Here is a 72,089-nt window from a genome sequence, read left to right on the forward strand (position 1 = left end):
TGTGACGGAAGTTTGTCCCGGAACACTGTCTCAGATTGTAAGATCCTACTCAATAATAGTCGTATCTTGTCCCTACTAAGGTTGCACAACATTGCCTCCTATGATTTCATCACTGATGCTCCTTGCTGACGCTTAATTGTTAAATGTACATGTACCCTGGCTGCTACTGAGCATTCCCGAGCGCAGTAATATGCATAATACTTGGCTTAAACACGTGAAGGGAAGGCACATATGCAATACTAACCATTTTAACAACTGTTAAACATTCAGTTCGGTGTAACCTTAGAGAAATTTTTATATAATATGTTCTTTATATTATTTAAAAAGTATTAACAACCGCTTACAAATAATATTGTAGTAATGAGAAGTCTTTGCTGTTAGATTTAGGAGCATTTGACCCACCTTACATTTCAAGGTGGCATGTTACTCTGTACTGTTAATGGAATAAATAAATCCACCTTGAATTTATGTAATATGTGTCACAGCTGCAATTCCATGTAATGTCTTGCCTTTTGGACAGTGGTCCACCTGCTTAGCTGCATGGCAACGTGCTCGCCTCCCATGCAAGCGTGCCTTAGTTCGATTCGCGGTCGCGTTAGAGATTTTCTGCGCTCGGGGGCTGGGTGTTGCGTTGTCATCATCCCATCCTCATCACCAGCGCGCAAGTCACCCAATGTGACTGAAATAAAACTTGAACTTGGCGGCCGGACTACCCCGAATGGGGCCTCCCGGCCAACGGTACCATCAAGTCATTTCATTTTTTTTTACATTTCCGGAAGAATAGACACTATACATTCACATAATGTTTCGCTTCGATGGACAGTGAATCCAAAACCATCAGTGTGGATGCACAATATCGTTTGACCTTCGGCAGGAATTTAAATTTAGCGAGCACGGAGGACATGGAGGACATGTACTGACAAGGTTCAAACGGTTCAAATGGCTCTGAGCACTATGGGACTTAACATCTGTGGTCATCAGTCCCCTAGAACTTAGAACTACTTAAACCTAACGAACCTAAGGACATCACACACATCCATGCCCGAGGCAGGATTCGAACCTGCGACCGTAGCAGTCGCGCGGTTCCGGACTGAGCGCCTGAACCGCTAGACCACCGCGGCCGGCTACTGTCAAGGGAACCTCCCTATCGCATCCCCCTCAGATTTAGTTATAAGATGGCACAGTGGATAGGCCTTGAAAAACTGAACACAGATCAGTCGAGAAAACAGGAACAAGTTGTGTGGAACTATGAAAAAATAATCAAAATATAGAAACTGAGTAGTCCATGTCCACAATAGGCAACATCTAGGACATTTTAAGCGCAGGAGCGCCATGGTCCCGTGGTTAGCGTGAGTAGCTATGGGACGAGAGGTCCTTGGTTCAAGTCTTCCCTCAAGTCAAATATTTATTTTCTGTATTTTCGCAAAGTTATGATCCGTCCGTTCGTTCATTGACGTCTCTGTTCACTGTAATAAGTTCAGTGTCTGTGTTTTGCGACCGCACCGCAAAACCGTGCGATTAGTAGACGAAAGGGCGTGCCTCTCCAATGGGAACCGAAAACATTTGATCGCAAGGTCATAGGTCAACCGATTCCTCCACAGGAAAACACGTCTGATATATTCTATACCACACTGGTGACGGCATGTGCGTCACATGACAGGAATATGTTGTCGACCCACCTAACCTGTACACTTGGCGAATGGGTAAAAAGATTCTTCTACCTTGCCCGATTTAGGTTTTCTTGTGGGTGTGATAATCACTCCCAAAAGAGTGATGAATACATAAGCGTCTGTCACATAAACTGCAACAAATGAATGCAACAGTTTCACAGTCGCACAGTTTTCCCTGTGGTCTGTCAAAACATATGTTTTTAACGGTTTCAAATTTTTCCGTGTGTAGACCGTCAAATCCTGCATATGTCCAAGCAAATCTGAACATGTCCTGGAACTTTGGAGAGCGAAGTTGATTATACAAAAATTAAAGTTTTCACGCAATGGAGGACTAGAACCATGGACCTCTCCTTTTGCAGTCGCTCACACTAACCACGGGACCACGGCGTTCCCGGGCTCGAACCTTCCTTGGTGTTTACATATCTTACGCGTGGACTACTCAGTTTCTATATTTTGCTTAGTTTTTTCATAGTTCCACACAACTTCTTCCTGTTTTCTCGATTGATCTGTGTTCAGTTTCTCAAGGCCTATCCACTGTGCCAACTTATAACTAAATGTGAGGGAGGTGCGATGGAGAGGTTCCCTTGTGAGATGAAAGCTATGCCAGGATGGCGCAGTGGCTAACGCAATTGCCTAGTAGGCAGGAGATACCGTGGTAAGGTAAGGCACGCATTTTCACTCGTCGCCGCCGATTCAGCATAAAGTCCTGATGTAGCTGACATTCCTCCCCTTTCCTTTCCTTCCCCATCCCCCTCCACCTTCTGGCAGTGGACCGTGACAGTACGGATGGGGAGGGAGAGGGAGCGGACATCAGTGACGCCTTCTCTCGTAAACAGACATCTGTGACTGCTTTGGCGTGTGCTCTTGAGTTTATGCTCTGAAAGACCGCAAATCGGACGTCTGCATCCTGCTGAACCTGTATGATGTAAGTGTGCATTTGCGGTGTGCGTGCATCGGGTGCACTTTTTCTTCATGCTAAAAGTTACAGTCATATTTGCTGAATTCCGTCTTGGGTGACAGTCAGCTGTATTGAGTCCCCCGACAGACTGTTGCATGATACCTGTTTGCCTTAAAGCCTTGGCATTCATCCTCAACTTAAAAATGGCACCAGTATCCTTTGTGAAAGACGCAAACGACCGTTGGCGTGAGAAAATAACACTACAAAATTTCTGATCATTGGATAACTTTAAGTTGAAAGTTTGAATAACTTAAATGGAATGGTAAGGGAAATAAGACGTTGCTGTAAGACAAAGAATTTTATATGACAACAACATTTTATGTAATAAAATCATGAATATAGCTCCTTGAACACTCACTTTACTTAATGGTACGGTTATATGGAATGCTGGCCCGTCATCAGTGATAACAAAAAAATAGCGATATTATAAAACCTGACTATCTGTCCTAAGATGACTGTAGGAACCATCACGCAGAGCGTCTATGCTCACCAGATTCTCAGCAGGGAATGCCTAACCATCTCCCCTCGTCCGGAGTCCACACACGATGGCCGGAAGGGGTCAGAGAGTCTGTACAGCGGCTATTCGCCAACCTAACGGGGCCTGCTAACGCGCGGAGAACTTATGTCTCTCTGGTCCAGTGCAGTCGCACTCTACTTGACACAGTGGTTGGCTAAACTGCATCTCTACATTCAGAGAACCCACAGCAGACAGACCACGCATACGTGAGCAGACGACCCGCATTCACATTTGCGGACTATGCTAAGAGTCATAATATAACATAATTCTGGCTTAAAATTCCCTGAGTGTCGGAAGGGCACCCAGGTGTGTTTTGAGCATGTGGCTCTTGTAACGAGCCATGTAGCGGCTCACATGGAGCCGTTACACTGTGTTCCTCTATAAAGGCACACGTAGTGTTTCTTTGGATGCTGACACTTCTCCTTGGTATTGTCTGAATCAGAGTTTCACTTGCATAATTAAATACCAGTTACATCATTCATCCCCATTACGGTCGAAGGAAGTCAATGGCAAACCACCCCCACTAGGACCGTGCCTAGTACGGCGTTGCGGGTCTCTCGCATAATTCCCCTACGCTCTGCCAAGGAGTATGGGACTTCATCATCATCACCAGGATATGTACTGATGCTTATTCACGTCAGCAATTATAGTGAAAGGAATAAGTGTTGAACAGCCTTGATGTTACGAACAGTGATTACTGGCTGTTATTATAGTGTGCCTTAGGTCCGATTGCCCTCAGATTAATTATTTGAAAGAATCTACGTGCTAAATGCCTACTTCTGGTGGAAGGAGAGTGACGCAGGAGCAGCACGCAGTGACCAATGGAAGCTAACGTTGTATATACTTTATACTCGTACAGTCACGAATGTACTGTACCTATTATAACAGAATTTTCTAATGTTAGGTGTACATGTTGAAAGATGGTTTCCTTTACGACTGCTATATCAGTTTACAAGCTAGTTCATTCCCTACGTTTGCATAATAATGTGCCGAAGAGATCAATATGATAAAGAACTCCCTTTGGTAATTATGACTGTATGTGTGTGCTGCCTGGGTGAATCTCTTCCAATTAAGACGTACCTGCCAGCCTGTCTTAACAAAGGTATATTTTCTTCAACGACATTAATTCTTTCCTGAGTTCAGAATTTTTGACGCGTTGCATGCCAGCCTTTCTTTTTTCTAATATTGTGTTCTGAATATACTGTTGCTCGCAAACAGGTCTAAATAACTGAAAGACATTTTGGTTAAAGCTGTCTCGATGAGACGTTATTTGCCGAAATGTTTTTTTTATGTGGTTCATGCTGGTGAAGTCTTAAGTCTTTTAAGTAATTTTGGCTTTGTCTCACACAAATATTTTTTTGAGTTAAGAGTCGATGTAAGTGGGCTTCGGCATGTTGAAGTACGTTAACGTTAAATTTAATAAATTTTTCAATAAATTTTTAATGTAAAACCTGTGACCCAAAATCTTGATGATCCAATAATGCAAACAATCTTCTCCAATAAGAGTGAGTTTGGAACACACTAACTGGAAAGAAGTCACGTCATGGATACTGAAACAACAATAACAATATCGAAGGCTAAAGGCCTGAAAATGTCACAATAAGCTGAAAGTTCCAAAGTCGAATATCCATACACCAAGTGGTAACATTCAGAATTCTGAAGGGACGCCCAGAAGCTTAACTCTGGCGTATTGTCGCTGAAAACCGAAGCTAAATGTCAGAGAGTCCAAATGCTGGGCATGGAGTCGGAGCCCACGACGAGTAAGTCGAACATTTTCCGTATCCAGAAAGGCCCGTACAGGAACTGCAACATGCGGTCGTGCATTATCCTGCTGAAATGTAGGGTTTCGCAGGGATCGAATGAAGGGTAGAGCCACGGGTCGTAACACATCTGATATGTAGCATCCACTGTTCAAAGTGCCGTCGCGTCGCGTCGGTGTAGAGACCGAACATAGTAGAGGTACGTATCATGCAGCTCCTGGAGGCGAAATTCGATAGAGGTGGTGGTGTCATGGTAGCGGTGGCACCAGTATGAGATCCTGACTGTTAAAATGCTTTAGCAGTTGGCTCCTGGCCCAGGAAACTCACTCAGAACGATCTCTTCTAGCGAAGCCTGGGCGCCGACGTAGATACTGCCTGAAGGCTCTTTGGTTACTGCCTCTTGGCCGAACGGCCTGTGGCCAGCCCTTGTCTGTCATCTGCAGAGATATCCCCTGTAAGTTCCATGCTAGTATAACCGGTCTGTGTTGTTGGTTGCTGGTGGAGTAGAAGCAATGTCACGAAACAACAGAACCCATCTCCATTTGCCGAAGGCTCAATGACATTCTGTAAAGGGGACACCAGATTGCAACGTACCTGCAAAAGAGACCGCAAGACAGTTTGTGAGCATTATTACCAGGTCGATCATTACCAGGGTGAAATTTAACCATGGCTGATACCGACAACACCTTTACTCGTACCACTTCATACGGTCACCATATTGCAACTGTTGGAAGCTCCAGGACATTGATATTATCTTCTTTCTCTACTCTCGATACAGAAGGGGATCTGAATGGCTGATTACCGAGCTGATTCGCATGCATCAACTACTTTCCTCTTATGTGTTACCCTCTTGTTTACGAAAAATTTAAGTCTTTATAAGTTATTAGCGGCGTTAGTTTTAAAAGTTGTTAACTGTGTGTGTGTGTGTGTGTGTGTGTGTGTATGTGTGTGTGTGTGTGTGTGTGTGTGTGTGTTAGTGCGTGTATGTATGTAAACTGGTCTTTCCCATGGATTGAAATCTGATTGTTAACTTAAAGGGCCGGGTATTTATTCCAGTTCAATTCTAAGACTATGATTGTTTGACTTTTTTTAAGTAACAATGTAACTGAAATTTTCTGTTCTAACTTCCTGAGACGTTGTATGTTTGAATTAGCTCAACGGAGCAAACGAAGGCCAATAAACACAGAAAAGTAACATCATAGTTGTGTTGACGGCCATGCACGTCAAGAAACGGTTACCGATGTTCATGGCAGACTACGTCTCCGCCATTTGCAGCTGTACCACGTTATACGGTCCATTGCTTCATCCACTACAACAGGCAACAACAGCTCAGAGGACTGCAGTAGTTTTATAGCCCCCCAAACAGAATGTTCGGTCACTGCAATCGCACATTTGTGAGGCTTCATTTTCTAGCAAGGCAACGCCAGTTGGCTCTCAGTCAGTCTCCTTGTTGGTCTTTCTACATCATTTACTTCTGGATCGGTATTTGGCGATTTATCGGGTGGTCCGACAGGTCTTCATCGGAAGTACATGGCCTCCCTAAGATGCTCTTTGATCTTATATTGTGCTGGCAATTTGTTTTACTTTAATGTCCTTAAAAATATCATCAGACCTTTTGCTGTCCTTTTGCGTGTAGCCAGTTGTTCCCCTCATGATCCACATCTCCGCGCTCATTAGTCTGCGTGTCATCTCTACGGTGTGTCCAAGCTATGCTGCCAAGGAAGGGGGTAGCTTCCGCCAGGGTGTTAATAGTTTGTCTCGAGTGTCGCTGATCAACAGATGGTCTAAAAATGCCGTTTATTAGACCTCTGACTCTGTAATATACTCATTATTCCTTGCTACTGTAGTGTTATCTTGAAGCTGTGAGAAAGGAGGACAGGCGTTCCAAGGCGCGGAAGCAGAGACGATGCTGAGGGCAGTCGCAACTAGGAGAGATATTGTTACGTGAGGTAAACAGTAAGGGGAGAGCGTTGCGAAAATGCAGGCGCCCCCGGACGCGGTCCCAGGGCGTTACTCTTCAAGGAATTAACATGTAACTTCATATGTCGTCTAGACGCTGTAGTAGGTTGTCACCGTAGAACTTTGTAACCAACAGGCACGTACTAGTGTATAAAGCCAGCTTGATACCAGCCCTGAGAACAGAAACGTCACTAGACATACAAGGGTTAGAAAGAGAGCGAAAACGCCTAAACCTGTTGACCCAGCAGTCCCTACTCGGAAGGATCCCGATGGGCGGCGCTAGATGACGTATAACAAGAATGTTGCAAGCCTTATTTGGCAGAGCAGTTACGTTTACCTTTCAGCTGAACAATGTTGATACCAAATACGGACTTAGTTAGTGCAACTGCATTAACATCCCCACCTTAGGAGCAGTAGAGGGGACCTAACTAAACTATGATTGGCAGGCACCTGCAAGAGACCTACGGCATTAGATGGATGGTTTTAAGTGGGAAAAATCAGTGCCCCCACGTGACTGTTTAAAACACCTATATTCCGCATTTTGGCGGAGGTCTCAGTCAGACGATCTGGGTGCCAGATCAGCGTCCGTCGACTCCAGCCTCGGTCCAGCTCCGCGTGAGTCTGCTCTCCCTCACTTGGAGTGCCTCAGTGTACAGTGTCACATTCATTATGTTTTGTTTTGCAACTAAGTTTGTTGCCTTAAGATGCTGCTAGTGTTTCCTACTGTGGTTAGCATCCACTCCTGGGACTTCTACACTGCCTTTTGTTGTAACAGTGCTATTCGTGCTTTTTCTAACCCTAGAACTAGCCTCCAGTGTATTAGTTAGTCCCGTCTGGAGTAAACAACTGTTTGTTCTACAGTCTCAACAACAAGTTCCCCACCGAGTCTCACCACCTGCATTTCTAGTAAATACCTTCATTGTGAATTGTCAACCTGCCTTTTGCTCTGTACTGCTCCGGAGCGCATACTGACCATATAACGTCTACGCTCTGGCGTACGTTAACTCTTTAAAGCCTGTACTATGGTAAGTTGATGGGCTTCACCTTATAAGAAAGGATTTTAGTAAATATATTGACCGCGTGTACCTGAATGGAGGCAAAATCAGACTTACACCCACTCAGTAACAACAATGATACGTCAAGCAAGTCTAAAGTGCAACTACACGTTAGGACGGGCAAGAAACATACACAGCAGATGCTACCAATTGTTAATAATGCAGTCGCCAGCCTGATTAGGCATTAAGTGAGTTTTTTCCTTGTACAAGTGGATGTACGTACAAGCATAACAACACGTAGTAATACTGCATTATATGGTAAATTTTAGAACCATAAAAATCTACTGAACTAATATTTTCCCTTTCTGTACTAATTTGGACAAGTTATAAATACACAACATTACACTATAATGATCACTACAAACTGCGTTTTGTCTATTGATCCGACTGAAATCGGGCATAGGTTACCCTAGAAATAGCACTTTTGAAACACACATACAATGTCAATTTTAAGAAGGGCAAAACACTGATAAATTTAGTTTTTATATTGACTTTAACTTTGCTGGTCAAATCAGTTCAGTACACTTCAGAATTTAAATGAATAGAAAAGAAAAGGGGGGTTGAGGGGGGGGGGGGACCCTGAAACTGTAATTGTCACTGTATTGAAATTCTTTGACTATTGAACTCATTAAGCATTCAAGGTTTCCAATATATGAATTAAAACTCTTTTTGTCTTATTTCTTGCTTATTTAACTACTATTATTTTTGTCTCAAACTAATTATACTTCATTACTAAACCAATTTCAACATTATCTTCCAACTTTGTCAGACCTATGTTCTTTACTTGTATATTCATTAACAATAAAGTTCCTTAAACATCATTCTAGCATAGATAGGTCTGCAGGTAATTCTTATTAACATAAACTTTAAATCTTCATTTCGGGACACTCGGATTGCACAACATGTGGAAAGGACCCTGTCTAGATTAGTGATGAGGATAATTAAATGATAGGACAATTCTGATAAAAGTTAAGTTGTTATTGAACAGTCAGGAACAAAATTAACACTGGTCCACACGAATACAGTGCTAAATGTTTCAACCTGTTCGTGTCGATGCGGCGGTTGGCGGCGGCGAGATGGCGAGGCGCACAGCACACATACAATCACAGCTATGGCTCTTGATGTATCGGCACTTTGTTTCTTCTTAGCGTCGCAATCCTTTTCCATTTAGTGCCTATGGAATATAGCCATGCTGTATAGTCGTCGGAAACAGCACATACGAGGCTCAATGAAATCACGTTTTCCAGGAGAGCCTCCTCGATCCAGAGCGTGTTTCTCAGACCGATGCCCAACTCCGACTATTACTGCTGAGCCCGTTATGCCGTGCAGCGCCCGTGTGCATTTTCCCGCGCTCGCCTGCCTCCACCTTTTACCGCTCCCCTACAGACAGGGTATTCACCAAAGGTTTTACATTCCACATATCCTAATACATTGCCTACATATGGACCAGGCGCACAATTACAATTTTAAACATGTTACAATAGATTCAACATGGGTTACACTTCAATTCTGTTATAGCATTGCTTGAAATTTGACATAAATATTAATATTCACATCGAAAGTTGCTTACAGTTTCTTTAACATAATGACTTGGAAAGAAAAAGAAATGAAATCAAAACATTGCTTACACTAATTTATCGAAAATCAGAAAAAAATTATTATATGTACAGTTGTTGTTATACATGCCTCTGTTTCCAGTAAATTTTACTAAGTACAAATTTGATGGGAACACTAAATTTTACATTTATACAGTGGTTCTGAATCTTTATGTGAATTTCCCATCCAAAAAGAATTTTTATACCACAAGCTTCCTTTCACTCACATTATATAGGTCTACACTTTTTAACATATCAAGAACATTTACTTATCATTTACTTAAGTGCCTTTGGCACAGTCCAATCTCCTATCACAACATTATTGAAATGGCAAATTACTCATTTTTACTAAATTTCTCAAAGAAATAATTTCAAAATCTGGAACACAAACATTTAACTACAAAAGCAAATGCAAATATCTATATACACTATAAGACAATTTGTTGCTGCTTGCATTGAATGGCAGTCCATTTTCTTACTTACTAAAAAAACACACAATAATATTCAGAAAATTTACTACACATATTTGCTGCCTATTATTCAGATTCGGGCAGTCCATTTCGCATCATTTTATCACATCACCTGTACCACACTCACAATTCTCCATTGACCATTTATCTGCCCTCATTGGTGTTTGGCAGTCCTTCATATTATGGCTCATACACTGCCCACTTTAATTTTTTACAGTCCCATCTTTTATTTGGCTTGCAGCCTTTACCCTTTCTTTTCAGTAAATTTCTCCATACATCTTTACATTTACAGTACATTCGGTAATCCGAAACTCACATAAGTACATTAGCACACTCTCATTGGTATACATACATTTACAAAGATTAGTTACATTTGGAATAAATTAGTTTCAGCATAAGATACAGCATATTTACTGTAAATTGTTTTCTGAGAGTACTTAGGTCACTCACGCCTAGGAACATACAGTTTCAGGTCCACAACATTTCTTACACCTAGAGGTCTCTTGGATTTTGGGTAGATCAGGTAGTAAGCATTATCGTGTGGAATGTTCTGTATTATATACGGTCCATTATAAATGTATTTAAATTTGGAAATTTCATGGTTCAGTTCACTAGACTTTTCGTGGGTTTTTAAAAGAACATAATCTCCAATTTTAAATTTTGAATTTTTCAGATTTTTATCATGTCTTTTAGATCTAGATTCAGCTTTTTGTTTTGCCCTTTTTCTGACTAATTCTTTCTTTTGACTCAACCCCAAGCTTGTACAAGGCGGAAACTCTAGTTTTTCCTCAATTAAACTTTTACTTCTGCTGCCTTACAAAATTTCTTCCGTTGGGAACCCAGTAGTTTCATGATGTACTGTGTTCATGACGTTCTCAAAGTCCAATATAAATCTCCCCCAGACTCTAAAGCATGCCCCTTCCTGTTTTTTTCCACAACGCAACCTTGGTCGACTGAGACATTATCCCAAGATACGTTCCTGACCTGTGAACCAATTATATCTGGCGGCTTTTTCGGTTTCTGGAGTTCAAAGTCTTTGCTTACTTGAACTCTTTGCAAAATAAACACTGAGTCGTCAGGTGGCTCTTTCTTTCTTTGTTCGGTCTCAACACCTGGATTTTGTTTTGAAACTTCGACATCATTAGGTACAATATCGCAATTAGCTGCATCCCCATTATTTTCACCAGTACCGAAATATTCGTCATCTGAACTATCGTACGAATCTGACCATTCAGGATCGCTTTCAGGTTCTAACATAAAAGCTTTTCTGAGACAGGCATTAAGTTCTCCCTCTGCATTTTCGTCAGGCTTTGATCTTAACTCAGTATCCTCTTTCGGCAAAACGTCCTCATTATCAGCTTTACTCACATCTACTGTTAATTCATATTTCGTGTAATCCTCGTGGACTTCAATTACTTTCAGGTAATTACCTGCTCCTTCCTCAAGGTGCTTTTCGGTTGCAGCTCGTACTGTTGGCGGATCGTTAACAGAAGTTACTTCCTCGTCAATGCTTAGTATTTCATCCTCTAATTCCTTCCTATCTTTAATCATCGTCCTATCGGCAGCACGCGTACTCAGCGCGGCACTGTTTACTCTCTCCTCTTCAACTTTGGGCCACGTCACCTTATCGACGTCCCTATTATCTCCTTTTTCACTAATCAACTTCCTTGCCTCATACTCCTTCTTAAAATCCTCCCACTCACATTGCTTTAGGCCCTTGTACAGATCGTCGATCTGCACACACCAATCAGTTACTTCTGCTAGATCATTCTCGCCATTTACTTTTTTGCTAACACTGCTAACCGCGTCTCTCTGCGTCTCCACCGTTTCATCTACTATTTCCTTCGCCACGGAATTACCACTCGTAATGTATGCACCAGTACTTACGGCAGTGCTCGTATCTAATGCTGCCGCATTGCTATCGGTTTCTCTCTGAACAGCTGTTTTGCTAGACTGGGCCGTTGCCCTCTGATGCTCCACTCGCCTGTTAACATGTAGCGCTCTGCGCGGCAACGATGACTCATTTATGCCCGCACCTGACGCTTGTTTCGCAACAACACGTTGCGTCGTTCCACGCCTGTCTCTAACCTGTCTCATAACTTTACTGTCGGTCCGGTAACATTTCTTAAATCGGGGCCTGGTATGTACTGTCCGCTTGTGTTTGGCCCGCAACGTTCGCGGAAATCACTTTCCCGCGTCATTATTATCTTGCGCGGTATACCCTCTACCGCGACCTGGATAACTTCCTCTTCCTCTACCTCTACCTCTCTGTATCATATTGACGCGAAACCCATCGCCGTCATTTCTCTCGTCCTTAATACGGTTATTCCTGTTACCAAAATTCTGATAATTGGCACGACTTTCGCGCCAGTGGTCTTCGTCTTCGACCCTTTCGAGAAATGCTTGGAAGCTGCGATGATTGCTTCCCACGTATCTCTTCGAATCTTCTGGAAGCTTTTTATATAGCTCCCATATGATTTCCGAATCGGATCTTCTCCCTCTTAAATGCATCAACTTCCGGTACCAATATTCGCAGAAATCTTTTAAAGAATTCCTGCCCCTGTTATCATGAAGTTTGGCCATGATAAACTCGCGCCACAAATGATCCTGTTTTTGTTCGGACCAATATTCTTCCGTAAACTTTTGCTTAAATTCTTCGAACGTCATTCGTTCGGTATTCAAATTAATTCCCCAGCGCTTAGCGTCACCTGCTAAGGCGCTAATTACAACGTTTATCATTTCCTGATCAGACAAGTGTTCAGGAAATATTCTCTCGCAATTTTTTATAAAATCTAACGGATGCCATCCGTTATGTTTCTTGGCGGGATCGAAGCGTTCCTCACCTTCCAATAGCTTCGTAAGTGGTGTGCCATTACAGACAACACCAGGCCTATCTTTAATTTTACCCTCAAGATCGAAAATTTTGCCTTGAATTTTCGATGTATTTTGTTCACACTTTAGTACAAATCCGGTCACCTTTTCGCCTAATTCTCTTTCAGTGTCTGAAACTGCCTTTTTCAACTGTGATATTCCGTGTTGACATTCGTTTACGATCTCAATTGTAAGACCGAAAACTTTTTCGTTTACTTTCGTTTCAACTAGGTTCTACTTTCTCTTGGATGTTAAGAATTTCAACATCAGACCTACTGTTAATGTTGTCAATTTCCCCCTGCATAGTATCCATATTTTTGTTAATTGTGTCAATTTCAAATTTCATAGTATTTACAACAGAACTTCAATTACCCACTTTTTGTTCTACCTGTTCTATTTGTTTACTAATTTTAATTCCTTGTTTCTTGGACCTGTGCTTTAATCTGATTACTTTGTGTTTTAAGCTGCTCGTCAACGTGTGTTTTAAGTTGATCATTCTGTGTTTTGAGCTGACTAACCTGATTACTGACTTGTTTTTGAAGCTGATCACTCTGTCCTACAATTTGTTTGGTTAATTGTTCAAATAAATCGTTCATGCTTAAAATTGTCATAGTGTTTTGTTCTACGGAATCAGTGTGTTCCGATCCTACCTCAAAAGTTTCTTTCGGTTCTTTCTTTATCTGTGGAGAATCAAATATGTCAGTGGATTCGTTCACGTACCCACTATCGTCTTCAAAGTCATCCCCTACTTCTTGTTTTATCTCTTGCTGTGTTCGAGGCAATCTCGACATTTCAATCTGTTCATTAACATGTTCGTGATATTGTATATACGCCAATTGCCTTTCGCTAACGCCATCTGTTATCTGGCCGCGTAAACTCCTGCTATTGCCATGCGCCTCTTCCATTACGCTCGGCACATCTACCGTGTCTATTTTCTTGTCCGTACTGAATGCAAATTACATCACACTACCGTACTTGACGTTCAATGCAATTTACTTTACTAAATACTATTGCAATTCGTGCCACTGAACATCCACTGCTCGGTATTCACATTAATTTGTGACCGATAACAATCGGATGTCCTGTCACCGGGAAGCCACTTGTAACGCTCAAGTGACACACGCAATATGTCATTAAAACTTATACTATGGTAAGTTGAAGGGCTTCACCTTATAAGAAAGGATTTTAGTAAATATATTGACCGCGTGTACCTGAATGGAGGCAAAATCAGACTTACACCCACTCAGTAACAACAATGATACGTCAAGCAAGTCTAAAGTGCAACTACACGTTATGACGGGCAAGAAACATACACAGCAGATGCTACCAATTGTTAATAATGCAGTCGCCAGGCTGATTAGGCATTAAGTCAGTTTTTTCCTTGTACAAGTGGATGTACGTACAAGCATAACAACACGTAGTAATACTGCATTATATGGTAAATTTTAGAACCATAAAAATCTACTGAACTAATATTTTCCCTTTCTGTACTAATTTGGACAAGTTATAAATACACAACATTACACTATAATGATCACTACAAACTGCGTTTAGTCTATTGATTAGACAGAAATCGGGCATAGGTTACCCCAGAAATAGCACTTTTGAAACACACATACAATGTCAATTTCATGAAGGGTAAAACACTGATAAATTTAGTTTTTATATTGACTTTAACTTTGCTGGTCAAATCAGTTCAGTACACTTCAGAATTTAAATGAATAGAAAAGAAAAGGGGGGTTGGGGGGGGGGGACCCTGAAACTGTAATTGTCACTGTATTGAAATTCTTTGACTATTGAACTCATTAACCACTCAAGGTTTCCAATATATGAATTAAAACTCTTTTTGTCTTATTTCTTGCTTATTTAACTACCATTATTTTTGTCTCAAATTAATTATACTTCATTACTAAACCAATTTCAACATTATCTTCCAACTTTGTCAGACCTATGTTCTTTACTTGTATATTCATTAACAATAAAGTTCCTTAAACATCATTCTAGCATAGATAGATCTGCAGGTAATTCTTATTAACATAAACTTTAAATCTTCATTTCGGGACACTCGGATTGCACAACATGTGGAAAGGACCCTGTCTAGATTAGTGATGAGGATAATTAAATGATAGGACAATTCTGATAAAAGTTAAGTTGTTATTGAACAGTCAGGAACAAAATTAACACTGGTCCACACGAATACAGTGCTAAATGTTTCAACCTGTTCGTGTCGATGCGGCGGTTGGTGGTGGCGAGATGGCGAGGCGCACAGCACACATACAATCACAGCTATGGCTCTTGATGTATCGGCACTTTGTTTCTTCTTAGCGTCGCAATCCTTTTCCATTTAGTGCCTATGGAATATAGCCATGCTGTATAGTCGTCGGAAACAGCACATCCGAGGCTCAATGAAATCACGTTTTCCAGGAGAGCCTCCTCGATCCAGAGCGTGTTTCTCAGACCGATGCCCAACTCCGACTATTACTGCTGAGCCCGTTATGCCGTGCAGCGCCCGTGTGCATTTTCCCGCGCTCGCCTGCCTCCACCTTTTACCGCTCCCCTACAGACAGGGTATTCACCAAAGGTTTTACATTCCACATATCCTAATACATTGCCTACATATGGACCAGGCGCACAATTACAATTTAAACATGTTACAATAGATTCAACATGGGTTACACTTCAATTCTGTTATAGTATTGCTCGAAATTTGACATAAATATTAATATTCACATCGAAAGTTGCTTACAGTTTCTTTAACATAATGACATGAAAAGAAAAAGAAATGAAATCAAAACATTGCTTACACTAATTTATCGAAAATCAGAAAAAAAATTATTATGTGTACAGTTGTTGTTACAACCAGCAACGCCTTTTTCCCTCTCCCACCTATGACAGGACACGAGAACTCTTGTGAAGTTTGGATTTCGTCTCCACAATGAATTATCGCTCTGCAGCCGGCTGTACGCTGGTATGAAACTTCCTGGCAGATTAAAACTGCGTTCCGGAGCGGGACACGAAACTTTGATCTTTGCCTTTGGTAGACAAGTGCTCTGACAACTGAGCTACTCACGAGCCGGTCTCACAGCTTCACTTCGGCCAGTACCTCGTCTCCTGCCTTTCATAGTCATAGAATTTCTCCTGAGAAAGAGCCCGAGTCCTGTGTTAATCAGCCAGAGAGTTTTTTAATTATGTGTTTCTATCGTTTTATTGAATGTAGCTAAGATTGTACCCTAGTTATTTGAATGCAGATACTTGCTCGAGGGTTGTGCTGCCTATTAAAATTTTGTTACGGAGCAAGTTGGTGCAGTGATTAGCACACAGGACTCGCATGTGGGAAGACGACTGTTCAAACTCACGTCCGGCAATCCTGAAGTCGCTTCAGGCAAATACTGGGATGGTTCCTTTGAAAGGGCACGACCTACTTCCCTCCCTAATCCAATGGGACTATAACATAGCTATTTGGTACCCTCCTCCATATCAACCAACCAACTGAAATGTTGGTTTTCTTGTGGTCTTTCAAGTCCATAACTTTGGTTTTATTGAGGGACACCTCCATGTAGTAAATTCTTACTGTTGTGTGCAGGTCACACACTGACCTCTCTACATTATCTTCGGATACTGGAAAAAGGACAGGAAGCTCTGGCTAATAAACTCATCAACGCAACCACAGCGTACCTCCTTCCAGTCATACTGACTAGATAAGGGCCTTCATATTCACTTCGATAGCATGCAGTCCTATGACCCATGAACAGTTGCTCCAGAGAGAGAACCCTTCAAAATGTGTGATACTTGTGGCTTACAGACCACAATACACCCATTAAAATTCATTTATTTTTCAGGTAAGAGTGCAGCCAATAATTTACCTGCAAATTTTCTCCCTATTTTAGCTGACAAGGATATGACTTTATGACTTTTAAGTGTCCAATTTGCCTTACTTGACCGTTAAAATATTAGGAAAAATGTAACACTCTATTGCTACTAGGTACTTGGTTTATATATGTTGTCGTAATTGATCAGCCCGCTATACTTCCATTTGTAGCTATTTCTATCTTAATGGAACATTTTATAGCTTATGGCAGTATTTACAGTGTTTTATAGGATGTCTAATAGTGTTACTATACAGATAAATGGGAATGAGATTGGAAGAGACTGTCATTTTAAGTAAGACTGTCTTTTACCTATTTGTAATATTTTACGCGTTTTAACCCCATTCGTTACTACTTAATTTCATGAGGGCGCCGCTGACCCTGTCGCTGAACGTCAATAATCCCCCCCACCCACATACACATACATACATACATACGTGTTTACATTTCGTTCGAGTGGACGAGAATCAAAATACCACAATACTACAAGTGTTGCCTCGCAACCACCGAATCTTTGGTCACGTCACCTCTCACGAATTGAGTGTATTTGAACGTTATTCCATGTTTGATGACGCAAATACCTTTTGTATGTATGTTGATACCTTTTACTAATCATCAAGAGAAATTAACTCCATAATTTCATTAAATCACGCACATGGGCTTTCATAGTTAGTTAATGTTTAAGTGCCACGCATTTACGCTGACGATGACACTTTAAGCGCAGATATTTCGGATATGAAAAGCACTATCGATACGCGGTTTTCACAGAATTGAATTGTAGGGAAGGGCGCGTATTTGCAGTCAATACACAGTTGCAGTTGTTTACAAAAATTACAAATTTTTAATGTTGACAGTAAAATCCCAAAATTACCGTAGATGGGAATGTCAGTGGTATTTGTTGCAGAATGCTAGTGGAATTAGTTTACGAGTTGTAAACACCGACAGCTGTTTCTTCCATCCTTTTTCTTAGATACTAGGCGACAATGTTAGGTTTGTTTACATTGTGTTGTGTGTACACTGTGACTGCATTGCGACGGTGCTGTCATCTTGTAACAGTGGACGTGATAAGACGTGCTTGGAAGGTGGTATTTCCCAATGCGAAAAAAGTGGACATGCTCATAGTTTATGGCGAATGTGGGAAGCATGCCGTTCGTTTGGTGTACCGTGTATGCCGAAAGATATCCCAATAGACATCAATCTCTTCAAGCTCTTGAGACTGTTGTAAGGTGATATATTTGGTTTTCTTATTTTAGAACTGAACACAACTGTGTGAGCTGTATTGACTTGTTTAATGTCGCAATATTTGCACAAAAATACACGCTTTTACACAGTGTACAATGTGAGAATGTTAAAACAGTTGGCAGGATAACGCATCTCGTCAACATCAAAAGGTGAAATATTCCTAAACACAACTATATTAACTATTAACCCTCAGAAACTTAATTTATCTTAAACACAACAACATTAAAGTTTAACTATAAGTTTCTTTACATAATTATTCTTAAGATTTCGTTATGATGTTGATCGGTATTGTGATAGATCATCCAATTCCGGTTCAAAGTTCGGTATTATTTTTAGGACGACAATCAAGTCTACGGTGGATGGTTGGTTATGTGACAAATTGAGCAAAAGATTACCCAAGGTCGCTCGAGTTTACAGTGGACGCAAGCTGGTGAGTCAAGAAGATTATGCATCTGCACACGGTGTTTGTCTTAAGCTGCGATGAGCTGTCATCTGCTAGGCCACTCTCTCCGCTGAAATTCCTATAGAACTAATAAAAACCTTTTCTGATTTTTTTCCAGCATAAACTCTCCCTATGTTTGTCGCTATGCAAGAAAAGATGGACTCATCCCTACTCTTAGAATATGGCTATATACACGCGTATGACTGGAGCAGCGTGCATATTATAATGCCATCTCAGTTCTTGCAAGAACAATTAGCTAATTGGCTGGTTCGTCTCTCCACAGTTGGAGCTAAACGATGCTGCAGCTAATTTCTAGCTGCATGTCAGCCGCTGTGAATCCAGTGTTCACCCAAATTTCTTCTCTGCATCATACAGAGCGTTATGCGCTCCGTTCTGCACTTGATGCCAATGCAGAGAAGATTTTCTGTCTTATCTTTCTCATAGCCGAACTGTCTCCACACCTGGGTTATTTCGTTCTTCACGTCACAGATTTTTTCGACCAATAGGAGCATTCCTCTTGTTTTGTGGAAACTCTCTCTACCAATCACAAGGGCTCTACCATTAAACTGCATCGCAACTTTGGCTCTTTACTTCTTCCTAGTGCGTTTCCGCCAATCGGAGGTTCTGTGCCCGCACCAGACTTCAAAATGCATACATTGTCTCTCACATGTGTACCACTCACTGGACACATGATTGAAAATGCGTCGCTGGTCTTGTCAGTATTCATTTGGAATTCTGAAATGCAGTTTTTTAAAAGCTTTCTTTCCTGTCCTCCCTCAGATGGCCCGTTAACTCGCTCTCCCCTTCTAAATTACCTAGTGGGTCGCTGATGTGGCTTGGGACGCCCGTTTAAGTGATTTCTGTTGTATCTCCCTTGGTACACCCTTGCGTCTGCTCTCTCCCCTCTGAATTCTAAACTAAAACGCCTCTTGCTGCTTGTTGCACCTTCTGCTCAAAGATATGCATTACATAAGAACGGTGTGTTAATTACCATCGATTGTGTGTCATCCCTATTTGCATTACATACCGATAGGCAAATTTGCTCAGAAGTGCCGAATTAACTTAGGTGTCATATTCACCTTCCCGTTGTGATGTACAAAGCTCTCCCGTAAGGTGCGAATCTGACCTTCATTTATTCTGCCGCCTTACACAGTTACAGATGGTTTGAAACAGCGTGTTACTGCTGCCTCCTCTGCAGTTTCCACCAAAATGCTATAACGTGTGTGGCAATCGTTGCATGGCAGATTGCAAGCTTGTACTGGCGCTGGTAGTGGTCATTTTGAGCGTAGGCTTCGAGGGTACATTCGTTCTGTAAGTGCCAGACACCGCAGAGGTACTACATTCACCTCTTTTTGTCTTTCGTTTGCCCTAGGCAATGACCCATTCAACAACAAGACATCCCTGGTGACATATTAACATCTGTGTAGGGCTGCACATACGCACCCATGTGAAATTCACATCCGTTCGTGGGACAACATGTTGTTGTTGTTGTTGTGGTCTTCAGTCCTGAGACTGGTTTGATGCAGCTCTCCATGCTACTCTATCCTGTGCAAGCTTTTTCATCTCCCAGTACCTACTGCAACCTACATCCTTCTGAATCTGCTTAGTGTATTCATCTCTTGGTCTCCCTCTACGATTTTTACCCTCCACACTGCCCTCCAGTACTAAATTGGTGATCCCTTGATGCCTCCGATCATGTCCTACCAACCGATCCCTTCTTCTGGTCAAGTTGTGCCACAAACTTCTCTTCTCCCCAATCCTATTCAATACTTCATTAGTTATGTGATCTACCCATCTAATCTTCAGCATTCTTCTGTAGCACCACATTTCGTAAGCTTCTATTCTCTTCTTGTCCAAACTATTTATCGTCCAAGTTTCACTTCCATACATGGCTACACTCCATACGAATACTTTCATAAATGACTTCCTGACAATACTGGATGTTAACAAATTTCTCTTCTTCAGAAGCGCTTTCCTTGCCATTGCCAGTCTACATTTTATATCCTCTCTACTTCGACCATCATCAGTTATTTTGCTCCCCAAATAGCGAAACTCCTTTACTACTTTAAGTGTCTCATTTCCTAATCTAATTCCCTCAGCATCCCCCGACTTAATGCGACTACATTCCATTATCCTTGTTTTGCTTTTGTTGATGTTCATCTTATATCCTCCTTTCAAGACACTGTCCATTCCATTCAACTGCTCTTCCAAGTCCTTTGCTGTCTCTGACAGAATTACAATGTCATCGGCGAACCTCAAAGTTTTTATTTCTTCTCCATGAATTTTAATACCTACTCCGAATTTTTCTTTTGTTTCCTTTACTGCTTGCTCAATATACAGATTGAAGTTCTGAATCTGAAGGAACAACTTCAGGTATAACATGGGAAGAAAGAATTGCCTGTTTATAGAGTTTTCAAATTACTGTACCTGGTAAACTACTTGTACTAGAGGCCTGCAACAAACACCACTGTTTGTAGTGCTGTCAACAGGCATTGTTCCATTAAAATATATGTACCTGTCTTAAATAAATAAATATTTGAAACTCACAACACTCTGTGTAAGGGCTGCATAGCCCGGCCCCTGCCTTTCATTTCAGTCTGTGAAATCCGCATGTTAATGGCGTCTTGCACTGTCAAATTATTTGTGGTGTGAGTTTTAGGAGATTAAATGTGTTGAACGGTCGACCAATAATTTAAATCGTACGCAGGATCATGTGGAAATTGTAGCTTCCTGCCTTAGTCTCCATCTTGTTTTGATATATAGGATGAACATGAACATCACTTACAACATTTTGCAGGTTATTCAGAAATATTTGGTATTTTGGTATAAGAGATCCTTGGTCTTAGTCGGTTCGTTGCAGAGTAAATGCATTTCGTTTGATTTCTTACCACCCACCTCTTCCCCATCCTCCCCTGCCCACGCCTCCCCCATTTATCTTTGTATTGGTGCTGTACAGAAAACATCAGCACTACGGTGCAGACGTATACGGCATGCGCTACGTGTCTTATTTGGAAACAAACTTCATTCATTCAGTGACGGTATTTGCTGTCAACAACAGGAGTTCCTACTTTACCCTTCGCTCTCAAACTTGCATTCCGTACTACTCGATCCTGTCTGGGGTTACTTTTTCGGTCAAGGTTAGTCATACGTAAACAGTGATTAGTGTTACTGATGGAAAAATTAACAGACACAGACCTTGTGAACGGGTGCGATGCATGTGGTGGAAGAGCAGACCTGTGGAGCTATGCCGAGCTGTGAGCCCAGTGACGACAGCATCTCAGTACTTCTTCATCTGAAAGTCGTTGCATTGGTTACAAATTACGGTCTTTTATTGTCAGGAAGGTATCTCCACAGAAAGAAACTAATTGTGGTAACCAACCGAATAAATAATAATTACAAAATTACTCTGTAACGAGCCACCGAAGATCATAAGTACCGTAGTCTTCAGAAAATATCCCTGAGCAACCTCAGAAATTTTGTCAGTGCGATTTGGATTCACATTGTATGCTCCAGTTTGCAGGGTTTCTCTCTCACCAACTGTAGACTGAATGAGTTACCCATTATATTTATTCATCTGTGATTCATTAATACGGACATCTATGAGTCTTCAACCATTGATCTCATATGTGAAGAAATTTTATGTAATTTTGGGTCTCATTATCCTCGTTAACTTCTAATTCAGTACATTAACATAACCAAGCATGAAACTACGTGGCAGTTTAAAAGTATATGTTGAACCGAGATTCGAACTCGGCATCTTCACTTTTCGGGGAGCCAACGGAGATATTTTTTTCTCATCTCATTTCGTTCGTCATTGTTCGTTGTGTTTCTTCGTGGCGGACGTTCTATGACAGCCGTTCAAATTCATCGTTGATGTGTTCATTCAGTTTTTGTATCACAGAGGGCAGCTATCCCTCTTTTTTTTTAGATGCTACCCCCTTTTTTTAAGCTACCCCTTTTTTTTCTTTTGCGCTACCCTTTTTTTAGACGCTACCCCCTTTTTTATGTATTTTAATTTTGTTCTTTTTTACCCCTTTTTATTTTTTTATTTTTTTATGTATAATTTTTTATTAAACAAAAACCTAAGTGCCACCGCCACTTGTCATATGATTACATTTAGGGAGCGTATACAAATGAGAATTCTAGTAACTAAGTGTTACAAGAAAGTGTTACAACAACAAAGGTGGCATAAAAGAGTAATCAAAAAAATAAAAATATAAACCACTGATGTAATTCTAACTAAAAGGTTCTTCAATAATGTAACTGGTTCCACTTGGAGCCTCGCCTTCGTTATCTGAAATCTCCAACAGCGCCTTTGAAGGGCATCTGCAACGGAGGCATTCTGCTTCGCTAGTGCCTCAAGGAAAACAGTATCCTTGCAGCAGCTTGTCTCTTCCTTTGGTCATGGCTGACAAGGCAGAACGTTGAGCCGTTAGTGTGATGCGGCACAGCACATTAACCACAGCCTGGCACTCCCCAGCTGAGTGGGGGGTTAACGAAAACGCTGCGTAAATAATTTGCGAAGAGCGTACGGTATTTCGGTGTGCTTTCGAGGGCATTGTGAGCATTTTGTAGGAACCACCAGTAATCAAGCTGCTCTTTCTCTCCATCGCTAAAGATGTAGGCGACGGTAAGTCCTTTGAACCATGTAAGCGCATGATATTTTGCAGCGGGAAAGTAAGTTTCATCGGGACAGAGTAGGGTCTGCGGGTCAATCATATCAGGTGTGACTCGGAGGTAACAAGCCAATATCTTCTGTGTTAGTCGCCAAACTCCGGACGATGATGTGCAAGTAAAACGATGTTCATCGGTGTCCAAAAGGTGACAATCTGGGCAATAAGGGGAGTCTGCCAGTGTGAAGTCGCTGGCGTGTGGCATATTTTTTGTTGGCGATCTGATACCACTTCGAACGCACCGTGGATGACAGAAAGTGGTGGTGTATCGTTTTCTACACTCTTGGCCAGTGAACCGTAGGGTACTTGTTTTCCACCACGTTATGCTGAACAGCCCGCAGAAGGTTGGTATAAAAATCTTTCGCCTTTGGTGGACGTGTGGCGGAGAGGTTCGAGCTGACATAGCTGTAATCAAGAATGAAGGTCGACACATGGGAGACTGTGGTGCGACGTGCGCAACCGACACCGGCGGGACGTTAGAGGCTGGCATCAGAACCTGTAGTAAACAACCCGTGAGAGAGGTATATTGACTTTTCCATCGTTTCCTCATGTTGCTCATGTAAAGGGCAGCTGCTCTCGCCCTGACGTTGACCAATCCCAGCCCTCCTTTGTGCACTGGGAGGGTAAGAGTGTCGTATCGTACTTTAAAGATATGACCTGCGGAAACGTAGTAACTGAAGGCCACCTGAAGCCGGCGACCTATCTGCAGCGGTAGTGGGAGGACCTGTGCCACGTGGTTGAGTTTTGATGCTACGTAGAGGTTCAGGTATTCAACACGTTGTAGCTGATTCAAGTCCCGGAGCAGGTTCTGTCGCACCATTGCGCGTATGATCTATAATAACCGTCGGTAGTTTGCTGCAGCTGTTTTACGTACATCTTTCTTGAACGTGATTCCCAAATATCGCAGATCAGAAACTGGTGGGAGGGGAGCGAGGGCTTCCGGTCCGAGACCACACCCAATGTCCAACGCCGCCGACTTGTTGATGTTCAGAAGACTTCCTGCGGCCTGTCCGTATCGCTCAATCCAGGTTAGTACGCTTGGAACTTCGTCATTGGAACGAACCAGCAGTAGCAGGTCGTCAGCGTATGTCCTATAGCGAAAGGTGACGTCCCGCAGCGTGATGCCAGATAGGCGGTGGTTAAGGCCCCCTAGGAGTGGCTCGAGTGCGATGGTATAAAGGTAGGTAGAAAGGGGACAACCCTGTCGTAGAGACCTCTTAATGGGTACTGGTCCTACCGTCCTTCCATTGACCTGGACGTGTGAGCTGGCTGCGGTCCAAAGACGCCGTAGGGTGTCGATGAGGCCCGGGGGGAATCCCATACAGTCCATCACTCGTAGGAGGAAGTTGTGGTGCACTCTATCAAAGGCGCGGTTGAAATCGACGGAGACGATCGCCGCTCTGAGACGGCACGCAGAAGCGATCGCTATTAAGTCCCTGCAGTCACCGATGGCCATGTGTATGTTGGCTTCTCCCCCCTGCGACGTCTGTTCTGGAGCGAGGATCATCGGCAAAGTCGTCTTAATACGGCTCGCCATAATCCTGGTGAAAATCTTGTAATCGGCGTTCAGCATTGTAAGCGGCCGATAGTCGTTCATCGATAGCCCTCCACCTGGCTTGTGTACTGGTATGAGGAGACCTTCTACAAACGCTGGCGGCACAACACAGTCTGGAGACATAAGTTCGCGGAACATTATAACCCAGCGAGGCATCATGATGTCACGGAAAGTGCGGTAGAATTCGATGGGCAATCCATCAGGTCCAGGAGATTTATTGGCAGCACCTTTGTCCACGGGGTCTTCGATTTCTTCGAGCGAGATTTCCTCTGTTAGTGCATTCACGGTAGCCTCGTCGATAGTACGTGTTACCTGCTGTAACACTTCAGTAGTGGCCTCGTCATTGACGGTTCTTTTCTTGTAAAGATGACGAAAATGATCCTCCACCGCCTTTACTATGGTTGCTTGGGTCGTACATAAGCGGCCGTCGTGTGCCCTGAGTTGTGTGATTAAATGTTGGCGTTGTCGGCGCTTATCCGCCACAACGTGGTGCATGGTGGGTTCCTCTGCAACCGTTCGGTCGTGCCGTCGCGAGCGGACTACTGCACCTTCTAGTCGACGCTTCGTCAATGATAGTATGTGAGCCTTAAGTCTGCTTTGGTCATGTTGTCTCTCCGGGGAAGGGGGTAAGGCGTCGAGGTCCCTGAGTGCCGCGTAGTAAAAGTCGAGGGTCTGTCGATGCCACGCAGTCACGTCTTTGCCATATCGCATAAGTGTCCTACGGATTGCTGGTTTGGCACAGAGGAGCCACCACTCCAGGGTCAAGGTGTATCGTGGGTAGCGGCGTTCACAGTCAGTCCACGTTGCTGCAACTTGCCGACGGCAATCCAGGTCCTGGAGATGAGTTATGTTGAGCTTCCAAAAGCCACTGCTGCGCCAGACTTGTTGGGGGCGTAGGTGTATAGTGCAGATATAGGCACTGTGATCGGAATAGGCTTGAGGCCATAATTCGGCGTCCACCACACCTTGTGTGAGATCTTGTGACACATATATGCGGTCAAGTCGGCTGGCCGAATGACTGGTAAGATGAGTGTGGCCAGAGCGGTTACCGTGGACTTTTTCCCACGTGTCGCACAAGTAAAGTTCTTGGATCATCGCACCCAGTTCCGGACAAGGCATGTAATGTGGGATTTGGTCCTTGGGGTGAAGTACGCAATTAAAATCGCCGGCGAAGTCGCTGTGGTCGTATCGTCCAAGGAAAAGGGGAGCGACATCTGTGGAGTAGAATCTGGCGCGGTCGTGACGTCTTGTGGTACCCGACGGCGCGTAAACATTAATGAATCGGGTGTTGAGTGCCGTAAATGCAATTCCTCGCGCGGAGGGAAGAAACGTGACGTCGGTAACTTCAATACCTTCACGTACTAATATTGCCACTCCGGTGTCTGCAGGGCTACCGGGCGTCACATGTGTGGCATAACCGTAAAAGTGCGGGAGTGCAGTCGTTTTCACTTCTTGTAGGAAAGCAAAGTCAACTCCCATGGCTCGTATGGTTTCTTTCAAAAGTTGGATCTTGACAGGAGAACTGATCATGTTGATATTCATTGTCGCCAGGCGGTAAGCGAGGTTATCCATGTTGAAGTTGGAGAGAAACGAACATCGGAAGTGATGTCACCCCCCGCCAAACGCGGTCCTCCTTGTGCTGCTTATGCTGCATGATCCGGCGGCGCCTCAGCTGGCCGCGGGTCGGGATCTTGTGTCTCGACGTCCTCAGCCCACGAAGCGGGCGCGAATGTCTGTTCATGTTCCATAGCCTCGGAATGTTTGGTAGTAAGGGACCGGGCGACTTCGCTGCCTGCACTGGTACCTTCCCGCTGCTCACTGTTTCTGTCAATGGGCTGATGTTCGAAAGCTGCATGTTTTTCTGACTGTTCTGCAAGGTTGGAGTCAGTGGAAACAGCCTCAGCTTCGCGGCTGGCTTCTGTTCTTCCCCGGCCGAATGCGAACCGCTGTGTTCCGACACGGTCCGACGACGGCGCTTTCGGCGTTTCGGTGATCGCTGTTTCCGTACATGGCCTTCATTGTCAGAAGACGGCACTGACTCACGCTCCGCCGGAACAAACGCTTCGGTCAGTACAATAAGGGAATCAATTGTCATCTTGCCGGCGTCAATGTCTGTCGCGTTCGGTAGCTCCAGAGTCGTAGTACTATTTTCCACCACTGGCCAGGTCGGCGGATCATCCAGGATTTTGTCCGTGGAAAGTGATTCTTGTACCGCTTAAGCGGTCGGCCGTGTCTGTTGTGTGGAGAACGTCGTGAGCGCCGTCGCGGAAGTCACGGGTAGAATAGTCTTCGCCGCTGGTGGTGCACCGTCCTTCAGTGGGAGTTGTGTGATCCGACGCTGGAGGCACTCGGAACGAAGGTGTCCTTCTTTGCCGCATCCGGAACACGTCTTCGGCTGGCCGTCATAAATAACTATGGCCCGGCATCCTCCTATCTGTAGATAGCATGGCACGTGTCGTTGGAGATCTATGTGCACTTGGCGTACCCCATTGAGTACTGGATACGTCTTAAACTAGGTCCATTTTTCAGCCACGTGTTCGTGTACCGTGCCGTAGGGGCGGAGCGCCGCTACAACTTCTGCCGCCGAGAGTTCAAATGGAAGTTCGAATATGCGGATAGTCCGCAGTCCCATTGCGGCATGGCCGACCTCGACGTTGCCAACATTGCCATCTGCGTGGCAGAAGCGGAGTTCTTGTTTCATCTCACGAAGCACCTTGTCGCATGTAGTTTCGTTTATGAGCTTTACATAGACCGTGCTACTGACGATCGAAAAGTGAATGCCGACAATGTCGGCAGCCGGGATCTTGGCTTCCTCTTTTAAAAAGCGTTCGACTTCGAGCGGCTTTGGTCGGGTAAAGCCGTTCCGAAATGTGAATTTCAAGGTTGATCTTCTGTATTGGTTTTCCATGGTCTTGTAGCGCTACGGAGTGACATTAGTGTCGGCCGAAGAAAGTAAACAAGACGCGCGGGCTCTCTCTGACAGCGGAGAGCACACACCGCACGACTGCTACGCTCGGCTGCGAGAGCCGCACTGGCTAATTGGCTGGTTCGTTTCTCCACAGTTGGAGCTAAACCATGCTGCAGCTAATTTCTAGCTGGATGTCAGCCGCTGTGAATCCAGTGTTCACCCAAATTTCTTCTCTGCATCATACAGAGCGTTATGCGCTCCGTTCTGCACTTGAAGCCAATGCAGAGAAGATCTTCTGTCTTGTCTTTCTCATAGCCGAACTGTCTCCCCACCTGGGTTATTTCGTTCTTCACGTCACAGCTTTTTTCGACCAATAGGAGCATTCCTCTTGTTTTGTGGAAACTCTCTCTACCAATCACAAGGGCCCTACCATTAAACTGCATCGAAACTTTGGCTCTATACTTCTTCCTAGTGCGTTTCCGCCAATCGGAGGTTCTGTGCCCGCACCAGACTTCAAAATGCATACATTGTCTCTCACATGTGTACCACTCACTGGACACATGATTGAAAATGCGTCATTGGTCTTGTCAGTATTCATTTGCAATTCTGAAATGCAGTTTTTTACAAGCTTTCTTTCCTGTCCTCCCTCAGATGGCCCGTTAATTCGCTCTCCCTTTCTAAATTACCTAGTGGGTCGCTGATGTGGCTTGGGACGCCCGTTTAAGTGATTTCTGTTGTATCTCCCTTGGTACAGTCTTGCTTCTGCTCTCTGCCCTCTGAATTCCAAACTAAAACGCCTCTTGCTGCTTGTTGCACCTTCTGCTCAAAGATATGCATTACATAAGAACGGTGTGTTAATTACCATCGATTGTGTGTCATCCCTATTTGCATTACATACCGATAGGCAAATTTGCTCAGAAGTGCCGAATTAACTTAGGTGTCATATTCACCTTCCCGTTGTGATATACAAAGCTCTCCTGTAAGGTGCGAATCTGACCTTCATTTATTCTGCCACCTTACACAGCTACAGATGGTTTGAAACAGCGTGTTACTGCTGCCTCCTCTGCAGTTTCCACCAAAATGCTATAACGTGTGTGGCAATCGTTGCATGGCAGATTGCAAACTTGTATTGGCGCTGGTAGTGGTCATTTTGAGCGTAGGCTTCGAGGGTACATTCGTTCTGTATGTGCCAGACACCGCAGAGGTACTACATTCACCTCTTTTTGTCTTTCGTTTGCCCTAGGCAATGAACCATTCAACAACAAGACATCCCTGGTGACATATTAACATCTGTGTAGGGCTGCACATATGCACCCATGTGAAATTCACATTCGTCCGTGGTACAACATGGAAGAAAGAATTGCCTGTTTATACAGTTTTCAAATTACTATACGTGGTAAACTACTTGTACTAGAGGCCTGCAACAAACATCACTGTTTGTAGTGCTGTCAACAGGCATTGTTCCATTAAAATATATGTACCTGTTTTAAATAAATAAATATTTGAAACTCACAACACTCTGTGTAAGGGCTGCATAGCCCGGCCCTGCCTTTCATTTCAGTCTGTGAAATCCGCATATTAATGGCGTCTTGCACTATCAAATAACATGTGGTGTGAGTTTTAGGAGATTAAATGTGTTGAACGGTCGACCAATAACTTAAATCGTGCGCAGGATCATGTGGAAATTGTAGCTTCCTGCCTTAGTCTCCATCTTGTTTTGATATATAGGATGAACATGAACATCACTTACAACATTTTGCAGGTTATTCAGAAATATTTGGTATTTTGGTATAAGAGATCCTTGGACTTAGTCGGTTCGTTGCAGAGTAAATGCATTTCGTTTGATTTCTTACCACCCACCTCTTCCCCCTCCTCCCCTGCCCACGCCTCCCCCATTTATCTTTGTATTGGTGCTGTACAGAAAACATCAGCACTACGGTGCAGACGTATACGGCATGCGCTGCGTGTCTTATTTGGAAATAAACTTCATTCATTCAGTGACGGTATTTGCTGTCGACAACAGGAGTACCTACTTTACCCTTCGCTCTCAAACTTGCATTCCGTACTACTCGATCCTGTCTGGAGTTACTTTTTCGGTCAAGGTTAGTCATACGTAAACAGTGATTAGTGTTACTGATAGTAAAATTAACAGACACAGACCTTGTGAACGGGTGCGATGCATGTGGTGGAAGAGCAGACCTGTGGAGCTATGCCGAGCTGTGAGCCCAGTGACGACAGCATCTCAGTACTTCTTCATCTGAAAGTCGTTGCATTGGTTACAAATTACGGTCTTTTATTGTCAGGAAGGTATCTCCACAGAAAGAAACTAATTGTGGTAACCAACCGAATAAATAATAATTACAAAATTACTCTGTAACGAGCCACCGAAGATCATAAGTACCGTAGTCTTCAGAAAATATCCCTGAGCAACCTCAGAAATTTTGTCAGTGCGATTTGGATTCACATTGTATGCTCCAGTTTGCAGGGTTTCTCTCTCACCAACTGTAGACTGAATGAGTTACCCATTATATTTATTCATCTGTGATTCATTAATACGGACATCTATGAGTCTTCAGCCATTGATCTCATATGTGAAGAAATTTTATGTAATTTTGGGTCTCATTATCCTCGTTAACTTCTAATTCAGTACATTAACATAACCAAGCATGAAACTACGTGGCAGTTTAAAAGTATATGTTGAACCGAGATTCGAACTCGGCATCTTCACTTTTCGGGGAGCCAACGGAGATATTTTTTTCTCATCTCATTTCGTTCGTCATTGTTCGTTGTGTTTCTTCGTAGCGGACGTTCTATGACAGCCGTTCAAATTCATCGTTGATGTGTTCATTCAGTTTTTGTATCACAGAGGGCAACTATCTCTCTGACCGAACACTCTGAGGTACCTTGCCGGCATCTATTGAGCTGCCCAAGCACGCCTCAGGTCTCCTTCTCACAGCTGTACTTCCGCCAGTACCCCGTTCTGCAGTGGCTCAGCCCTGGCTCCGCAATATCCTTTCAGGAGTGCAGTTCCAGTGTGCCAGGAAATTCCATATCAGCGCACAGTCCGTCGCAGAGTGAAAATTTCATTCCGGTTAACTTAGCTTGATGGTGATCAGTTCATTCAGTACAAGCAATATTCTCCGCATTTCTGCACAGTAACCACACATACGTTACCGAACATTATGCAGTGTACTCGTATCTTTTAGTTAGAAATAAAAATTACTTGTCTCTCAGCTTGTAAGTCACTGCAGAACCAGACCACCAACTAGAACAGATACGAGACGCTGAGATTCTGCTGGCCCGATTTTCACTTCAGAGTTATAAACACGGGTCTAGTATTTAGTAAAACTTCTTTCAAAGCATAACAAGCATTCATTGTTGTATTTTAATGTAATTAAGAGTTGTTACAAATTGGTACATTTACCATATTATGACAGTTCAAGGTTTTTATCGTTGAATTGATGCTTAACTCAAGTATACGGTACACTTTCATCCTCGTCTTTTGCTTGTGGGTTTCTCGGGTTAAAGTAGAGAAAAGGATGTACCGTTCTCATCATCGTATCCTCAATCTGCCCAGTGATTGTTTTTTCAAAGGTAACGGTTTCTTTGGGCTCTTGGTCATTCAATAATTAGACGAATAGCTGTACAGTGAAAATGATTTGTTAAGTCAATACAATTATATTTTTCCACGTTGTCCCCACTAACAGCTAAGCACGTGTTCCACCTTTTGACAAATGTTCTTATTGACTCAGCGAAGAAACCTTCACTCTGATCCCTAAGCCAGTTTTGTATTTTATCATTATATTTTATTCCTTCTCATTTAGCGGGACGCCACGCAACACTTCTGTCGTGGAACCAAGCAAACAAAGGGTTACCCCATGGCTATGAGGAAGAGTGGTAGGTGCTCTTAACTCACAACACCAGTTTCTGCAGCGTCAGTTGCGCTGCAGAGATCGAACGTTGTCTTCAAGATGAAGCAAGCCTTTCCTCTAGTGTTCCGGATATCTCAATGCAGACTTGACTTTCTTAACAATCATTCCTGTGCAGTAGGCTCTGTTGATATTGCATCACTCCTCCAAAAAAATCACAAACAATTGGACCATGAGCACTCCGAAAGATGGTAACATGGTCTTATCAGCCGATGGTTGCGTCTTTAATTTCTTACGGGCAAGTGAATCAGGGTGTTTCCCCTCCACGCTTTGACGCTGAGACTACGGCTCAATACAAGTTTCATCACATGATAAAATTCTGTACAAAAATGCATCACCTTCGCTTATAAAACGATTTTGGACCTCGGTGTGAATGTGAAACATCTGTTCCTTGTGACAAAATGACACAGTAATGTGAGGGTGAACAGGATGTGCATTATAAGCCAAGTCCTGGTAAGGAGTAGGATTCTCAGCTTGCAATAAATCATCCATGATGGTCGGCAATTGCGAGCAAAGAATTGTGAGCACAGCTGAATATCGACTGCAAGAATAATGCAAAATATGTAACATATGTGTACTTTGTATGATTACACAAGACCATGGGCCAATATTCCATTCAGGTCGACGATTATCTAAATACCATCATGATAGGAGATTAGACTTGGTGTCACCGTTGCGAACAGGAATCCGAAAGACAGTTCATCAGTTCATGAAGTTTCTACATGCAAATTCGATAAAAAGAAGAAGTTAAAACTCAGACCTCTGAGTGCAGTCTTCTGAGACAGAGTGCGATTCTTTTGAATGTCGAAGAGCCTAAAGCAACTGTTAATTCAGAACATCGGAAGATGATTCTGACTAGGCTGAAATCCTCAATTTCCAGATTCAGACCAGGGAAGACGACAAATTTCCACTTTCAACACGATTCTAGATTCTCGACCATTGAACACGTTGCCAGATTTGGTTGAACTGTTCTACACGTCCATCAGTCCTGACTCAGCACTTACAGACTTCTATCGCTTCCGCCAATGAAAGATGGACCAAGTAGCTGACATTTTCACCACAGATGTTACCGTCAAAGCTGTAGAAAGCAAGTTTTTTCTATCGCTGCCTGTGTGCTCTAGGTCATCGTTCGCAAAAGTACGTGTCGAATGGTGCTGACTACATGAAAAAATGAAATTGTGTTGCTGCAGTCTTGCTCTGTTTAATTGTGTTATTGTGCTAACATCGTTTGTAGTTTACATAGAAATAAATCTAAGTCGTTAGTTTTGGAATGACACTCAGAAACTCAAATTCGCACAATGTTCATCCCATTGGCAAACACAGTTCGCCTAGTACGTGGTACAGTACACTCACCCACTTGATATTCGTGCCTTCTGTAGGTGGAACGTTTTTTCTGGGATTGCGACCCCTTTCCAACATCTGTTTGCGTACCCTCCCCCCTCTCCTCCTCACGCTATCCCGTCCAGCTCCAGCTCCAGCTCTACCTCTGTCTCTGTCTCCCCCCCCCCCCCCCTCTCACTCTCTCTCTCTCTCTCCCGGGCCGTCAGGCACACAGCCGACCGCGATCACGTGACGTACGCAGCGCCACGCGACACTCTGCGCCCGGCTGTCTGTTTTCGGCGCGCGGCGTGCTAATGTCACATTTAACTGCCGCTTTATCTAAATGAAGTGATATTTCCGTCTGCGCAAAAGCGGTCATTAAAGTCCTTATCGTACATTTCTGCATTAATTGCGCTTCGTCCCGCGACAAACAGAGTTCGTGACTGCGTGGCCGCACGGACGGCGCGCCGTGAATCGTGCTACCGCTCTCGCGGTCCACCACGTGGCCAAGCATAAAAAGTGGGAACTGTTGTGCCCGTAGTTGCAAGAGGCGGCATAGATCACTACAAATCGTAATACATAAATAAAACGTCGCATGTTAATTTATTTACAGAATAAATAATTAAATACACTACTGGCCATTATAATTGCTACACCACGAAGATGACCTGTTGCAGACGCGAAATTTAACCGACAGGATGAAGATGCTGTGATATTCAAATGATTAGCTTTTCAGAGCATTCACACGAGATTGGCGCCGGTGGCGACACCTACAACGTGCTGACATGAGGAAAGTTTCCAACCGATTTCTCATACACATACTGCAGGTGACCAGCGTTGCCTGGTGAAACGTTGTTGTGATGCCTCAAGGAGGAGAAATGCGTTTCCGACTTCGATAAAGGTCGGATTGTAGCCTATCGCGATTGCGGTTTATCGTATCGCGACATTGTTGCTCGCGTTGGTCGAGATCCAATGACTGTTAGCAGGATGTGGAATCGGTGGGTTCAGCAGAGTAATACGGAACGCCGTGCTGGATCCCAACGGCCTCGTATCACTAGCAGTCGAGATGATAGGCATCTTATCACCATGGCTGTAACAGATCGTGCAGCCACGTAACGATCCCTGAGTCAACAGATGGGGACGTTTGCAAGACAATAAACATCTGCACGAACAGTTCGACGACGTCTTCAGCAGCGTGGACTATCAGCTCGGAGACCATGGCTGCGGTTACCCTTGACGCTGCATAACAGACAGGAGCTCCTGCCATGGTGTACTCAACTACGAACCTGGGTGCACGAATGGCAAAACGTCATTTTTTTTGGATGAATCCAGGTTCTGTTTACAGCATCATGATGGTCGCATCCGTGTTTGGCGAGATCGCGGTGAACGCACATTGGAAGCGTGTCTTCGTCATCGCCATACTGGCGTGTACCCGACATTTCAGATGTGTTACGACCCGTGGCTCTACCCTTCATTCGATTCCTGCGAAACCCTACATTTCAGCAGGATAATGCACGACCGCGTGTTGCAGGTCCTTTACGGGCGTTTCTGGATACAGAAAATGTTCGACTGCTGCCCTGGCCAGCACATTCTCCAGATCTCTCACCAACTAAAAACGTCTGGTCAATGGTGCCCGAGCAACTGGCTCGTCACAATACGCCAGTCACTACTCTTGATGAACTGTGGTATCGTGTTGAAGCTGCATGGGTAGCTGTACCTGTACACGCCATCCAAGCTCTGCTTGACTCAACGCCGAGGTGTATCAAGACCGTTGTTACGGCCAGAGGTGGTTGTTCTGGGTACTGATTTCTCAGGATCTATGTACCCGAATTGCGTGAAAATGTTGGCAAGTGATCAGTCAAGGCTATCCAAACAGATGTAGGTATAAAAGGACTGCAGTAGACGGCAGATGTTCAGTTGTATTGCAGTGACAATGGAAACATAATGCCTAAGTCGAAAACATGGAAGGACAAAAAGACAGGTGCAACTCGTTCTTTACCGTGGGCTGCAATAAGAAGAATTAATGCTTCAAGAGCAGCTACATCTGCGACACGTGCTGCTATTGATACAGATGAGGTGCTTGGCGCTATTGTTGATTTGTTTTCCAATTTAGACGACGAACCACAAGAGCCACGAGACGTTATTCAAGAAGCGTCTGATAGTAGCGAATTAAACACTCCACCTATTAAGGAAACAGATAAACATTTTGGAATAAAACGGAAAGCAGAAGAAGATCTTCGGCCTGATTCGGCAGAACATAAGCAACCACGTGAGGAAACTTCAGGTAACGAAATAGAAATGGCTGAAGAATATTCCGCACAAATTCGTTCTGTAAATAGTGACAATGGTACTGATGGTGGTACTAATAGTGTGGAACAGTCATCAAAGTTTTTTATGTGGAAAAGTGTAGATGCTATTAAAAATGGTGATATACATTTTATTAATACTCATTTGTTCCAAGTATGGGGCTATGGACACAGCTGGCAAGATATTAAAGATGCTCAAGGTAATATTTATGGTAAACGTTATGTAACGTCTGCAGCGCAATGGTATTCTAATCAATTAAGTCAATTTTTATCTAAAGCTCAATTTCGTAGTTTACCTGATTATTGTTATGTTAAATCTATATCTATTGATTTAATTCCAGTTGGATTAGAAGCTTCATTTTCCACAAGTAGTAAATTAAGTGGATCAGGATCTATAACACATGTACCATTTATTATTTATAATAAAGGTGGAAATTTAGCTGTTGCTCATGAAATAGTTGAAATAAGTAGCACATCTAGTAATCCAATGTTAATTAGTGGTATTAAGGGAAAGAAAGATGTATCAAAAATTATGTGGGGAGATGGATATAACGATTATCCTTCTTGTACAACAGTAGTACGTAATTGGCCTAATTATGATTCATGGATTATACCATTTGATAACAATGGTTCAGGAAAAAAAAATATGTGGAGTATACAGAATGAAGTAAGAGGACCAGTATTATTAAATAAAATATATTCACAAGGTATAGCTAGTCGGGCAGTTGATAATTCAGAAATTTTCTCATGGAATTACAAGCCACAAATAGGTATAATTAAAACAGCACGGCGTGCTCATGGTATTGGTTTAGCAGATGATACATATATGTTAAGTTCAATGAATACACCTGCTTTTTCAACTGTAATGAAAAATGTAAGTCCATCTGGTTTTGCAATGCAAGAAGAAAACGAAAAATTAAAACCAATATCTAATAATATAACGTTATTTGTGTATGACCAGTGTATTGAAAAAGGTCAGGAAATAGGTAAATTAAATGAAATTCATCAAGCACCTCAAATACCTAGTTTCAGTTTAGGTATTAATCCTGTACCAAATAATACTCCTACAGAAGGAAATTCATTTGTAAATGCTAAAATGGTAATTCATGTGACAACTAGAATTACTATAGGCACTAACTATGAAACATATAATTCTCAAACACGTACATTAAGTCATACTGATGAAATGTGGATGACTTCTTCTACTAAATCATTTGTAGATGATTTTAGAGGTGTTTGTTTTGATTCTAATGCAATGTATAGTACTGATATATTACCTGGGTCTTCTGCACGTGTTTCTAGTAATTTAAATGTACCAAAAAATAAAGAAAAAAAAGGTAGGAATCGTGATCGTAGTAGATCACCTACACTCCTGGAAATGGAAAAAAGAACACATTGACACCGGTGTGTCAGACCCACCATACTTGCTCCGGACACTGCGAGAGGGCTGTACAAGCAATGATCACACGCACGGCACAGCGGACACACCAGGAACCGCGGTGTTGGCCGTCGAATGGCGCTAGCTGCGCAGCATTTGTGCACCGCCGCCGTCAGTGTCAGCCAGTTTGCCGTGGCATACTGAGCTCCATCGCAGTCTTTAACACTGGTAGCATGCCGCGACAGCGTGGACGTGAACCGTATGTGCAGTTGACGGACTTTGAGCGAGGGCGTATAGTGGGCATGCGGGAGGCCGGGTGGACGTACCGCCGAATTGCTCAACACGTGGGGCGTGAGGTCTCCACAGTACGTCGATGTTGTCGCCAGTGGTCGGCGGAAGGTGCACGTGCCCGTCGACTTGGGACCGGACCGCAGCGACGCACGGATGCACGCCAAGACCGTAGGATCCTACGCAGTGCCGTAGGGGACCGCACCGCCACTTCCCAGCAAATTAGGGACACTGTCGCTCCTGGGGTATCGGCGAGGACAATTCGCAACCGTCTCCATGAAGCTGGGCTACAGTCCCGCACACCGTTAGGCCGTCTTCCGCTCACGCCCCAACATCGTGCAGCCCGCCTCCATTGGTGTCGCGACAGGCGTGAATGGAGGGACGAATGGAGACGTGTCGTCTTCAGCGATGAGAGTTGCTTCTGCCTTGGTGCCAATGATGGTCGTATGCGTGTTTGGCGCCGTGCAGGTGAGCGCCACAATCAGGACTGCATACGACCGAGGCACACAGGGCCAACACCCGGCATCATGGTGTGGGGAGCGATCTCCTACACTGGCCGTACACCACTGGTGATCGTCGAGGGGACACTGAATAGTGCACGGTACATCCAAACCGTCATCGAACCCATCGTTCTACCATTCCTAGACCGGCAAGGGAACTTGCTGTTCCAACAGGACAATGCACGTCCGCATGTATCCCGTGCCACCCAACGTGATCTAGAAGGTGTACGTCAACTACCCTGGCCAGCAAGATCTCCGGATCTGTCCCCCATTGAGCATGTTTGGGACTGGATGAAGCGTCGTCTCACGCGGTCTGCACGTCCAGCACGAACGCTGGTCCAACTGAGGCGCCAGGTGGAAATGGCATGGCAAGCCGTTCCACAGGACTACATCCAGCATCTCTACGATCGTCTCCATGGGAGAATAGCAGCCTGCATTGCTGCGAAAGGTGGATATACACTGTACTAGTGCCGACATTGTGCATGCTCTGTTGCCTGTGTCTATGTGCCTGTGATTCTGTCAGTGTGATCATGTGATGTATCTGACCCCAGGAATGTGTCAATAAAGTTTCTGCTTCCTGGGACAATGAATTCACGGTGTTCTTATTTCAATTTCCAGGAGTGTATTTTAGGTGAAAAGGATGTTGAGGATTTACGATAAAAGACTATGTATTATTTTTGTAACAGTTTATATTCAATAAGCAAATTATACAAAGAAAATGGATTTATTTGTTTTTCTAATTTTATATCCCATGTAGTCCAATAATATTTACAAATCCTTTGTTCCCATACATCCCCTTTGAAATATTCAATATTAGAACATACAAATACAGGAGTTTTATCAAGAGTAAAATCTCCTTTAAACTTTATTTGAATATTAGTAGGATCACCACTAAAAATACATTTTAATTGTTCAAATGATCCTGGATCAAAATTGGGATCATCCATACATATTAATCGTTTATTAGCACATGCCATCAACCCAAACGTAAAATGTTTATCATTTTTATTACACCATCCTGTATTTATCATAGCACTTGCTATTACACGAGCAAATGTAGATTTACAACTATTTGGTGGACCTATTAACTTAATACAATTTCTTTTTCCATTTGTTTTGTTTAATACATTGTACAATGTACAAATAAAATCATAAATAACATCCCAGTCACCACCAAATTGATATTCTAACAAATGTTTAATTATATCTAAAGATTGTTTTTCATTGAAATAATATGAATCAAATTGTTGTGCATATGCTTGAAAATACACTTCTTTTGCATTCAAAAGATAAGTATACAATTGCCATAAGGAAAAATCACTTAGCATAATTTGAATATGTTTTACAACATTTGAAAAAATCTTATCATTTAAAGTACATAAAGAAATATTATTTCTCCAAAATAATGTATTTTGTATTTTGTTAATTGGAACAGTAACATGATTTTCTACAATATTAACTAGTTCTGAAAACGTGTACTTTTTTTTGTAATTTGGTCTGGATTTAAATTGTCCAGATAAATTTGTGTACTGGTTATCAAATTCCGGGCTGCTTGAGTCACTTTCGAATTGGGATTCTTCAAATTCACATACATTTGAATTTCCCTTAATTTGGCTTTGTACCAAACATTGCAGGGTAATGTTTTGATTTTCTGCCCATTGTAAAATTGACAAATCATAAATACATTTTCCGGTTTGTCCAACCATGACGAAGAAACATATCCATCTTGGTTTCTCAATGAAATACTTGAGGAGATTGATTTTTCCGTCGAACTCATAAGGTCCGATGATCCTAGTAAATTCGGCCCTCCCAAAGATAGAAGTGATGCTGTTGTGGAAGATACATCTGCATGATCCGTTACGTCGTTTACAGTTGTGAATGAAGTGGATGTGTTCTCTATTACTTCCTGCTTTTTCGAGGAAGAGAAAGACGAATTTTCCATGTTTTGTATTTTGTGTGAATTTTCTATAAAAATTTGTAATGATTTTATAATTGTTTTTATATTGGTTTTGCCTGAAGACGTTATGTGACCAATTGCTTTCGAATTTGAACATCTTGCAGAAATTAACGAAATGTTCGGGTTTTTGGAACGGTTCCACTTGTCTTGTATGCAATTCACTATTTTGAATAGTGACACTCGTATATTTTTTGATAAAGTGGTTATATAACCATACAAGGAATCTATACATTCTTGTTCTGATTGATATAATTTAACAATTTTAATTAGTAAAGTTATAATTTCTAAATATGGTACTGAATCAGTGCTGTCAGTGCTTTCAAGTTTCCTTTTTCTACCCCTTCTCTTAGGTGCTGAATTTGTATTGGTACTTTCTTCTTCTTCCTCTGCTTCAACAACTTCTAAATCTTTACCTGGGGTTTTAGGAGGTTCTTGGTCAGTAATGTCTTCAGTATCAGAATAGTCTGAAGAGGAAACAGTAGCACTAATTTTATTATTAGACATGATTTTAGATCCAAATAATTGGTTAATGTCTTTTTGATTTGGACGAAAATAATAAATGTCTTCCTTTCCTGTTTTCAGTAACCTAAAACATTTTAAAATTACACTTTAGTCTGTATTTGTGACACATCACGATAAATATATTTATCAACAAATTTTGTATGTATTCTTTCTCCAAATGTCGCTTTTAAACATACATTGCAAAACAGAATTGAGCTCATATGCAATATTGTTTCAAACATATTTGTAATATTTTTACACCTAATTTCCATTGTCTGAAACGCATAATGATCCTGACTTGGAGAATAAGTTGCATAGATATAAGGTCTACTGCCAACATATGCATGTACATTAGTTAATTCTTTAAGTGCTTCATTATCTTTCTTATTAACAATTTCATTAATATAACATTCAGGACATAATGCTGATAATAATTGTGGTTTATAAACATTACTCTTATGTAAATTACAAAAAACATGTGATTTTCCAATATTACACACATGGTATATACAATTGACCAAAATAATTTCGGTAATTGGAAACTTATATTGATTTGGTCGTGACCATTTTACACAACATATATCTGGTATTATAGACAAATATCGCATAAAATGATCATATCTTCTAAAGTGTTTTAATTTCCAGTCAAAAGACCATTGAAAATTATTATCATTGGGATATATATCATAAGTTGTTTTTTCAATAACTTGCCGAATGCATGAATTAAAAACACATTTAGGCTACGTTAATTCAAAAGAATATACATCAGGTCGCGATGTAGTTCTATAATTCAATGGATTTATACTTCGTATATCATTTGTACATTTGAAAGAAATATGTTTCAAACGTTCTTTTATTTGTGAATCAGTGATAGTTCTATTTGATTCTTCATCTGAGTGTGTAATAATATCATCAGATTCGTCTGAATCCCATTCAATCCGTCTGATATAGATGGAAGAGAATCACACGAATTGGTGTCCAAAGTTTCTACAGCTTCAAAGGATGGATTATGTGACATTTCTAGAAATAAAATTAATAAATAAGTTAAGTATAGTAATAAATACCTGTTAGTATTGTTACATAACATAAAGACAACTTGCCAGAAGAGATGGAGATCAAATTACTCCATGATAATAGTACTGAACATCTGCCGTCTACTGCAGTCCTTTTATACCTACATCTATTTGGATAGCCTTGACTGATCACTTGCCAACAGCAACCCACGACCCCCCCCCCCCCCCCCTGCGGTTTCTGACGTCAGCAAGTGCGCTTTGCGCGTTCTTCGAACACTTCTAGTATAATATATTTGTCCAATGAATACTCGTTTATCATCTGCAATTCATCTTGGTGTAGCAATTTTAATGGCCAGTAGTGTACATACACGAGGGGCGTTAAGTAAGTAATGCAAAACACATTTTTCTCAGCCTGTTTTTGTTCAAACACAGCGAAATTTGATGTGGGACGTTATGGAATATCCCCGCTTCAGCCGCTAGACGTTTCCTCCAAAATGTTGTCTGCAATGCAAGTGTGTTCCAAGTAGAGTGCTGTCACTAAGACTCTTTTGGCGCAAAATCAGAGCAACGGAGAAAATTCATAAGCCGTTCAGAATCTCTACGGATACCTGGCAGTGAACAAAAGCATGGTGAGTCGGTTGGCGGGGCGTCTATCATAATCGCAACAAGGTCGCACGAACCTATCCGACCTCCGGCATGACGTCCGGCCGCACACAGCTGTGACTCCTGCATACCTTCCTTTGAACATTCGCCGTACCTGATCACGAAATCCACCCAAGTATCTACCGATTCTTCCAGCTCCCATTCCTGTCCACGTCAGTGTTCTTCTACCATAAACCCCGCATCACTTTGTCCCCTCCCCTTTAATCTACCCATTCTTAAGGTCAGGTTCACTATTCTCAGTTTTGAAAGTTGAGAGAGGTTTTTGGCTCTCACATTTAATGATAGGCCCCCATGGTCACCGCTCCTTGACATAAAGATGAAGGGCCTAAAGACATTGTATATGTACCGGCGTCACCGTATAATGTAGCTCTAGTGAATTTGCGGCAGTCGATTGCAGTCCTACCAGTAAGCAAAGCGCGGGTGTTGATAACAATTTCGTGCAACGTGAGTAGTAAAGTATGTCGTGCCGACATGGGGGAAGGAGTTGCCAAAACAGTGCGCTTAGCGGGACTGCGAGAAACTCTTGCCCAAACCACCGTCTAAACCAGCGCACTGGCGCTAACCTAATGTGTGCCAGTACGTGACTTGAAGAGGCGCATTTGCAAAACGTATGCGTACTGCAGAGTATAGTTAAGGAGCAGTCAAGTAGTGTGAGATTTAAAACTTTGTCGGCGTATACATTGTTCCACAAAATTTCGGGAGAAGTGCCGGATGTCTGTAACTTCCTGCCACAATATTTTGGCGCAGAGTCTTCTAGCTATCTTCGGGTGGTACTGGTGAAAACGCACTGAGCTCTGGTATTTAAAACCCAGCCGGCACATGCGTGGTGGATTCACTTGACGTTGCATCTGCACTACTTGAGCGCGTTCGATTCTGCTACACCGCGCGCCTCCCGTGGTGAAAACTCGCCACATCGATTGTCTCCTCGCTGTTCCGTCAAAGAATTACGCCGGCAACGAAGAAATCCATTTTCTTCAACTACTGGATTCCATGCGGAATGAAATTGAAAATCGCCGTCTCGATTAACAAGACTCTCCTCCAGACGTATTTCCACGGACTGATTAATAATAGAACTCCAGAAGTTAGACGTATGGGCCACTATTTTTGTCTCACTATAATTCATTGCATGACCAGTGGAAATACAATGTTCGGCCATGGAAGACTTACAAGACAGAAGGAGGCGAGTATGCCGCTGATGTTCTACAACGTGAATCTGCACAGTACGTGTTGTTTGTCCTATATAAGGTTTACCGCGTTCGCACCAAACCCTGTAAAAACCTGTCTTGCGCAGCCCTAGGTCGTCTTTAACAGATGCCAACAGCGACGAAATTTTTGTAGGTGGGCGAAAGAGTGCTTGTACTTTGTATTTTCTTAATATTCTGTCTATTTACGCTGAAATGTTGCCAATATATGAGACCTGAGTTTCTCTTGGCGTACACAATTTTCAAACAACACGGGAATTCAGCCATGTAAAATTTTACAGCGACCGCCGATATTTCGGCGGGAGTACTCCCCGCCATTTTCAAGACACAAACTGCAACCGATAGGCAATGTACAGGCAAATTTAAAATCTCTGTTCTCGGAGTAATTCAGAAAAGATGACACACTAGTGCCACCAAAGATGACCAAAGCCACCTGCTAGTTCGTAGTCTCACTATCGATGTCTCTGAGTTTGGTCATCTTTTTGTGGCACTAGTGTTCAGTGTGTGTGTGTTATCTTTCCTGAATTGCTCCGAGAACCGAGGTTTTTAATTTGCTTGTACATCGCCTGTCCGTTGCAGTTTGTGCCTTGAAAATAGCGGGATGTACTCCCGCCAAAATATCGGCGGTCGCTGTAAAATTTTACGTGGCTGAATTCCAGTAAGTTGTTTGAAAGTTACCAATATATGTGAAACAGGCAGTCGTTTTAAGGGCATCTCCCTCTTCTTTGCTCTGTTGCTTACAGGTCTTCAGCGCTCTCTCCACTTGCTGGGACGAGTAGCCATTCTTCAAAAATACTGTCTGCAGGTGCTCCAGTTCTGTATGTAAACTGTCGGCGTCAGAGGTGACGTTACTTTTTTAGTTCGGCCCCATGGTTTGGATCGTCTGCGAGGGTTCCTACAACATCTGAACTCCATACACGAAAACATAAAATTTACTATGGAGACGGATAAGGAGGGTATACTCTGCACCTGTGGCATACAACCTATTTCCAGTGCTTGAAAACCATATCGCTTGCAATCAGAAGCGGAACAGAGTCATTTAAGCTGTGAGCAATGCAAAACTCAGGCACATCCGTACATTAACCTACAACAGAAAACGACTAGTTGTCCTAGGGAAAAACTTGCGTGGTCTTGGTTTAGGCAAAGTAAAAGCTGCAGCTGATACCATCGTCCCAGCCAAAGAATTGAACGGTAATTCACATTACTTACAACCACAGTAATCGAACCACTAATTGATTACTTCGTGGGGCTAAAGACTGTAGCCACAAAAATTCTATCTACAGTGTCATCAAAAAAGCAATCATGTGTATCACATCAGCAACTACTGGACATGGTGGCATAACAGTACAAATTATGAAGCTTATTATTGAACCATTACTGCCACTATAACAGATATCTTAAACCAGTCCTTAACCACAAGTATTTTCACTGAGGCAAGGAAACAGCATCTAGTTAAACCACTACCAGAAAAGGCATTTTCCACAGAAACCTCTGATAACCGTTCTCGTTCCATTCTTCCGGCACTGTCCAAGGCCTTAGAATACTTGTATATAGCCCACAACCAACTAACAAACTACAAACAACATGCTAGATGAACACCAGTCGGATTTCTTAAACGTCACAATTCAACATCTGCCTTAATGAAGGTAACAGATGACCCGAAGCTGGTTACGGATGCAAAAGAGATAACTATCATATGCTCCTTGGACTTCGGCAAAGCCTTTGACCACCATGACATTTTCCTTGCCAATCTTAGCAGCCCAAATTTCTGGCCATGTGCAGTGCAATGGTTTCGCTTATACCTGAAGTCTCGCCAGCAATTCATCATGTCGGGGGACCATAAACTGACAATGGATGCAGGTATTATCAGGCATCCCCAGGATTAGGTATTAGATCTTTTACTTTTTTATTGAACGTACGAATAAATTAGTTTTCATCAGTTTTGTCCTGTTAAATACGCCACATGTACGTTACTGACCTCCAGTTTCCTCTACGTACAACACCAATAAACCCTTTGGAGATTCTCAATGCCAGCTTTTGCGCACTATCAAAATGGGCGCATGTCATAAGGTTAAAACTCAACCCATCTAAAACCCACGCGGTACTGGTTTCCTGTCCTAGGCTCAACAGGAAAAATATCTACTTCTCTCCTTCGGAAAAAAGTGTAGGAGTAATAACAGATGAAAATATAAATTGGAGTTAGCACGTAACTGCAATGTGCAAAAAAGCATCATCATCTCTCCATGACCTAAAAAAATATAAAAAGCTATTCCCTCTTGACCTGAAAGAGAAACTTGTACGAATACTTCCAATTACTGAATGCAGTGATATCCTTCCAGGTTTTTCTCAAGAGATCTCATCGCACATGGATCTGGTTATGATTGTCTGTGTACGTTATATCTGTGATGTTCGACTCTTTCATCGTATTTCACCATCACATGCACAGATATCCTTGCTCAATGCAGACAAGTGTAGTGATTTCCATATCATGTGTCTTCTCTACTCAACGAACACTGCCACTCATATCTGTGTTGTGGCAGTCTCCATAAATTTACTTTCCCTAGAACTCCCTATGTCAGAAATGTCCATATTGTACGCCTATAAATTCTTTACATATCTACCACTATTATTATTATTATTATTTCTTTCTTGTCTCAGACACTATGTCTGATTAAAAATGGAAGGTGACGCGGACCTTGATCAAGCGTGACTTCCTTTTAACTGTACGGTATATGTTACATTGCATTTAGGAACTTTCGGGTAATTGAACAAGTGTCAATAATTACAGATTTCTGTAGTTGTATATGTAAGTTTGGATGTAGCTGTATTGCATTGATGTACTGGTGGATATTGTGTGGTATGACTCCTGTAGTTGATAGTATAATTAGTATAATGTCAACTTTATCCTGATGCCACATGTCCTTGACTTCCTCAGCCAGTTGGATGTATTTTTCAATTTTTTCTCCTGTTTTCTTTTGTATATTTGTTGTATTATTATTATTATTATTATTATTATTATTATTGTCATTGTTATTAATATTAGTGTTAGTGTTATCACTATTAATGTCAGCAGCTGCAGTATTAGAAGTACTGCCACACTAACTTCATGAGTTAATAGCCAGTATTCTGACACACAAATCAATTTACATTTGCAATGGTAAATTTTTTATTTCTCTGGAAATTACGGTGTAAAAACGGTACTGCATGTAGGAAACCCTAGTGCGGTATAAAAGAGGGCCTGATGGGCCAAACATATCATGTTGTTGTTGTGGTCTTCAGTCGAAAGATTGATTTGATGCAGCTCTCCATGCTACTCTATCCTGTGCAGACCTCTCCATCTCTGGGTAACTACTACAACCACATCCAGAGGAATATGCTTCGTGTATTCATCTCTTGGTTTCCCTCCACGATTTTTATCTTCCACGTTTCCATCCAGTACTATACTGATAATCCCTTGACGCCACAGGGCTGGACAGCGACGACAAGGGAGAAATTGTACAGAAAGTTCAGTAAATAATTGTAAAACTCCACCCCGTCTCAGTCTTATGCAAAGCCACTGTGTCTGCCGCTAACAAGTGGCCAGAAGGCATAACACTATCCTCAAATGGTAACAAATTTCTCTCCTTCAGAAACGCTTTCCTTACCATCGCCAGTCCACATTTTATATCCTCTCTACTTTGACCATCCCCAGTTATTTTGCTCACCAAATACCAAAATTCATCTACAAATCTAAGTGTCTCATTTTCTAATCTAATTTCCTCAGAATCACCTGATTCAATTCCACTACATTCTATTACAGTTGTCTTGCTTTTGTTGATGTTCATCATATATCCACCTTTCAAGACATTGTCCATTCCGTTCAACTGTTCTTCCAACTCCTTTGCTGTCTCTGAGAGAATTACAGCGTCATCAGCAAACCTCAAGGTTTTTATTTCTTCTTTCTGGATTTTAATTCCTGCTCTAAATTTTTCTTTGGTTTCTTTTACTGCTTGTTCAGTGTAACGTCATGTGACTAGGGCTTCGCACAGGGTAGACCGTTCGCCAGGTCTTTCGATCTGACGCCACTTCAGCGACTTGTGCATCGATGGGGATGAAATGATGACGATTAGTACAACACAAAACCCATTCCCTGAGCGGATAAAATATCCCACACAGTCGGAAATTGAACCCGGGTCCTTAGGATTGACATTCTGTTGGACTGACCACTCAGCTACCAGAGGTGGACTGTTCAGTGTGGAGACTGAATAACATCGAGGTAGGCTACAATCCCGTCTCACTCCCTTCTAAACCACTGCTTCACTTTCATGCCTCTCGACTCTTATAATTGCCATCTGATCTCTGAACAAACTGTAAGTACCCTTTCGCCCCCTATATTGTACACCTGCCATCTTCAGAATTTGAAAGTATTCCAGTCAACATTGTCAAAAGCTTTCTCTAACTGTACAAACGCTATAAACGTAGGTTAGCTTTTGCTTAACCTAGCTGCTGAGATATGTCATAGGGTCCTTGCCTTATGTGTTCCAACATATCCACGAAATCCAAACTGATCTTCCCCAAGGTTGGCTTGTACAAGTTTTTCCATTCATCTGTAAAGAATTGGTGTTAGTACTTTGCAATCATGACTTATTAAACTGATAGTTTGGTAGTTTTCACGTCTCAGCATCTGCTTTCTTAGGAACTGGAATTATTATATTCTTGTTGAAGTCTGAAGGTATTCCGCCGCTCCCATACATCTTTCCCACCAGATGGTAGTGTTTGGTCATGGCTGGCCCTCCCAAGGCTGTTAGTAGTTCTAACGGAGTGTTGTCTACTCCTGGGGCTTTGTTTCTACTTAAGTCTTTTAGTACTCTGTCAAATTCTTCATGCAGTATCATATCTCCCATCTCATCGACTCTACGTCATCATTTGCATAATATTGTACTCAAGTTCATCGCCCTTGTACAGACTCTCTATATACTCCTTCCACGTTTTGGCTTTCCCTTCTCCGCTTAGGAATGGTTTACTATCTAAACTCTTGATATTCACACAGGTGATTTCCTTGCTCCAGAGGTCGCCTAGACCGTAACTGAGAGTGCACTGCGAGTTCCTGCTGCTAATAAGGTGAGTATACCGTTCGTTTATTACATAGTTTTACGTGCTTGAAACAGGAGCGCTTTCAGTAATGGATAGGAACTGTGATCGCTGTGTACAGATGTGAGCTGAGTTTTTGACCCTTCGCTCAGAGCTCCAGGCTGGTTTGGCTTCTGTCACACTGCTTGAGGTTGCTGCCAAGGGTCCTCACTGTGGGGGAGTCAGACAATCTTGTTATGCGAGGGACGACGAGCACGTCCCACGTGTCCTCCTATCAGTCTACTGTTGTGGCTGCCCTGGGTACTGCCTGCACTGAGGTTGGTCCCTCACCTGTGGTCGAGTGGGAGATCATTCCAAAGTCTGGCAGGCAGCGGAAGACTTTCTGAAGGGCCAATCGTGGGGCCTTCACGGTTCGTTTGACAAACGGGTATCATGTGTTATCAGTGGCTCACGAAGTCTCTGAGCTGGATGCACTTGTCCATCCTGTTCCAGAGGAAGCTTCTCGGCCCACAACCTCTGGGCAGTCACAGAGGGTGGATTTTCTGGAACTTGGGGGCTCCAACATTAGGTGAGTAGTGGGCCCCCTAAAGAACTTGGCTGCCAAGAAGGGGAAGGAAGCCAGTGTACACTGCGTGTGCATTCCGGGGGGAGTCATTCCGGATGTGGAAGGGGTGCTTCCAGATGCCATGAGAAGTACAGATGGCAGCCAGCTGCAGGTGGTGGCCCATGTCGGTACCAACGACATGTGTCGCTTTTGATTGGAGGAGATTCTCTCTGGTTTCGGGTGGTTAGCGGAAATGGTAAAGACTGCAGTCTTGCTTTCGAGATTAAGGCGGAGCTGACCATCTGCAGCATCGTCAACCGGAACGACTGTGGTCTAGAGCCGAGTGGAGAGTCTGAATCAGAGGTTCAGGCGGTTCTGTGAGCGAGTAGGCTGCAGATTCCTTGATTCGCCCTAATAGAAATCACTGAAGCTCAAATAATTATTGGTAGAGAAAGGCGGCTAAAGCCAGAAATAAGTTAAGCCGATTTTTTTTTCAAATGGCCTAACAGTGTTCAGAAGAATGGATTAAATACAGTTAGTGATGGAGTATTTATTGCTGTCAGAAGTAGTTTACCTTGTAGTGAAATTGAAGTATATAGTTCCTGCGAAATAGTATGGGTAGAGGCTGTAGTTGACACTCGGACTAAACCATTAACTGGATCGTTTCACCGACCCCCCTACTCATAAGATACAGTCGCTGAACAGTTAAAAAAAACTTGCGTCTCATTTCAAATGGGCCCCCCACTCATACAATTATAGTCGGTGGTGACTTCAATCTACCCTCGATATGCTGGAAAAATTATACTAAGGCCGGCGTCAGGCATAAAACGTCATCCGAAATTGTGCTGAATGCTTTCTCAGAAAATTATTTTGAACAATTATTTCATGAGGCCATTCGAAGCGTAAATGATTGCTAAAGCATAATTGACCTCTTAGCAACAAATTATCCTGGACAAATAGGGAGTATCATGACGAATAAAGGGATTAGCGACCATAAGGCAGTTGCTGCTAGGCTGAATAATGTTACACCTTCAACCATCATAAAGAAACGAAAAGTACATCTATTTAAAAAAGCTGATAAAAATGCTCTTAACGCCTTTTCGAGAGACAGTCTCCCCTGCTTCCGATCTGATCACTTAAGTGTAGAAAAGATGTGAAATGATTTTAAAGAGGTAATATCGACGGCAGTTTAGAGATATATACCATATAAATTAATAATTGATGGTACTGATACCCCATGAAACACAAAACGGGACAGATCGCTGTTGCAGAAGGAACGGAAAAAGCATGCCAAATTTAAAAGAGCGCAAATCCCCAATACTGGCAAAGTTTTGCAGAAGTTCGAAATATAGCACGTACTTCTATGCGAGATGCTTTTAATAATTTCCACAACGAAACTCTGTCTTGGAATCTGGCAGAAGACCCAAAGAGATTCCGGTCATACATCAAGTACACCTGTGGAAAGACGCCATCAATACCTTCACTGCGCGATAACAACGGTGAAGTCACTGATGACAGTGCCACTAAAGCAGTTATTAAACAAGGTTTTCCGAAACTCCTTCACCAAAGTAGACGATGTAAATATTTCTTAATTCCAATCAAGAACATTTGACAAGATGAGGAATATAGAAGTAGACATACTCCGTGTAGCAAAACAGGCTAAATCACTTAATAAAGCAAGGCCTCTGGTCCAGATTGTATACAGTCAGGCTTCTTTCAGAGTAAGCTGACACAATAGCTCCATATTTAGCAGTTATGTACAACTACTTGCTCACAGAAGGTTCCGTACCTCAAGACTGGAAAACTGCTCAAGTCACACCAATATCCAAAACGAGAAACAGGAGTAATCCGCCGAATTACAGACTCAAATCACTAACGTCGATTTGCAGTATGGTTTGGAACATGTACTGTGTTCGAACATTATGAATTTCCTCGAAAAAAACGATTTATTCACACATAGTCAGCACGGATTCAGAAAACATCGTTCTCTTGAAGTAATGAGTGCTACCGACAGGGGATGTCAAATTGATTCCATATTTTTAGATTTTCAGAAAGCTTTCGACACCGTTCTCACAAACGTCTTCTAACCAAACTGCGCGCCATGGAATATCGGCTCAGTTTTGCGATGGATTCGTTATTTCCTCTCAGAAAGATCACAGTTCGTAGTAACAGACGAAAAGTCATGGAATAAATCAGGTGTAATAACCCTCTAATGTTCCTGATCTATATTAACGACATAGGAGACAATCTGAGTAGCCCTATTAGATTGTTTGCAGATGATGCTGTCATTTGCCGTCTTGTAAAGTCATCAGATGACCAAAAAGAATTGCAAAATGTTTTAATTGATATATCTGTATGGTGCGAAAAGTGGAAATTGACCCTATATAAAGAAAAGTGTGCAGCTATTCACAAGAGTACTAAAAGAAATCCGCTAAATTTCCATTATCCGATAATTCACGCAAATCTTAAGGCTGTAAATTCAGCTAAATATTTAGGTATTACAATTGCCAATAACCTAAACTGGGACGATCTCATAGATAATGTTGCGGGTGGAGCAAAGCAAAGACTGTTATTCAGTGTCAGAACACTTAGAAGTTGCAACTGGTCTGCTATAGAGACTGCTTACACCACGCTTGTCCGCCTATTCTGAAGTATTGCTGTCCGGTGTGGGATCCGCATCAGGTGGGACTGACGTATGGCATCGAAAAAGTTCAAAGAAGGGCAGCTCGTTTTGTACTACCGCGAAATAGGGGAGATGGTGCCACCGACATGATACGTGAATTAGAGTGGCAATCATTAAAACAAAGGCGTTTTTCGTTGCGACGGTATCTTCTAATGAAATTTCAATCACCAGTTTTCTCCTCTGATTGATAAAATATTCTGTTGGCAGCCACCTACATAGGGAGAAATAATGATCACGATGAAATCAGGCCTCGCGTAGAAAAATTTCAGTGCTCGTTTTTCTCGCGCGCCGTTCGAGAGTGGAACGGCAGAGAGACAGCTTGAAGGTGGTTCATTGAACCCTCTGCCCGGCACTTTATTGTGATTAGCAGAATAATCACGTGGATGTAGATGATGCAGATGAGGTCTCTTTAATTTTTCTGTAGGCATCATCTATTTTATCCCAAGTGATATATGCTTCTGCATCCTTAAACTTGTCCTCTAGCCATTCTCGCTTAGTCTTTTTGCACTTCCTGTCGATCTCATTTTTGAGACGTTTGAATTCCTTTTCGCTGCTTCATTTATTACATTTTTATATTTCCTCCTTTCAGCTATTAAATTCAATATCTCTTGTGTTACCCAGGATTTCTATTAGCACTCGTCTTCTTATCTCCGTGATCCTCTGCTGTCTTCACTAATTCATCTCTCAAAGCTACCCATTATTCGTCTACTATATTACGTTCCCCTGTTCCTGTCAATCGTTCCCTAATGTCCCCTCTGAAACTCTCTACAACCTCTAGTTCTTTCAGTTCCAGTTAAATAAATAAAAATAAACAATTCAGTCACTCCCATTAGATGTAACAATATTACCGCGGAACACAGCTCTCTAACTTGATACTTGCCCATTTCGGCGAGGAAGATGGTCCAAAGGTTTCAAATGGTTCAAATGGCTCTGAGCACTATGGGACTTAACATCTGTGGTCATCAGTCCCCTACAACTTAGAACTACTTAAACCTAACTGACCTAAGGACATCACACACATCCATGCCCGAGGCAGGATTCGAACCTGCGACCGTAGCAGTCGCGCGGTTCCGGACTGAGCGCCTAGAACCGCTAGACCACCGCGGCCGGCTCCAAAGGTTTATTTGGGTATATAATACCAGCTAAAACCACTGACTGGCGATTTGTTTCCGTAGAGCTACTAAATTGCGCTGATGTTGTTACGTTTCCTGATTGTTCCAAATATCCCCACACACTCACAACAGCATTACAGTCGGGTGCAATACTGTGCTTCAGTGTTTTTCAGATTTTCATTCACATACAGCACCTGTTCCTGTCGGATTTCAAACTACTTCCATTGATAAGGTGTGACAGTCGTGTCTGGTCTCTGTCGGTTAGGATCATTTAATTATCACTATACGATATTTAAACTTTGTTACAACTATCAGGAACTGACTACTAATATAGTAAACTGTTACTGTTGTGTTCTGCTGCCTAGTATCGTCGCAGAAGCTGACTTGAAATAGTAAATTACAGTAAATCTAGCAAGACTCTTTGGATATAGACAGAGGCATACAACATTAAAGGGTGAAAATGCTATAGAAAATATTTATGAAGTGGCCAATCCACTTTTTTGGGGTGGGGGGCGTCACGGTACTTGGTTTCTATTTGAGCTAAGAACGTACGGTGGAAAGTGTTTGCTTTAGACCGAACCAGCGGCCATTTCATAGCCATTCGAAAATTGTCTTACTGCTGCTACGTTACACTACAGTAAGCTACACTATATGACCGAAAGTATCCGGAAACCTGGTTGAAAATGACTTACAAGTTCATGGCTCTCTCCATCGGTGATACTGGAATTCAGTATAGTGTTGGCCCACCCGTAGTCTTGACGACAGCTTTCACTCTCGCAGGCATACGTTCAGTCAGGTGCTGGAACGTTTATGAGAAATGGCAGCCCATTCTTCACGGAGTGCTGCACTGAGGAGAGGTATCGATATCGGTCGGCGAGGCATGGCACGAAGTCGGCTTTTCAAAACATCCCAAACGTGTTCTATAGGATTCAAGTCAGGAGTCTTTGCAGGCCAGTCCATTACAGGGATGTTATTGTAGTTTACCATTCCGCCACAGGTCGTGCATTATGAACAGAAGCTCGATCGTAATGAAAGATGCAATCGCCATCCCCGAATTACTCTTCAATAAAGGGAAGCAAGAAGGTGCTTAAAACATCAATGTAGGCCTGTGCCGTGACAGTGCAAACCTCCCCTCCACACCATAACACCACCGCCTCCGAATTTTGTTCTTGTCACTACACACGCTGGCAGATGACGTTCACCGGGCATTCACCATACCCACATCTTGCCATCGGATCGCCCCATTGTGTACCGTAATTAGTCACTCCACACAACGTTTTCCCACTGTTCAATCGCCCAATGTTTACGCTCCTTACACCAAGCTAGGCATCGTTTGGCATTAACAGGCGTGATGTGTGACTTATGAGCAGCCACTAGACCATGATATCTAAGTTTTCTCACCTCCCACCTAACTGTCATAGTACTTGCAGTGCATCCTGATGCAGTTTGGAATTCCTGTGTGATAGTCTGACTAGATGTCTGTCTATTACACATTAAGATCCTCTTCAAGTGTCGGCAGTCTCTATCAGTCAACAGACGACGTCGGGCTGTATGCTTATGAGCTGTACGTGTCCCTTCACGTTTCCACTTCACTATCACATCGGAAACAGTGGACCCAGGGATGTTTAGAAGTGTGGAAATCTCGCGTACAGACGTATGACACAAGTGACACGCAACCACCTGATCACATTCCAAATCCGTGAGTTCCGCGGAGGGCCCCATTCTGCTCTATCACGATGTCTAATGACTACAGAGGTCGCTAATATGCGGTACCTGGCAGTAGGTGGCAGCACAATGCACCTAATATGAAAAACGTAGCTTTTGTGGGTGTCCGGATACTTTTGATCAGATAGTGTGAGTTTGAATAACGAATCAGACCTGGTGCCCAGATAAATTGTGCAAATCGATTAATTCCTTTTGCGAAAGATTTTAATTGAGCTGAAATTAATGCTCAGTAATGTCATCATTTGTATGTGTACTGTTCGGATTTTACGTACAAAAACATTCTCCCTCGTTCATATTTTACGTGCAAAAACGGTCTTTCTAATATAACTCCGGAGTGGAGCGAGTTTTAGTGCACCGATGTATCTCACCTTGACCTACGTCGCATCGTTAGAATAAACCTTGCTTCGTTTGCATTTTACTTATAAAAAAAGACGTTTTTCTGTGAGGTCTTTGAAGGACGCACTTTCATATTGTAAAGTTGTACGAATCGGTTCGAACTTGGCTCAAAGACAGGTAAGTGGGTAAAGTCAAAAACTAAATTTATCGAACAATCGTTGTCCATTATCGAATTACAATGGTTTAGATTCGAGCTAAATGTAGGACGTAAAATTCGTTCTTAAGTGAATTCATTGAGCAGAAAAGATTTAAAGTAAATCAGATACGTGAAAAATTTATTATTAGGATAAAACTGAAAACTTCATTTCAAAAATCTAGCCGCATTCGGATTTTTCATGCAGGAAATACGTTTTTGAGTATTTTTAAGTGTTTCCCTTATGTGTTTTGAACTTGTGCGAATTGGTTAAAATTTTGTAGGAAGGCAGACAAATACATGCAATTAATAGTCGTCTTCTTGTTTTATGAAAACTTTTTCCGTTACCACGATATAAGCAAGATGGTTCGAAAGACAATAAAGACGTCTATACCGCAACAGTCGTCGTCGTGTGAACAAAAATTTACATCGATTGCCAAGTTATGGCACTCTTACGTCAAAATTGTGGTAGAGTGAGAGCTGGGAACCAGAGTGAAAAATGATCCGATCATACGACAAAAAAGCGAATATGTTGTGGGCAGAGTTAACAACGTAAAAGAAGCGAACCAACTTTTTTACTTGTCTGGCACCTTCAGAGACAATTCAATCAATACATCTTCACATATTCACGCTTTTTTACGAGTTAACCCTATTTCCCCTGCTCAATAAGGTCTCTTAACTTCAGGGTGTTGGGACACCTGCATGTTGCAATTTATATGCTAAAATCCCTGATCTAGTACCCAAAGTCCAGAAGATTTGCAAGTGGTAGTAAATATGCCATTACTAAAAAAGCCCGCATATGTCAAAATGTTTTGATTTAAATGTCTTTGAAGCTGATAGGTAAGTCGAAAATCTAGTTCCCTTCTTTTACATCCTTAACTCAGCCCACGACGTATTCGCCTTTTATTGTGCTATGAAGTATTTTTCATTATGATAAGACCATGAATAATAAATCATCGTGGTGTTAAGGGTTTATATAAGACCTACGTTTTCAGTTGGAGGGCTTATAGTTGTTGAGCTGCCAATATCTGTGGACTTCTGTCACTCGGGTAGCAACTTCACTTTGTTTTCGAGCCGTAACTGTTGTTAGTTCCCTTTGGGTGCTATATTACGTGTATTGAGGCAGGGATTGGAGACAGAAATTTAATATTGGCAAAGAGCCTGACTCTCGGCCAACTTGCGAGCCCCAGCTGACAGACGAGTTACCATCAACAGTATCTGATGACACCAAGAAAGGTGTAGGATTCACGCGTCAGAACGTTGGAGTTTCGTCAGGCGAACGCGAAACGCGCCGAAGATGCTCTGGCAGTGTAAACATCTCCAGCCCAAGTTATGTAAGCACTTGCAGATATCAGAACGAGCACACTGACATTTTTTCTGTCAGACAGTGCTATCTCAGTCAGTATTCATCTGAAAACGTTGAAATTGTTTCCTCAAAAATTTCAAATTTATTTTAAAAAATCATTTTTCCACAACAAAGAACACACATGATTTCAGCTTGAATACTAATTAAAAAATATAAAGGTTACCACATTAATATTGTGGTGTTGAGAGAAAGTACACTCATACACGCATAAGCATGATATTGTTATCTTTTTTGTTTTTAGTATTTCCCATCTTAATCCGAATGTGTAGGATGAGCTACGAGATCATACGATGTGTGAGGCAGGTGTGGTATCGCATTGGGAAAATATGGGAAGGAATTACCAGTTTAGACATTTCCATTAAGAATGAGAGAGTCGTAACACGGGTATTGGAATTGTATTGTGACGGGAAACACTGTCCAAACAATAAACCAATTTTTTAAACATATTGTGTGTAACCCTCCCCCCATGAACCATGGACCTTGCCGTGGGTGGGGAGGCTTGCGTGCCTCAGCGATACAAATGGCCGTACCGTAGGTGCAACCACAACGGAGGGGTATCTGTTGAGAGGCCAGACGAATGTGTGGTTCCTGAAGAGGGGCAGCAACCTATTCAGTAGTTGCAGGGGCAACAGTCTGGGTGATTGACTGATCTGGCTTTGTAACACTAACCAAAGAGGCCTTGCTGTGCTGGTACTGCGAACGGCTGAAAGCAAGGGGAAACTACAGCCGTAATTTTTCCCGAGGGCGTGCAGCTTTACTGTATGGTTAAATGATGATGGCGTCCTCTTGGCTAAAATATTCCGGAGGTAAAATAGTCCCCCATTCGGATCTCCGGCCGGGGACTACTCAGGAGGACGTCGTTATCAGGCAAAGAAAGAAAATTGGCGTTCTACGGATCGGAGCGTGGAATGTCAGATCCCTTAATCGGGCAGGTAGGTTAGAAAATTTAAAAAGGGAAATGGATAGGTTAAAGTTATATATAGTGGGAATTAGCGAATTCGGTGGCAGGAGGTACAAGACTTCTGGTCAGGTGAATACAGTGTTATAAATACAAAATCAAACAGGGGTAGTGCAGGAGTAGGTTTATTAATGAATAAAAAAATAGGAGTGCGGGTAAGCTACTACAAACAGCACAGTGAACGCATTATTGTGGCCAAGATAGACATGAAGCCCACGCCTACCAGAGTAGTGCAAGTTTATATGCCAACTAGCTCTTCAGATGACGAAGAAATTGAAGAAATATATGATGAGATAAAAGAAATTATTCAGGTAGTGAAGGGAGACGAAAATTTAATAATCATGCGCGACTGGAATTCGATAGTTGGAAAAGGAAGAGAAGGAAACGTAGTAGGTGAATATGGATTGGGGGGAAGAAATGAAAGAGGAAGTCGCCTGGTAGAATTTGGCACAGAGCATAACTTAATCATAGTTAACACTTAGTTCAAGAATCATAAAAGAAGATTGTATACATGGAAGAAGCCTGGAGATACTGACAGGTTTCAGATAGATTATATAATGGTAAGACAGAGACTTAGGAACCAGTTTTTAAATTGTAAGACATTTCCAAGGGCAGATGTGGACTCTGACCACAATCTATTGGTTATGAACTGTAGATTAACACTGAAGAAACTGCAAAAAGGTGGGAATTTAAGGAGATGGGACCTGGATAAACTGACTAAACCAGAAGTTGTACTGAGTTTCAGGGAGAGCGTATGGGAACAATTGACAGGAATGGGGGAAAGAAATACAGTAGAAAAAGAATGGGTAGCTCTGAGGGATGAAGTAGTGAAGGCAGCAGAAGGTCAAGTAGGTAAAGAGATGAGGGCTAGTAGAAATCCTTGGGTAACAGAAGAAATATTGTATTTAATTGATGAAATGAGAAAATATGAAAACGAAGTAAATGAAGCAGGAAAAAAGGAATACAAACGTCTCAAAAAAGAGATCGACAGGACGTGCAAAATGACTAAGCAGGGATGGCTAGAGGACAAATGTTAGGATGTAGAGGCTCATCTCACTAGGGGTAAGACAGATACTGCCTACTGGAAAATTAAAGAGACCTTTGCAGCAAAGAGAACCACTTGTATGAATATCAAGAGCTCAGATGGAAACCCAGCCCTAAGCAAAGAAGCGTAAGCAGGAAGGTGGAAGGAGTATATAGAGGGTCTATACAAGGGCGATGTACTTGACGACAATGTTATGGAAATAGAAGAGGATGTAGATGAAGACGAAATGGGAGATATGATTCTGCGTGAAGAGTTTGACAGAGCACTGAAAGACCTGAGTCGAAACAAGGCCCCGAGAGTAGACAGCATTCCATTGGAACTACTGACGGCCTTGGGAGAACCAGTCCTGACAAAACTCTACCATCTGGTAATCAAGATGTATGAGGCAGGCGAAATGCCCTCAGACTTTAAGAAGAATATAGTAATTAGAATCCCAAAGAAAGCAGGTGTTGACAGATGTGAAAATTACCGAACTATCAGTTTCATAACTCACAGCTGCAAAATACTAACTCGAATTCTTTACAGGCGAATGGAAAAACTGGTAGAAGCCGACCTCCGGGAAGATCAGTTTGGATTCCGTAGAAATGTTGGAAAACGTGAGGCAATACTGACCCTACGACGTATCTTAGAAAATAGATTAAGGAAACACAAACCTACGTTTCTAGCATTTGTAGGCTTAGAGAAAGCTTTCGACAATGTTGACTGGAATACTCTCTTTCAAATTCTGATGGTGGCAGGGGTAAAATACAGGGAGTGAAAGGCTATTTACAATTTGTACAGAAACAAGGTGGCAGTTATAAGAGACGATGGGCATGAAAAGGGAAGCAGTGGTTGGGAAGGGAGTGAGATAGGGTTGTAGCCTCTCCCCGATGTTATTCAATCTGTATATTGAGCAAGCAGTAAAGGAAACAAAAGAAAAATTCGGAGTAGGTATTAAAATTCATGAAGAAGAAATAAAAACTTTGAGGTTCGCCGATGATATTGTAATCCTGTCAGAGACAGCAAAGGACTTGGAAGAGCAGTTGAACGGAATGGACACTGTCTTGAAAAGAGGATATAAGATGAACATCAACAAAAGCAAAACGAGGATAATGGAATGTAGTCGAATTAAGTCGGGTGATGCTGAGGGAATTAGATTAGGAAATGAGACGCTTAAAGTAGTGAAGGAGTTTTGCTATTTGGGGAGCAAAATATCTGATGATGGTGGAAGTAGAGAGGATATAAAATGTAGACTGGCAATGGCAAGGAAAGCGTTTCTGAAGAAGAGAAATTTGTTAACATCGAGTATAGATTTAAGTGTCAGGAAGTCGTTTCTGAAAGTATTTGTATCGTGTGTTGCCATGTATGGAAGTGAAACAAGGACGATAAATAGTTAGTACAAGAAGAGAATAGAAGCTTTCGACATGTGGTGCTACAGAAGAATGTTGAAGTTTAGATGGGTAGATCACATAACTAATGAGGAGGTAATGAATAGAATTGGCGAGAAGAGGAGTTTGTGGCACAACTTGACTGGAAGAAGGGATCGGTTGGTAGGACATGTTCTGAAACGTCAATGGATCACCAATTTAGTAGTGGACGGAAGCGTGGAGGGTAAAAATCGTAGAGGGAGACCAAGAGATGAATACACTAAGCCGATTCAGAAGGATGTAGGTTGCAGTAAGTACTGGGAGATGAAGAAGCTTGCACAGGATAGAGTAGCATGGAAAGCTGCATCAAACCAGTCTCAGGACTGAAGACCACAACAACACAACATTGTGTGCACCAGTACAGAGGTCTGCATATGTCTAACAGTGAAGTCGATACCGTGATCCACATTCTCTGACATATATTTGACTTCCGTGTAACGATTTTTTTAAAATTTGTCAGTCACTGTTGCTCGTATTTCGCCTACTCGGGGCGGTCTGTCACAAGCTTAACTGCGGTTTTCGAGCCATTTCTAAAGACAGTTAACGTAGATACACAAACATCTTTAAAAAGGTAAAGCCTCTGGCGCTCAGCTCGTGACTGCCTCACTGTACGCAGTGTACAGGTCTTTGCCGCGGCAGTAGGAGGGGGAAGGTGGCGAGGCCAATCGGACAGGCGCCTTATAGCCCAGGAGAAAACTTCCGGTACTCAGTTGACAGCAGGTTGGGACCATACTGGAGGGGCAGAAAGCGAAAAACTCCCCACCTCTATCTGGGTTGGAACATGTAATCTCCATGGCAGTAGTCTACTGGTCTACCCGCTAGACCACCACGACTATCATTCATTTATACAGGGTAACACTGACGTTGAAATGCTTGTAATTATGACGATGTGCGTGTACCCAAAATTTTATGCATCACTTTAGTGAGGACTCTTACTAATTTTAAGAATTTGGACGGGTGCAGTTATGTAAGAATTCTGTATAAAAGTTGCAGTATCAAGTAACACAGGGCTCACATAAGATGACACCCATACTGAAATGCAACATTACATATCTCGTAGAGGAGCATAGTATAGTCTAAAGATAAGGTAGTCGAAGGGTTTCATAAAAAGAAATGACCCTTTTATGTTAAGTACAGGTAACAAACTTGTAAAACTAATATGAGTTACACCATGTATAACGTTGTATTATTATGAGGGAACATAGGACAAGAGTAGGTTTTATTACAATCAAGCCTTATGCTGACGTGCTGTAGTGATTTTGAGTTAAGTCCACACTGTTCTACACGATTTGTGAGCACAGTTGTTAATACCCTGTGGCTGAAATCGGTCAGCCGTAATATAGACTAAAGCACATTATTTTCAGGGAAGAGAGAGTCTGTTGGAAAAACATGACTTCTTTTAAAAAGAACAGAGGGGGTTCAAATTTAGCATGATTACATGTGACTACAGTTTCCAGTATTCTGTTAGAGAAATTTCTCGTAAGTTTCATCTGGCGAACTGTTAGCCATGATTGTATGAAATTCATGTTATGGAAATAGCATATCCAGACATCCACCTATCAGCCATAATAATTTAGTCAGATTAAACAAAACACCGCCCCAACCCAGACATTTTAAAAAAAACATTAGTCGGCATTATTGAGATCGTCTGATTACTTCTTCGTTCTAATATTCTAATTGTTTATGGTCGTTCATTCAGGAATTGGGAGTTGCGTTTAGTATAAGAATTTTTGATTTGTGAGTGTAAGTTCTCGTAACGTTTATAAACATATAAACGATGGATGGTACTTCATGTGTTTTAAGATCGTGAAGGTGGAAACTTAAGGTCCGATGGGTCTGGAAAGGAATGAGATTGCCGGCTTACTGTACGCAAAAGGAAGTGTTACGGTACACGTGAATTTTCGTAAGGCTTGAACTAGTAACCTTCTCTTAAGCTCTAACGGTGAAGATGTACTCCAACCGAATCGAAATATTCAGCTTAATCTGCAAGGGTGACGAGTCTGAGTTTAAAAAGCACTGCAAAATAATTAACGTTGTTGACACTTACAAGCATACAAGTCGCCAAGTACCGTTTAGTAATATTTATAGCGTTCCCATCATCCCAACAACTTATGAAACAGCTGTAAAACGATCTGAGTTATGTGACGAGGAAGTTTCACGAAGGCAATGCACGAAACTAGTAGAAACCAACCTCGGGGAAGATCAGTTTGGATTCACCAAACTGCATCAAACCAGTCTAAGGACTGAAGACCACAACAACAACATATGCACGAAAAGACCTCATGCCTGTTGAGCTTCGCTATTACCGTCATTGCTATTCAACATTTTCCCAGCAAGGTCTGCTGAGAGCTGTCTAAGAAATTTCCACGTTTGGACCTACTAACGCACCGGCAAACAGCCATCTCATGTTTGGCGCCTTGAAAATAACTTTACCCTTGGAGGCTTTCAAAAATTACGTGATTATTTTTAGGACAATGATGAGTGCCAGCACACGTTCCAGGAACTAGTTGATTTCATGAGAAAAGCCTATCCTAACGAGAAACCTTACAGCGAAAAACAGTTGAAGAGAAAACTATAAGATGTCTCCGGAGAAAGCACCACTATTACCCAGCTACTTGGAAGGAAAAGTGTTGTCTGTTTTACAGGGAAAGCTCAGCAGATTCTCAGTGTAGCATGGTACAGGGAAGAAAGGAAAATGAAACGCAAGAAAGGATGACAATCCTCGAAACACTGGCAAGAATTATTCGCGAAAACATATGCTCCTAAGCTAACGAGTGTTCCAAATATCGCACGTTAGCACAAATTTCATATGGTAAAGGGAACTGATCCCGGCCACTCTTCAAGGCTTCCTGAAGGTTGTTCCTCAAACTCAGAAAACATTCGAAGAACACGCTGCCACGAAACGAATGGCCACAACCGTTGCTCATGCGATAGTTAAAACTGCCGGTCGTCGTTCGTTCAGGTCTCTATTGCAACTTGGAACAGGGTTAACTCAACATAGGCATTATATGTAGAAGTCTTGTTTGATATCAAGATTTGGTATATGCACGTTGTACTCACAATACATTGTGAGGCCTCTACTGCGCAGCACAATCAACTTAAATTGAAAAAAATTAGAACTATATTAATACTAATACCTTTAATTGCTGACGGGAGTTGATAAATATCAACGGGGACAGGTGAAAATGTGTGCCCCGACCGGGACTCGAACCCGGGATCTCCTGCTTACATGGCAGACGCTCTAGCCATTTTTTTTTAAATCTCATTTTGTTCGTTGCCTCTGCTTGAGGCGGACGTCGTAAGACATCCGTTTAAGTTAGTTATTGATCGATTAACTCAGTTTTTTTATTACATAGGGCAGCTAACCCTCTGACCGAACACGCTGAGCTACCGTGCCGGCGACAAAATTTAGCGCGACTGTAGGGAATATCTCGCGAACGCCTCCCGCGAGACCCACATTCTCACCTTGTATGTCCACACACTACATTCGTAGTTTCCCACCCCATCACACTCATTACTCGTGGAAGACGTTCTTACCATGTTCCGTAAGAGTTCGGGGAATATGTCCGATAGAACAGACACCGTGCATGGGGGCTTAATTATATAGATATGAAATGCAAACACTTTTAATTTTTTTTAGTTGTAAGTCCGATTACGTAGTCTCGTAAACGGTTGGCCCTAGTTTTAGAACACAATCTGACTGCATAGAATAACGACAAAGAATGAAAGAAAATTTTCGTTAACACAATTAATTAATTAAGTCCCCAGCAACTATAAAACCTACGAAACCAAAACACAAGTGTAATTGTTCTGTGTGTGGAAGTGTGATTCAACGTACACATCTGGCACGGTTCTTCTTCAGTAACACAAAAATTTTAAATACCATTTATACTGAAGTAATTAAAAAAAATAGAAATACTATAATTGCGCAAGAAAACCAGAATTACACTCTAATACAAGAACACGAGCCAGATGCTTTGTTGACTGAACCTGTAATGACGCATTATTTAAGACACTGAAATTATGAAAAAAAAGGGAATTTTTTTTTACCTTCATATATATTGATGAAAGGCACTCTGATCATTACAATATCTCCATTCGAACAACATCTGCTGTCTATCCCATCAAACAACTGCATAAAACATGGAACAAGCACTCTCCACTACGACTTCTCGACAAGAACCTTTCACTACGACATCTCAGCAAGCACACCCTACTACGAGTTCTCGACAAGCACTGACTACTACGAGTTCTCGACAAGCACTGCCAGTGGAGGCGGCTGAATAATACTCTTTGGCGCAATCTCTGGCGCTGTGGCTCAGTGTAGCCACCTTTCATATGCCCCTCCTCCATGGGCCAGAATTTGATGGTATTTTTGCCAGCATTGGTGGTGAAAATACCACCAAATTCGTCCACAAAAATACAGACAAAAATAAAAGATAATATTAATACGTAAATATCACATAATTAGATAAAATTTTGGCTTTGCACTGACCTTTCAATAACCTAATATATAAAATACAGTAAGCAATACAAATTCTTTCATACATGTGACTTTACATAATAGTTTACACAATACACAAAAAATCAGTTTATACAAATGTTCACATAAAATACTTTTAATTATTCAATTATTATTATTGTTTTTACAAGTAGTGGATAGTTCCAGCAGTAGCACCCAGCAATGGTCAACAGGTGCAAATACCAACAAGTGACATCATTTTAGTAGAAGCAGTTCATCAGTGGCACCCAGCAATGTTGAACAGGTACAGACACCAACAAGTGACATTATGTCAGTAGAAGCAGTCCATCAGTGGCACCCAGCATTGTTGAACAGGTGCAGAAACCAACAAGTGACATCATTTCAGTAGAAGCAGTCCATCAGTGGCACCCAGTAATGTTGAGCAGGTGCAGACACCAACAAGTGACATTATTTCAGTAGAAGCAGTCCATCAGTGGCACCCAGCAATGTTGACAGGTGCAGACACCAACAAGTGACATTATCTCAGTAGAAGCAGTCCATCAGTGGCACCCAGCAATGTTGACAGGTGCAGACACCAACAAGTGACTTCATTTCAGTAGATGCAGTTCCATCTGTGGCACCCAGCAATGTTGAACAGGTACAGACACCAACAAGTGACATTATGTCAGTAGAAGCAGTCCATCAGTGGTACCCAGCAATGTTGAACAGGTGCAGACACCAACAAGTGACATTATGTCAGTAGAAGCAGTCCATCAGTGGCACCCAGCATTGTTGAACAGGTGCAGACACCAACAAGTGACATCATTTCAGTAGAAGCAGTTCCATCTGTAGCACCCAGCAATGTTCAACAGGTACACACAGCAACAAGTCACATTTCTCAGCAGAAGCAGTTCCATTAGTGACACCCAGCATTGTTGAACAGGTGCAGACACCAACAAGTGACATCATTTCAATAGAAGCAGTTCCATCAGTGGCACCCAGTAATGTTGAGCAGGTGCAGACAGCAGTCCATAATACTCACTATCACTAATCAGACAGTTCATCGGAGTTTATCAGCAGAAATTAAACATTTCCAAGTGGTACGCCTCATGTTGAACAAGTGCAGGTAACAGTCCATAATATTCACTATCACTAATCAGACAGTTCATCAGCAGAAATTAAACATTTCTAAGTGTCACACATCAATGTTGAACAGGTGCAGGTGTGAACAACAGTTTGAATGCCACACAATTGCTTGTACAAAATTATTATCAATGCTCTTACACTAAACATACAAATTATAAGAAACACACAAATGATATCTGATAATTGTCATATAAACTATTACAAATACACAAATATCAGTAAACCTATAATATTTATGGGTGTCAGTGCAAGCCACAACAAGCAAGTAAAATAATATTTAGGAGATAGGTTGGTACCAATTATTTGGGATAGGAAAGGAAAACACACAAAGCACACTCACTCATCTTTCATCCACATTAAGTACTACTGTGTAATTGAATAGTGTTAACTGTGGTAATGCAATTCTGTCAAAATTTGATGTCCATCATGTGTATCAAGTAGTAGTGGCAGCAATGTATAATAGTCAATAATAGTTAGTCAACGTCATAGTCATCATGTCAAGACCAATGTTTGCCAAGCCAGATCAAAATGTACGGTTGCTGAACAACTGTCAGTGAGCCAAGATATGCAAATGCTTCCTCTCTCAAAAAAAAAGTATATACTGCTTAGTGATTTAACAGAGTGTGTGTGCAGACAATCTTCCTTCTACTTGAGTGTTCTAGTCTGCCATCTTCATCCTCCTTGTTAAATATAGACCAACAAAAAAAAAAAAAATATGCTCTTCACTTACTTTACCTCTTATCCACCAAAACTCCAATAATCATCAGCATCACATAATCTCAATACTTCAATAATACCTCTTACATCGATACATATAAACCTTCATCAATATCATTTACCTTACCTCTTGTCCACCAAAACTCCAATAATCATCAACTTCACATAATCTCAATAATACCTCAATAATACCTCTTCAGTACGTCGATACATATACATCGATACATATAAACCTTATCACCAATATCATTTTACTTCCATAAGAACTCTTTCCTATAGTCAGTCTCCTCGAACAAGTACAGATAAAATCCTAATGCAAACTTCATCATCCCATACAATCCGAAGACACACTGTCAACACACAACCTCTGTGTAATCCATCTGACCCAAATCTTCTACTCATTATGAATCATAAGATACATTTTGGTTACCTTGTCCATCATTAAACAAAAGAAATGCATACATGACTTCTAACAGCCTTTAGTTTGAATAACTCTCAGTAAGTAAGTACGAGTACGTAGTATGAAAGATCACATAAGACTTTGAGTGAATAAATCGTAATATTTCACAGTGTGTACACCACTTCAAGAATCATGGCAAATCAGAAACATACATGTGAAGTATTTCTTGTGTCATGTGTCACTTCCTATTTCAATTGCTCACGAATAATGCAGTGTAATAGCTGTCAATGGTCTAAACCTAGTGTTGGTATGTCATGTCGTTAGCTTCCTTCCTATTAGCTAAATTTATACAGCTTCCATAAAACCTCCAGCTCATGTGACTTCTATGAAGTTTCTTGTACTAATGTCGTTCGTCGAATTATAGCAGTTCATTTTCTTATCTTAAAATATAAAGCACTGAGCGTAAGCAAAACATGCAATAGCGAGTAAATATACCAGTAGAGAACAGAATGTCAACAAGTGGATACAGCACAATCCCTACAACGAGGCTCTGCCAAGCGAAAAATAATTAATACCATAGTGTAACCTAAACTCTATGTTCGTACACTGTACATCAGCACTGCTATATTCTAAATTGAAGAGTAGTTATGACAGCAAAACAGAAATGTGTAAATATGCAATCCATACGCAAAGCAGCAAATATACATCTTACATAATAAACAGGTCATTATCATCATATCAGCATAAGCAAATAAATGTTCATATGAAATCTTAATAAGTAAACATGAAGGCGCAAGCAGGTAAATCACAAAGTGTAACCTACATACATAACCACATCAGCACGATTAATCAGGTGACAATTGCAATTTAAATAAATAAGCACAGCAGACACATAATAAAAAAATATGACATCAGTGAAAAAGCATAGCAGCCAAGCGATGCATAATATACGCAAGTAATAACAGTGTTCATTAATCAATCATTGTCAAAATCAGTAAATGTACGCAAGCACGTCGCTTCACACGTAAATTCATAGAACATGAAATTTAGCACAAAGTCTGGATCACGTAATCGCGAGCAGCAAATTACGTCTAAAGTACGTACCTAAGTGGAAATATGTTACCTGAAAAATAAACTCAATTAATAGTTACCTTTTTAGTTTATTAGTTTCTTCTTCGAAATTACATTCTTCCTGAAATTTTCTCGATAGCAAGTCCTCTTAACGTCGGACACACACAGAATTTACCTGAAATTCTTAAATATTTTATACAACCGTATCCTGAAAAATACTGAACGTTAATAACATAATTTATCAAGTCACTATAGCTTTATACTGGATTTATTCGGAGAATTTAGACTGTGTATTTGTTTACGGCTGTCAGTGCATTCGCACTGAGCGCTCGATCAGCTGTAGAAGCGTGACGTAGGAAGTAATAGTTTGCGGTCAAGGACTGCCTTGTGCGGCGCGCAGACTTGACTGTTGCTTTGAGTATGTGCCGCCGCCAAAACACAGCGCGGTATCCTTGTATTCTCCGCATGTTTACATGTAGCTGTTAGTTTCTCAAAAGTATGTCATTCCACAAAAATCTTAACGTTCGATATGTGATGTATTCCCTTAGAGCGCCGAGATTTAAGAGTTTCTACTTCAATAGTGTTATCATGAATAATTTTCCGAATTCTATACGGACCGTTATAAAGCAGAAAAATTTGCGACACAAGCCTTTTCCTTTGTGAGACAAACGGTGAGACTTTATTAACACCTTTTGGCCAACTGAAAAAGTTTTTAAACGACCAGGACACTTGGCTGATTTCTCTCTTCTAGCAGCCCCAGATGCAATATTTTGCAGAGCCAGGTTCACAACTTCAGAATGCCGCAGTTTCCGTGTGGGCGGAAAAGGAACGTTTTCAGAAATACGATTTGTCGGTGCTTTGTTTTTTAATATCAGTATAGGTGGTAAAGAAGTTGAATCATTAGGAAGATCATTCAGAATGTTTTGAAAAATATGAAGATACTGATCCCAAGTCCTGTGATTCTGATGACAACAAAGTCGACACAATTTATTGATTTCCTTCATCCATCTCTCTGAAGCGTTAGATTGAGGGTGAAAAAGTGAAATGAAAATTGGTTTAATCTTACGACGCCGTAGAGTACGAAGCCAAATTTTAGAGCGAAACTGTGATCCATTATCTGATATAACCTTATCAACATGACCCACTTCTTTAAGAAAATGTTAGATGAAAGCATTAGATACTGAACGAGCTGTTGCTTTGCGTAAAGGTGTAAAACACACATATTTTGATATCAATTCCACTGCTACGAAAATGTACGCAAAACCATTAGTAGAACGAACCACTGGACCGAACAAATCGACTGCAGCCATGTCCTTTAATTTCACTGGAATGATAGGAAACAACGGTGCTCTGTGAGAAATAGTTGGCGGCTTAGCCTTTTGACATAATTTGCATTTGGCAAGAACAGATCGAATACGTCTTTCCATATTACTGAAGTAGCAATATTCTCGTAATTTATGAAAGCATTTTCTGGGACCAAAGTGCGCATAACTGAAATGTGTGTACTAAATCAATTTGTTGACCCACTCATCAGGAATACAAACTAACCAAAAAGAGTTGTCAAGCGATTTTCGTTTAAAAAGAACTTTCCAGATAGTTCGCAAAAACGAGGTGTGGCCAAATTGTCCAATCTAACAAAGCATCTAAGAAAATTACAGACACCAAGGAAACTACGAACATCACGTTTTGTGGTAGGAACAGCATAATTACGAATAGCATCTAGTTTCTCTGGATCAGGAAGAATACCTTCTGTAGAAATAATATGACCAAGAAATTTCACCTGAGAACGACCTAATTCAGATTTTTCCAAGTTCACTGTAATGTCAACTCTTGCGAAAATACGTAATAACGAATCCAAAATTTTGTTGTGCTCACTCCAAGAACGTTTAGCAATAAGAATATCGTCAATATATGAAGTAATATTGTCACGAAGATAAACAGGTAAAATTTCGTTTAAACTACGAATGAATGCTGCTGAAGGTACAGTAAGTCCAAACGGTAATTTCCGAAATCACTTTTGGGTAAAATAGTCATATCCGGTTATTCTTTACCGATTCTCTAGATAGATTGATAGTCGAAGAGTTATTTTGACAGATGCAAAGAATAGTAAAAGAGTAGGCAGCGGTGCAGAAAACTAAAAGGGAAATAGCACCACTACAGCTCGGGGCCCTATGCACGCTACGGCACATACTCACTTAGTGTAGTGAATCCCCTGAGGACTTTAATAGCCGCACATAATTTCCAGTTTGTGACTTAGTGGCAAATTTGGCGGAAGTGCGTACGTAAATTGATCTAACCATGCACATGGATGTATGTCATTCTTAGAATTGCGAGAGATCTTAAATTTCCGAACAGTTAAGAAGTGTTTATAGTCAAAGTTTTCTCCTGGTGGCGACAAAGACCTACTGCGTCTGTTCCAGTCCGAATGTCGATTATTGTCAAGTTCGCGCGCCTGGCGCTCTCTTGTTGCATCCCGTAAATGAAATAAATTATTTTCTTCAAACCCCTCTGCTGTTTGTGATTCTAAATTTCTTCTACTGTCTTTTCCTACGTTTTCGCTTTCAATATGTTTGACTTGCCTTCGTAATGCCTCAAATTCCCTTTTGACGCATTCATTAAATTTTCCCTGAATTTCAACATGCTTATTTATGTTCTGGTACTCTTCGGTTTCTGCAAATGGCAATGGTGCTGTATCACTTGAATCTCTGTCCCCATTTAAACTAAGACTTGTCAATTTATCTGAAATCTCCTCAACTCTTTCCGATAAATCACCTATTTGTTCTTTCTGTTTATTTACGTCTTCCGTAAGTGTCACGACTCAGGTTTCAGTATTAACACATTTGGTAGTTAACTGTTCATATTGTTGTGTTAGATTATTTATTCTGTCATTTGGTACAGATTCCTCGATTCTCTCAAATATTTCCTCCTTATCATGTGCACGTTGTAAATTTAACTCTGAAAATTTTTGTACTATCATGCGATCTCTTTCTTCCTGTTCTCTATCCTGTTCCTTTTGTCTAATCTCTACTGCAATTAATCTATTATTGTGAGAATTCAAAATCGGTTGTACTTCTTCTCTGATTTCTTTCTTTGATTCATCTTTCATGTTTTTGAAACATGTCCCTGTTCGTGAGCCTAACTGTGTTGTCATTGCTTTCATCTTGGTTTTAATTGTTCCTGTACCTGTTTCAATTGTTCCTATTTGTGATCCCATTGAGTCTAACCGTGTTTTTAATTCAGATCCCAAATTTAATATTACACTCATCAACTGCTCCATATCTTCTGTCGTTAACCACGTATTCTGAAATTTTTTCGATTGTGAAAAATTTTGAACTGTTTCTGGACTATTTTCCCGACTTATTAAATTGTTTTCAACTTCATTATTCATCATACTGTTGTCCTGTGTTGGCGAGTTCGCCAAGGCAACAATTTCGTCATTCTCACTATTCATCATTTTCGCCTTTTTCATCGATTGCGTAATCATTTACAAAACATACAAAACTCGTCACTGTACGAAAATTATACACAATGACTCCTCATCTCCAACAATACCATTCACACGAGATGTTTCCCTCAAACACGATTAACAAACAATTGAAATAATTGCACTAAATTGTCACACATATACAAGACAACAAAATTAAATTCTGAAAAAAAATACCATTAGAAGAATGACAATTACCAAATCTACATATGCAAAATAGACTACAATTACTAAACTACAAATTACTACAACAATACTACTGTCTACAATTTTTGCAATCAGAATAATTCCAAGGGACAATCCTGGCAGGGTCGCCACGTGCATGGGGGCTTAATTATATAGATATGAAATGCAAATACTTTTAATTTTTTTTAGTTGTAAGTCCGATTACGTAGTCTCGTAAACGGTTGGCCCTAGTTTTAGTATGCAATCTGACTGCATAGAATAATGACAAAGAATGAAAGAAGATTTTCGTTAACACAATTAGTTAATTAAGTCCCCAGCAACTATAAAAACTACGAAACCAAAACACAAGTGTAATTGTTCTGTGTGTGGAAGTGTGATTCAACGTACACATCTGGCACGGTTCTTCTTCAGTAACACAAAAATTTTAAATACCATTTATACTAAAGTAATTAAAAAAATAGCAATACTATAATTGCGCAAGAAAACCAGAATTACAGTCTAATACAAGAACACGAGTCAGATGCTTTGTTGACTGAACCTGTAATGACGCATTATTTAAGACACTGAAATAATGAAAAAAAAAAGGGAATTTTTTTTTTACCTTCATATATATTGACGAAAGGCACTCTGATCATTACAATATCTCCATTCGAACAACATCTGCTGTCTATCCCATCAAACAACTGCATAAAACATGGAACAAGCACTCTCCACTACGACTTCTCGACAAGAACCTTTCACTATGACATCTCAGCAAGCACTCCCTACTACGAGTTCTCGACAGGCACTGCCAGTGGAGGCGGCTGAATAATACTCTTTGGCGCAATCTCTGGCGCTGTGGCTCAGTGTAGCCACCTTTCAACCATTGATGACCTGCAGCCGTCTAGAACGAAATTAGAATTATATATGGATATGGCAGGAGCTGTTGAAGCAAGTGATCTGTCCCCAAAAAGAGCGCCGCGCGGGAATAGCCGAGTGGTCTAGGGCGATGCAGTCCTTGACTGTGCGGCTGGTCCCGGCGGAGGTTCGAGTCCTCCCACGGCATGGGTGTGTTGGTTTGTCGTTAGGATAATTTAGTTTAAGTAGTGTGTAAGCTTAGGGACTGATGACCTTAGCAGTTAAGTCCCATAAGATTTCAAACACATTTGAACATTTGTCCCCAAAAAAGCAGCAAGCCATCTGTCATAGCAGAGTTGGCGTCTTTAGTTCACTCGATATGGTACCGGTACACTATGAGAACGCCAGACTCGGGACTGTACACAAAGCTGCTGAAGATATCAGCGCCGCAATTCCAGCACAAAAATCAGCTAAACAAGATTGTCTCATTGAGGGTTGGGTTGTTCTGGGAGCGGAGATCAAACTGCGAGGTCATCGGTCTCATCGAATTAGAGAAGGACGGGGGAGGAAGTCGGCCGTGCCCTTTCAAAGGAGCCACTCCGGCATTTGCCTGAAGCGATTTAAGGAAATCATGGATAATCTAAATCAAGATGGCCGTACGCGGGATTCAACCGTTGTCCTCCTGAATGCGAGTCCAGTGTGCTAACCACTGAGCCACCTCGCTCGATTTTGTTTCTTTGACATCCTATG

The sequence above is a fragment of the Schistocerca americana genome, chromosome 5 (genome assembly GCF_021461395.2).
Source record: "Schistocerca americana isolate TAMUIC-IGC-003095 chromosome 5, iqSchAmer2.1, whole genome shotgun sequence".
Lineage (NCBI taxonomy): Eukaryota > Metazoa > Arthropoda > Insecta > Orthoptera > Acrididae > Schistocerca > Schistocerca americana.